This window comes from Lytechinus pictus, chromosome 6, assembly GCF_037042905.1.
Source record: "Lytechinus pictus isolate F3 Inbred chromosome 6, Lp3.0, whole genome shotgun sequence".
Taxonomy (NCBI): domain Eukaryota; kingdom Metazoa; phylum Echinodermata; class Echinoidea; order Temnopleuroida; family Toxopneustidae; genus Lytechinus; species Lytechinus pictus.
The window spans coordinates 4,178,240-4,245,808 of record NC_087250.1 but is presented as its reverse complement, the minus strand read 5'-3'; the positions used below and the strand labels follow the sequence as shown (position 1 = coordinate 4,245,808).

Below are 67,569 nucleotides of genomic sequence, written 5' to 3'. Positions count from 1 at the left end.
AGTAGATAACACGCAGGGCACGTATGTCGCCCACAACTTACACGGAAGCATGCTCGCGCCACCCTCGCGCCTCGCCCGCAGGGCACACGCAATGCACGCAAGTCTAGAGTAAATTGTACGCGTCCCGCCGCCCGCAGAAGGGGTGTTATATGCTGGCAAGTACGACTATAATCTATAAAGAGGACTTTACTCAACGGAAGAAGACAAACTTTTGAAAATTATTGTTTGCCCGCATAAACTTTGTTGCATGCGGGAAAATATTTGCCCGCAACTCACGCGCAAGGCTTGCACGGAACGATGTTTCTTGGGATTATCCTATCGAGTTTGAGTCGTTCTATCTTTTGCATATTATAATAATGTTATGTATTTTTATACAAACTTGCCAAATTAAACACGAACAACATAGTTAATAAAATAATAGTTTTAAAGCTCTTCCTTATCATACCATACAAGAGAATGAACCAGAATGAGATTAATTATACTTATGCCTCTTTCTAATAGCCTAGGTGGATCGCAAGATGTCTATGGTTAGTCTGCAGACACAGACCCTGATGGGTTTTCGAGCAAGACTAGCACATGAACTTGTTGTTTCAGTTCTCAAGTCATTGTAAGCTGCGTATTCAGAAAACCTTAAGGAAAATGAAACCCAAGATCTAATACCTCATAATATCATTGAAAATACAAGATGCACTTATATCCTCAATCTGATTTCTCGGTATGGAGTACCACCTCTTCATGGATGTGCTTATCTCGATGGAGTTCGCCATTTCGGGGGGTTAGTTCAAACATGTGACGTCAGCAACGAATTATCTCTCATATTATTATAGATTCTATATGTTTAAAGGGGAATCCAGCCTTGGCCATAAAATGTAGTGTTGGGAAGGAGAAAAATAAATTAAACAGAATGGCGAAAGTTTGAAAGAAATCAGACAAGCAATAAGAAAGTTATAGCTGCTTTAAAATTGAGATCACTAATACTATGTAGATTTCAAATTGGCAACCGAGTAAGTAAATTATGTCAAGGGGCAAGGACAACTTTCCCATAGGCCATGTTCTTTATTATCAGGAATTTGTGGTTTTCTCCTAAGTACCCATTCCCTGGGGCAGTAATCTAAATATAACCCAGGTAGTATATTGTTTTATGTCCTCATGAAAACAAGTTTTAGTTTGGGTTGGATTCCCCTTTAAATAAAATATACAAATAAAACCCATAAAAAAATATTCCAAATGTGTTTGGTATCATACTAAAGCTTCAAACTAAGTTTGATGAATTCAAAATGATTAATTTTACGCCCTTATCTACATTTCCCAAATTGGCAAATTTCCTGTAATATGCCTATTTGGAAATCGGAAATATGGGTGTATTTTCTTAAATTAATCAAATTGTATTTTGAATCAATAATATAACATCATACAAATTTGGAATAATATTTTTTTATGAGTTTATGTGCATATTTGATTAATAATTGGTATATTGGAATCGTTTTTTGGAAAACGCTAATAGAGATGTACTTCGTCGCTAGCGTCACAAATTAATCCTGCGAAATGGTGACCTTCATCCAGAGACTTGAAACCTGAAGAAGCCCAACTTCGAAGAGATGGAACTTCATACCGGGAAATCGGATTGGGGTATAAGTGAATTTATTTTGATTTTCCTGTACTTGTCAAAGGTATTATGTTATGTGGAAGCACCGTGGTGTAGCGGTTAACTCTCGCCTTGTAATCAGATGGTCGCGTGTTCGAATCCCACCATGGCCTACACTGTTAGAAAGTTTATCCTTAAAATAAAAGAAGTTCCTGCAGCAGAGTCTCGAGAACACCTGTTATCTTACCAGATTGCGTAATCTTACAAGAAATTGGTAATTGGTGAATGGAACCTTACAAATTTCCTTAAAGAAAACACCCGTTTCCCCTTTTTAAACAGACCTGTTCCGTTAAATTGCAGAAAAATTCCTGTTTTATGAATTTACAGAATGATTATTGCTTTCTGCAAAATCTTCCTTTTTTCTGTAAAATCAGGGTTTTTAACAGTTTAGCGTCCTTTGGCAAGGCGTCAATCCACACTTTGCCTTTCTCACCCAGGTGCTAATTGGGTACTGGTAGGAAACAACCATCATTGTGGTTGGAATAAGTAGCAAGTGTGCACCTAACAGGCTGCTGGAAATGCTATGAATCCAGTGACCGGGTAATAAAAATTGTGAAGCGCTTTGAGCAGTCGTAGATTGATAAAGCGCTATACAAATGCCAATTATTAATTATTATTATTAGATTTGGGGTTTCATTTTCCTTTAATGCAAGAGAAGGGTTTGCACAGCATACTATTCTTAGGTCTCTTCCACCACGTATCTAGCCTGGTACAATACCTGTCGATATTGCAATAAACGTGATTCATTTTCAAGTTAATCATGTTTCTTCATTACAATCCTTGGAAGTAATAACTGATAATAAATCGGAATGGACTTGCCAAGAAAAAAAAAGATTAGATAAAAATAAAAAGACCAACAAACACCATTACCCACAAAAATAGACAAAACCATTGAAGTAATTAGGTAAAAATCTATACATTATTTTGGTAGTGACAAAAATGGAAGGGAATAATATGTCTATGCTAACGAAGACATAGCTTGTTATATTGTGTATGTCCCATTACGGCGTAAGAAGGAATAGGGACAACGGAACGAGCTGTTTATTATTTTATACAATTAAAACGTTCATTCAGATTGCAAATCTCTCTATATTTATTTTATTTGGTCATAACATTCTAATAAGGCTTCTATGTTTTACTTCATATTTTTCGACATTGCATTGAAGAACTGAATAAAGAAGTTGGAAAAAATCAGAACTGTGCATTCTGCATCCTTTTAGATGTCTGATACCTTTGAATTAATTTGATTGGCTGAGATGCACTGTTACCATGGTAAATATGTCGGATAAAACATAAAAATATCCTCATCAATGGCTCAAGGAACTGGAATATTATACAAATTAAAGTATTTTTGCCAGAGCATTCCCTTTTAATGATATACAATGCATTGGTACTACCAAATATTAATTATTGTAACATTATTGGGGAAACTGTAGTAAAACTAACCTTGAACATTACTTTTATTACAAAAGAAAGCTGTTAGGATCTGCACAAAATCAACATATCTTTCACAACTGATCCACTTTTTTTTCGTCTAAAAACGTTGAAGATATATGATATGAATACTATACAAATAGCTATTTTTTATGTATAAATATCATTACAAACTGCTTCATCCTGTGTTTACCGATTTCTTTTCATATAATAGCAACTTACATTCATATCTAACACGACTTGTCAGAATATTCACTTAGACAATCCTAGAACACTATTAGCACATAAAACACTTAGACATCATGGGCCTGACATATGGAATACATTGCCAGATTCACTCAAACAGTTAAGATTAATTTCTCCCTTTAAAAAAGGTATTAAAACATTATTATTGAATAAATATTCACAGAGTTAATTTTAAAATTGATCTTTCTCTTTATCTAACGAAACACATAATTTCAACAACAAAAAAAGAATCAAAAGAAAATATACATTGTGAGGACCAAGCGCCCCCCCCCCCCCCCCCCGTCATTATGCACCTGCACCCTTACGTTAAGATATGTTGGATGAATAATAATTATTGCTTTCTGGGGTTGCCACGCAGTCATGCTTAGCTTATAGTGGCAACCCCTTCAACCTTCTAACAATCGATATATATTAAAAGAAATGCAATTATGTTCAATGTTTTGCTTGTCAGTTATACGTATATTATTATTGTATTTTCTTTGTTACTGTGTTTATGAAAAAAGTGTTGCAGAAACCAATAAATGAAATGAAATGAAATTGCGATTTGACGTCATCAGATCGCCATCTTAGTAGTCTAGATCTGGACGATAGTAATTATTTGTTTGGAAACCTCTATATCAGTCCTCTCTCTTTTCACCTTCAAAAGAGAGAGGACTGATGTAGGGGTTTCCAAACAAATAATTACTAATGTCCAGATCTAGACTATCATCTTAGAGGCTGAAAATAGTCATGTTATGATTGTTTGCCAACTCAACACAAGACAGAAGAAGAAGAAGCCAATTGTCTTGCATACACTGCTGATCAGTGGCGTGAGTCACGGGATTGGGGGGCACCAGCAAAATTTTTGAGTCACTTAGTGAGCGCGCGAAGCACGCTAAGTTGCCAGGTATACTGACCTTATAGGGACATTTTAAGGACAGTTCCATTAAAGGGATATGTATCTCACCGATCAAATAATGCGAGCGCGAAGTGCGAGCTGAAAATTTTTGATATTCAGACCAAAAAAGGACATTATAAGAAAATTTTTGTTATCTCATGACACATACCTGTCTCGCTAAACAAACAATGCGAGCGCGAAGCGCGAGCTGAAATTTTTTTAAATATTGACCCCAAACAGGGACATGTTAAGGACTATATTAAGGAATCCATCCAAGAGTATACATTTCTCACCATAGTCATCTAATGCGAGTGCAAAGCGGTTGCTGATTTTGCTACATCTAAACACATGAAGCACTTTTTGTAGTCATTGTAATCATGATTATAATACGCACCTCACTAATCAAATATTGCGAGCGCGAAGCGCGAGCTGAAAATTAACGATATTCAGACATGAAGAGGGGCTTTTCTAAGTTTGTTTGTAATCTTTATAAGACCCTTCGTATTTCACTAACCAAATGATGCGAGCGCAAAGCGCGAGCTGAAAATTTTTTATATTAAGATCAGAAAAAAAATACATTTTAAGGACTGATTTTTAGGAATTCATGAAGAGCAGACATATCTCACCAATCTACTATTGCAAACGTAAGCACGGACAGGAAATGTTTTATATCAGAACCTTAAAATGGGGCAGTCACTTTAAGTAGTCATGAAATAGAAGCATGAAATTATGTCACTACATAAAACAATAATAAGTCAAAGTGTGAGGAAATATATTTGGTGTATATTGACTTTAAAACGTTGAACAGACAATGCGAGCACCGGGAACAATGAAGACATAAGCCTGAGCAAATAATGATTCATAAAGGTATGAAAAAATGTTTTTCTTATGTATTATAACATAACATAATTACAATATAACATTATAATGAACAATAATTTCTTCTTTTCCACTACGTTTCTCTTCCTTTCTCCCTCTTTTTCTCCTCTTCCCCCTTTTGTTGCCAGCCGATGGGGGAGCCCTTCCCCCCCCCCCGTAGTTACGCCATTGCTGCTTATCTGCATCTGCGCATCTCTGAGGGGATTCACACACTCGCATTTTGCGTCATTCGAATGATCATTCGAGTGACGCGTCACTCCGAATTGGCCGTATGAATAGCCGTATGAATGCTTTGACCTCCAAAACATAGCAGGATGAGGTGCTTACGGTGACCTTTCAACCACTTCCGCAGAAAAACCCGCTATTTTCTGCTCTGTTGGCAAATATTAGCCATGCACGAGTGATTGACGGGGTACTAAAAAGAGGCCACACCTCTTCTTATCGGTGCGAAAGAAAGCTGCAGAATTCCCGAATCCCCAAGAGCCGTGTAAACGGAAGAAGATTCTAGCGTCATTACAATGCGGCATTGCAATTAAGCATTCAAATGACGCAAAATGCGAGCGTGTGAAACCTCTCTCTGACAACTCCGTTTACACGAATTCCTATATCATTTGAGGGAGGGCGTTTTGACATACAGATCTGTCGGATAAAACGTCAGTAGAGAAATCGCAATGCATCGCATTCTTTTTGGCGAGCAAAGTCAGCAAAAATGAAACATGAAAGGATTCGACGTTGCCTTAGACATGTTAGACTGAGTAGGTAATTAGTGTAATACCATTGACACTGGAATAAAATACACTTCCGAGGAAAACATAATCTTGTTAGGAAACTATCGTATAATTCTAATGGTTTGTTCGTCCAGCTAATCTTGCATGTCTTGCTCAAGATCCCAATATTAGTATGCCAGCTTGTTTATAAAAAAACACAAAATGATTTTCGGTCTGCTTACAATGCATACGTCACAAATAGCTATCTATTGAATTGCATTGATGTGAAGAAATTAAAGAAATAATTCGTTCGCTTCTATTGTGTTGGAGCCAAACGCTACAGGTCGGTACGCACAGAAGCCAAGGTCTCGACGGATTTCTTATCGTGTGGTGGCAATATCAATTTGAACTTGTACAGAAGTGAATAGAACGATATACTTTTTCAGATACGGAAAAAAGAGAGAGAGAGAGAGAGAGGGGTTGGGGATAAAATAATAGATAGATGGATCGTTTGTAGATTTGTATACTATGTGGGCGTGTGTGTATATAGGGGGGATAAATAGAGAGTGTGTGTAAGAGAACGAAAAAGTGAGAGAAATGAGGGAATATAAATAAAGAGAGGGAGAGAGAAGATACTGGTATAATATGTGAATGGTATTTGTGTGGGGTGTGTTTTTGTGTGTTGTTGTGTGGGGATGAGGGTGAGGTTGAGTGTGCGTTTGTGTGATAAAGAGGTAGAGAGGTTCTTTTCGCGTGTAACTGTGATGATATAATAGATGGAGAGTGAGAGAGAGATTGGTGTAGGAAAAAGACAGAGATTGATAAAGGAGATGACGATAGATTGAGAGAGCTATAGAAAAGAGGAGGTAGAGCGATAGAAGGAAAGAATGCGAGAGAAGGAGTGAGGGAAGAGAGAGAGAGAGAGTCACTGAAAGAAACAGTTGAATGAATACCCATTGTCAAAAAGCAGTTTAGCAGCTGTCACTGTACATGTTCATTGCCACACTATTCAATTTATAGAGAGCACCAATAGGGGTGTGACTTTGCCCTCCAACGTGTACAACTCTCTTGGTTTCCAGTCCTGTTAGCTCTCGGACCACTTCCGGGGAAACCAATCAACTCCTCCATTGAATATGCCCTTCTTGGTAAGTACATTATAATCATCTATATATTATCATGATGTATAGTTGTCATAGTCTGTATTGATGTGGTATTCATGGATGTACTTGCTGAAATGAACGGCAAAATGATCTTTCTAAATGGCGCGTGTAGGCTCTGTCAGATTGTATTCATTGGGTCTGACAGTGTATTAATCCAGGTCAGATCATAGCAATACACATCAATTGTACGAAAGCAATGATTACTGACACCAGTTGATATATACAAATGGTTTGTAAAAATTGTAAAAGTAGTTGTGTAGCATCCAGAATGAATTTGCTAATCTGTTGACAAATAGGCCTACATTTTGACGATTCGTAATTAATTGTTTCTGCCGTATCATCACCACCTTTTAACTTAAACAGTCTGACTCTCTGAGGAGAAATGTTTTAACTTTGCACCATCAAAACGCGCAACTATTATAATAAATAATAATGTAGTTCTTATATAGCGCATTTCAGACCTGTTAGGATTCTCAATGCACTTTGCAGAAATCATATATAATTTGGGAGCTCATTTCGAAGGTGAAAGTATAGACCAGTCTGATCTTAGAGCATACTTTCATAGAGAATGGTGCAAAATTAAACGGGGGCAGAAACGCCATTGCCTAATATTTATTGACCTGAAACATCAGATCATTGATACACCAATATGTGAGACCAAACATAAAAAAGACAACAGTATTAAGCAATGTGTAGTACGATATAATAGTAATAAGTATACGAGTAAGTATATGCTATACTGCATGTTGGGTGACCAGATACATGTCTTGTTCCTTATTAAAAACGTGCTTAAACGTTCTTTTTTTTTTCATTCCGGAGAAAAACCTTCAGCACGTACTCCGCGCTCGCATCAAATGCTTAATTAGATATCCATCCCAAATCTAGTAACAATAAGCGTTGAGAATGTCCCGGTTTTAGGTTTAAATCGCCAAAATGAATCCAGCTCGTGCTTTGCACTTGTTTACTTTATATGTGAAAGTGCTGAAACTATTAAATTTACAAGTCAAAATAAACTCCTCAAAAAAAGTTTGGAAATCTGAATTTGATCGATAGTCCCTCCTCTGTTTTAGTAAAATTCAATGTATAATTAATATTAATGAATAGATAATTTAATTTTCTTTAAAATGATACCATACAAGATATGATTATCTTTACATGGAGGTACAGTGCCTTGAAATGTGGGGCAAGGTCAAAATTCTAAATTTGCAAAATTACACTATATTGAAAGTCACTGTTCCTTTTCCGTGGTGATGAGTGAGTTTCTCAGCGGTTTCGTTTGACTTTGATCGATAATCCCTCCTCGGTTTTGAAGATATCAATGTGTAATTATAACAATAAATGGATCATTAAATTTTCTTTAAAATGATACCCTACATGATATGATTATGGTTCACATGGAGGTGCAGTGCCTTGAAATGTGGGGCAAGGTCAAAATTCTAAATTTGCAAAATGACACTATTTCGAAAGTCACTGTTCCTTTTCCGTGGGGATGAGTGAGTTTCTCAGCGGTTTCTTTTGTTTTCATGCACCTTAACATATCAACATTAATATGTAATCAATCACACCTCTGCACAAGAAAACACATTAGAAACAAACCATGTTATCTCACATAACCATCACTACATAAGCCACAACAAAACATTTAAAAAAATGAAAAAGCAGGGGCTTGATTTGAATGGATTTTCATCTCTATTGACACAGACAAAAAAATCATGTTCTGTATTGACCCTTCATGACTATTTCTGCTCGTTTTGCAGCTTTTCAATTCAGACCTCATCCAACACTTTTGAATCCTGCTCTTTTCGTGATGGTATTATCATAACAAGCATGGTATCATATTAAAGAAAATTAAACGATCTTTAAAATGATGTCAAATATGCATTATGGAAAATTAGAGGTTGGGAGAAATTAATGGCCAAACCCAGATTTCCAAACTTTTTTTGAGGGGTTTATGAAAGGGATTGACAGCTCGTGCTTCGCATTCGAATTAATAGTTTAGTTAGATACCCATTCTGTTCATGGTTAAATAAAGTCTAGAATGTCACGTTTTCAGGTCAGTATATGCAAATGTCATCTCGCGCTTTGCACTCGCAGTGATCATCCAGTTAGATAGGCGTCTTGATCATAATTTGCTTAATAGGAGATTAAATTTTCAGGTTGGAATACGTGAAATATAAAAAAAGTTTGAGCTCGAGCTTCGTGTTTGCATCATTTTTTTTTTAGAATAATGTACATTTTTTAAACATTAGTCTTAAGTAAGGGCTACGCCCACAAAGAAAACGAGAAATTCAGTTGTTTGCGGGTGAAAATATTTTTCTTATCCCTGATCCGCGCTTGCACGTGTCCCGTATTTGACTATCAAAATCACGTCTCCCTGGTTAGACTCTATATGACAATTTCGATCTCTGTAACACCAACACAAACATAATAGAGCTTCGCGATAAATATTGAAATGTAAAAGAATACTGCTGATTGGATGCTTCTCGTGGTTTCGAACGAAAAGCCCATGTTACAGTGATCTTCATTGGCCATTGCCATCTACCAATGTATTCCAAACACTCATATTGCCGAACCCTGTGTAACAATGGTTAAAACGCCTATATGCCATGATTAAATTTCATAATACATCATCATGTAATGTTTTAATATTATAATGTAACACACGGAATATAAAATGTTGGTGATGGAATTCGGTCGGCAATATAGAATTATCTGCATTTAGTAAGTGCTTGCAGCGTGTCATATCTAAAGTGTAATAATAATAATAAAATGTAATAATAATAATAACGATATATTTACCCACGGTAGCCACTTCAGTTCCGATAACTGTTCTCCCAGTGGGCCCTGCTATTATTATTACCCGGCTGAGATAGGCTACCGGTTCAGGTGCACACAGCTTCTTTGAGGAATTGACGGTACCCATTTACCTCACGTGGGTTGAGTGCAGCACGTCCAGTGTTGATAAGTTTCTTGCTGAAGAAAAACACGCCACGGCTAGGATTCGAACCCACGACCCTTTGTTTGAAAGGCGAGAGTCAGAACCACTAGACCACGACCCGCCCAGTGTATTATTTGTGTGTATGTGGGTGAGGGTAGCGTATGGTTGTCCGTACGTCTGTTCTTGCATATTGTGTGTACTACTGTTTACATGTCACAACACCCACTTAACAGTTCTCGAATTTAATCCGGCACTCAACTTGATCAATTGAGTCTGGGATTTGTTTGTAACTGACTACAAAAAGGTGTGGGAAAAAACAAACATAAAAGTAGGAAAAAAAAGTCTACCATTATTAACCGAGATCCCTACCGGATCTAATACCAAAGCATATATCCCCCTTGTTTCTATTACTATTCCCGTTTATGACAAGTATGACCTAAAACAATGATGATTAGGAGAATATGAAATAAAGATGTTTTTTACAAAAATATTTTTGTGATTTTATAGGAAACCTTGGGGTTTTTTTTCTTTTTAATGATTCTGGTATAAAACCAAGTATAAAGGATTGGGAATATGCTGAGAATTTCATCTTTGTAGTTTTCTGATATTCAATCTCTGAATTTCTAAGATAGCTATTGAGAAAGTCAATTTTTTAAGAAAAAAATATTAGTGACGAGAGTACTAAGGCACTTGATACGAAACAGAGCCAAATGTTAATAATGATACTTCAAAAACGGCCCCTACACATTTATACAATGTTAGAAATTTTCTCCAAAACAAAATTTCCTCGACAACATTTATAACCTTACTGCAATTTGTAATGTTACGTGCATTGTGTAAAATTACAGAAAGTTGGTATAACCATGTTATCTCACAGAACCATCACTGCATAAGCCACAACAAAACATTTAAAAAAATGAAAAAGCGGGGGCTTGATTTGAATGGATTTTTATCTCTATTGACACAGACCAAAAAATCATGTTCTGTATTGACCCTTCATGACTATTTCTGCTCGTTTTGCAGCTTTTCAATTCAGACCTCATCCAACACTTTTCGTGATGGCGTGATCATAAGAAGCATGGTATCATTTCAAAAAGAATTAAATGATTTTTTCAATGATATCAAACATGCATTGTGGAAAATTGGGGGTTGGGAGAAATTAATGGCCAAACTCAGCTTTCCAAACTTTTTTTGAGGGGTTTATGAAAGGGATTCACAGCTCGCGCTTCGCATTCGAATTAATAGTTTAGTTAGATACCCATTCTGTTCATGATGAAATAAAGTCTCGAATGTCAAGTTTTCAAGGTCAGTATATGAAAATGTCATCTCACGCTTTGCACCCGCAGTGATCATCCAGTTAGATAGGCGTCTTGATCATAATTTGCTTAGAAGATTCAGATTTCAGGTTGGAATACATGAAATATAAAAAAGTTTGAGCTCGAGCTTCGCGTTTGCATCATTTTTTTTTTTTAAATAACGTACATTTTTTTAACATTATTCTTAAGTGAGGGCTATATACGCCCGCAAAGAAAACGAGAAATTCAGTTGTTAGCGGAAGAAAATATTTCTCTTATCCCTGATCCGCACCTGTACATGTCCCGTATTTGACTGTCAAAATCAGGTCTTCCTGGTTAGACTCCATACGACAATTTCGATCTCTGTAACACCAACACAAACATAATAGAGCTTCGCGATAAATATTGAAATGTAAAAGAATACTGCTGATTGGATGCTTGTCGTGGTTTCGAACGAAAAGCCCATGTTACAGTGATCTTCATTGGCCATTGCCATCTACCAATGTATTCCAAACACTCATATTGCCGAACCCTGTGTAACAATGGTTAAAACGCCTATATGCCATGATTAAATTTTATAATACATCATCATGTAATGTTATAATATTATAATGTAACACACGGAATATAAAATGTTGGTGACGGAATTCGGTCGGCAATATAGAATTATCTGCATTTAGTAAGTGCTTGCAGCGTGTCATCTCTAAAGTGTAATAATAATAATAAAAAGTAATAATAATAACGATATATTTACCCAGGGTAGCCACTTCAGTTCCGATAACTGTTCTCCCAGTGGGCCCTGTTATTATTATCATTACCCGGCTGAGCTAGGCTACCGGTTCAGGTGCACACATCTTCTTTGAGGAATTGACGGTACCCATTTCCCTCACGTGGGTTGAGTGCAGCACAGTGTTGATAAGTTTCTTGCTGAAGGAAAACACGCCACGGCTAGGATTCGAACCCACGACCCTTTGTTTGAAAGGCGAGAGTCAGAACCACTAGATCACGACCCGCCCAGTGTATTATTTGTGTGTATGTGGGTGAGGGTAGCATATTGGTGTCCGTATGTATGTTCTTGCATATTGTGTGTACTACTGTTTACATGTCACAACACCCACTTAACAGTTCTCAAATTTAATCCGACACTCATCTTGATCAATTGAGTCTGTGATATGTTTTTAAATGACTACAAAAAGGTGTTGGAAAAAACAAACATAAAAGTAGGAAAAAAAAGGTCTACCATTATTAACCGAGATCCCTACCGGATCTAATACCAAAGCGTATACCACCCATGTCTCTACTACTATTCCCGTTTATGACAAGTATGACCTAAAACAATGATGATTAGGAGAATATGAAACAAAGATGTTTTTTACAAAAATATTTTTGTGATTTTATAGGAAACCGTAGTTTTTTTTTTCTTCTTAATGATTCTGATATAAAACCAAGTATAAACGATTGGGAATACGCTGAGAATTTCATCTTTGTAGTTTTCTGATATTCAATCTCTGAATTTCTAAGATAGCTATTGAGAAAGTCAATTTTTTAAGAAAAAAATATTAGTGACGAGAGTACTAAGGCACTTGATACGAAACAGTGCCAAATGTTAATGTTGATACTTTGAAAACGGCCCCTACACATTTATACAATGTTAGAAATTTTCTCCAAAACAAAATTTCCTCGACAACATTTATAACCTTACTGCAGTTTGTAATGTTACGTGCATTGTGTAAAATTACAGAAAGTTGGTATAACCATGTTATCTCACAGAACCATCACTACATAAGCCACAACAAAACATTTTAAAAAATGAAAAAGCGGGGGCTTGATTTGAATGGATTTTCATCTCTATTGACACAGACAAAAAAAATCATGTTCTGTATTGACCCTTCATGACTATTTCTGCTCGTTTTGCAGCTTTTCAATTCAGACCTCATCCAACACTTTTGGATCCTGCTCTTTTCGTGATGGCGTGATCATATAAAGCATGGTATCATTTTAAAGAGAATTAAATAATTTTATTAATGATATCAAACATGCATTGTGGAAAATTGGGGGTTGGGTGAAATTAATGGCCAAACTCAGCTTTCCAAACCTTTTTTTGAGGGGTTTATGAAAGGGATTCACAGCTCGCGCTTCGCATTCGAATTAATAGTTTACTTAGATACCCAGTGACGAGAGTACTAAGGCACTTGATACGAAACAGTGCCAAATTTTAATGTTGATACTTGAAAAAACGGCCCCTACACATTTATACAATGTTAGAAATTTTCTCCAAAACAAAATTTCCTCGACAACATTTATAACCTTACTGGAGTTTGTTATGTTACGAGCATTGTGTAAAATTACTCAAAGTTGGTATTTTAATAGTGTATGAACCCTAACAAATGTTTTGTATTACACTTTGTGTGTTAAATTGCAGAAAATGTCCCTTTGTTCACAATTTACAGAATGATTCTGCTATTTTCTGAAAAATCTTCAGAAATTATTAGCTTAATCTCCAAACCCTCGAGACAAGAAGAAGCAAATTAAGCCTAGATTTTTCTAAGTCTTTATAAAAAACCACTCTATCTGTTCAAACTGGCTACCCTCCAAAAGAAATAAAAAAGTCTCATTTATGAACAATATCAATGCAAAATGAAAATATTCTAAAACAGTCCACTTCCCCACTGTGTCGATCTCTTGAATGTCGTAACAAATCTTCATTACTCAATAGTTGATTTGCTCACCAAAACCCGGGGGGTGTCTTTTTTAAAATGTATTTTTATACATATATTTGCTCTTAATGAGCAAATATACACTCTCTATGAGCAAATGTACACTCTCTTTCTTACAAGTTGCTTGTAAATTTTAGAATTTGCTTTTTCTTTATTCTATTAAACCATAAAATGCATTTACAAAGTTTGCATTAACCATTTGTTCATTTATGTATTGCCTTGCGCCTATCATTCAATTGATTTCTTTCTATTTACTTTTTGTATTAGCATTCTATTTTCTGTTTTCCTTCTTTATACTAATATAATGTAACACCTTGTTGTGGAGCGTTGGGGCCCAGTGGATTAGTCTCCGGACTTTGAAACAGAGGGTCGTGGGTTCAAATCCCAGCCATGGCGTAGTTTCCTTCAGCAAGTAATTCATCCACATTGTGCTAGCTGTACATAAGGGTGCTGAAGCATGTGAGACCAATAGGACCGTAGTGGCCGTAGCCCGCAGGAAGGTCAGGAAGGCAAGGACTGCCAACCCTGTACCAGTAGCCAATATTCCCTGTCCACACTGCCAGAGACTTTTTAGGACACAGATTGGCCTGACTAGCCATCTGCGGACCCATTAAGCTAATGATTAAACCCAGGATGATTAGATGGTCCTCGTCGCATCGACGGAAAAACAAGGGAGAGAGAGAGAGCTGCACTCAACCCAGGGGAGGTGAATGGGTACCTGGCAGGAATTCATTCCTTGAAATGCGTGTGCGCTGTAATCTGAGTAATTACGGCTTCCAAGCTACAGCAGGGGTAATAATATCCAAGTCCTTTGGAAGCGCATAGAGACATAATTCATAATGTGAAATGCGCTATACAAGAACTGCATATTATTATTATTACTATTATTACCTTACAGCCACACTTGTTAATCAGTAATATACTTGCTATATAATTCAATTGGTATCGAGCTGCTGTGTATGATTTTGTTTTCCTTTGCCAGTTGATTTCTTCGAATGCATTCTTTCTTTCTATTTATGCCATTTTTAATGTATTATGATTTATAACTCACCTACACTCAGAACTTCGTTTTGTAATTTGATTTTTATATTGAATATCTTTGTTTTGTGTGATTAATATATTGAATCCCTATCATTTATTTTTTTATTATCTTTAAAATGTATTTGTATGTAGTTATGCCATGTTAACATGTTTATATATTTCAGAAATAACTCTTTTTTTTTTCATCTGTAAAAAACTTATGTTTTGATAACAGTGTATCGTTGGAATGCTAGACGATGCTCAAGTATGATTTGCATTATTGACCTTTCACTGGAGCGTTCGCCAGGCTTTAAACAACGCCGAAAATAAGTGCAAAGTACATGTCTATTCTTTTGTTCTGATCTCCCAAAGCTATTGCATTCAGTGAACAAGAGCTATTCAGTTGCATTCAATTTTTTTCGGGCGATTCCATGCAGCTAGAGAAATCAGCCATTTTCACAACACTTTTCAACCTCCTGTCTAAACAAATGAGGAACTTCAATTTGTTTTGTGGTAATAATAAAGTACTACGGGGTAGTCGCGTGGTATTGTGACAACCAACAAAAATATGTTGTCCGTGGGTGAATTAGAGGTGAAAATGTTGCGCGACGTAGGGGAAGGCGGGGTAAGTTGAGCATATAGGGGCAAGTTGAGCCACCACCCCCAGGCCAATAATGAATGAGTCAGATATTGTGGTGGTGTCATGTATTGATGACTCATTACATAACCCTTTACCCAACCATATTGTTTTCGACTTTGAAACAAAAAGTACTATTTTAGAGGGGAAAATACAAATTTCAGCCAAAAAATTAAAAAAGGGTGTAAAAAAGATGAGTGCTTTTTACCCACACACGTCTTTAAATATGATAAAGAAATAAGAACAATATTGTTAGTCAAGGTATGGATCTTCATTCTTGTCATAGTGTTTTAAATGATGGATGCATAAGAAATGTGTGGATGTGAAAATATCGCATTAACTTAAGACTGGGGTACTTTGAGTTAGCCAACATGGGGCAAGTTGAACCATGGTAATTCTTATGGTAATGTATAATAAAAAATAAAAAATAAAACATTGAAAAGCCATTGATATGCAGGCAGAAAGGTGCAAATTCACATGACAGTTCTTTTACTTTTAGAGTATGTATTTATAGAGAATTAGCAAGTGAAAAGACTTGAAAAAAAAATTGACATGCTGCTTCTTCCCGCATACATTTTGTACATAGTTTTTGTGGCTCAACTTACCCCAGAAGGTGGCACAACTTACCCCACATATGGGGCAAGTTGAGCCATTTGACACCGTTTTTTCAAAGGTCACAATTAATTTCATTGTGGGGGTAGAAAGTTATATATAGGTGAAAATCATTTCGCAACAATCAAATCTAAAGGCGGGGTATTTATGTCTACAATATTATTAGTCATATCAATTCTAACATGCAAAATGCAAAAAGTGTCACAACTTACCCCGCCTTCCCCCACGGGAGATCTTTTAGTCCAATACGACACACAACATTTTTACCTTTAATTCATCCATAATCAAACGTTTTTGGGGGGGGGGGGCTGGTTATCAGTTTTTCACTTGACTACCCCCTGTAACCTTCACTGACAAAAAAAAACATTTATTGCTCAAGCATTTAAGAGAATAGAAATTGTTGTCGAAATGTCCCCTACGACACATATGGAATCGCCCTTGCTATCTTTCGTTGCAGGCGTGACGACAAATATTATAAAGCTGCAGCCTACACCCTCCTGAAACACGAGTTATAGATTTTCATGTGATACATTGTTGCCCAAAAAGCTGATGTAAGATCTATTGGAACAGGATCTTTTGACACGCAGTGCAAATACGAAGTTAAACAAAATGGAATTTCCACACACTCTGGTTTAACATGCAGTCCGTTAACTTGTGCCATGGAGCTAATGGCTCTATGCTTGTGCTATCAGACAAGTATTAGACATAGTTCGTTGCTGTGCAGTTTCAGCATTTTGTTTAGAATTTAATATTACCTTACCAGTGCTTGTATAATACAAGGTTGAATAACCAGATATTTTTTATTCATTATTTTCGAGTCGGCCACTCCATGAATAGCTTTAAACATGTTTAAAGGGTGTGGTAGGCAAACTGAAGAACGCACTGTGGGTCTCTCATTGATTGCGTGTTATAACTAGCTAGTCTTAAAACACACCGTTTTTTGGATAGTACGAACAATAAATAAGCATACATATAATTTAGTTTCTGAAGATAAACAAAACATGTCTCTGAAAGGAAAAGCACTTGTTTGCTACTTGGTAACAAATTTATTTCGGTATGAATGTACATGTATTTAGTAGTGACTTAGCATGTTATCTTAAAAGTGGGCCTATGTATTCAGATAGTGATATAATAACACTGGATTGATTAGTAGTTTTGCACACTTCTGCTGTTATGATTTTCACCCCGTATTCACCAAGCCTAATTAATGTAAGCTCCTTAGCATTACCAACATTATAATGCCACCATGATGTGATTTTCCTTAAGAAAAATGTGTCCCAATATAAAGCATTTTTATGAAATGGTACAACTTTAACAGATTTAATGTAGTGAATGTAAGAAATAAGTGTATTTTCATTTTTGCCATTTTGAAATTGAATACACATAACCGAAATATGAAGTAGGTCTACTGAACTTATATTGCAAGCTGTTATCGCCACCGGAATGTTCCTCTTATAATTTGTAATCGCCATGAGGCCTCATTTTCTCTTTCTTTTTGCCTGAAAAGGAATCTCCATGGAGCTTGCAAAATAAAATCTATTCGGCATCTCTTGTCATGTATATTATGTTTTCATAAGGTTACCGAACCCCTTTAAAAGAAATACATAATAACAATTTCCCGTTTTTGTTGTTGTTGTTGTTGTAGGAATAGCAAGCTTGAGACACAGAACAAAGAAAGTTAAAAGTCAAGATGGGACAAAGTCACTCAAAGCGGTATAAATCTCGCCGGTACCAGTTCGGAGATGAACCGGTTCAACCTGCCACATCACCGGGAAAACAACGCCGGTTCACCCGGAAACCGAAGAATGTCTCACAGCACATCGCCCACCACAGCCACCAAATGGCCCATCATAGCCAATATACCGAACAACCGAGCCAACCGATACAATACAGAAGGCGATCCAGTCAGGATTACCTTAGTTCCCAATTGAGAGATGACGAGATGGAAAGTCGGCCGCTGCCCCAGTCCTGGCACGAGACCCGGTTCCATCCACTCGCCTCAGCTGTACCGGATGTGAGGTCGAGGATGACCGGAAATTACCGCCCACACGCAGCACATTTAGTTCGCAGAGAGACTTCTTTCGCAACCCATGAAGAAGATAATATTACATCAATGGGATATCACTCAATGGAAAGGAGGGAAAGTTATTATGGAGGTATTTTTTTGTTTGTTTTTTTACGTTCATCCTGTCTGTGTCGCAGTTACAACGATACCGACTTCAAACCGACCAACGTTATTGAAAAGGGCATTTTATCGATTTGAAATGGCTTTTTGGCTTTGTTGGTGTGACTGTGACAATTACTCTGCATACATAGGCTCTTATTGCATAGCACTATTGATCAGTGTTACAGTTAGATATTAATGCCAGTCGACAGTACTCAAGATCTAAAAATAGATTCTAACATAATTCAATAAAATTCGCGGGCTTTATTTACACATTTTGGCCCCTAAACAAGTTGTAACAAAAATATGACCCCGGGGAAAAGTTTTGGGGGCAAAACATACCCTAAACACATTTGGCTAGTCTAAAAAAAGCATTGGAAAAAAAAATACCATAATTAAGTTGGACCTCGCGATTGACCATTAACCAGTCTTTCAAAACCACCTTTTTATCGGTGTTTTTGATACCCTTAACGAGTGCACGCGCGGCCCGCGTCCAAAACTGAAAAAACACCCATTTAAACGCGTATTTTGGTCACGCGTGTGTACTGCAATATTTTGACTGCCCCCCCCCCCCCCGTGCCATGTCCCCTATCTATATAGGGGACATTATTATATACCCTGTTGGTGCTTCAGAAAGTCCTTTGTGCGTTAGGAATGACTGGTGATCTTTTCTAACGCGTTAAATCGGCACATTTGGTGTGTACACCATAAACCACCAGTAAAATCGATCGTAACTCACAAAAACCTTTACGAAAGTCACACCCGCAGGGTACCGTGTGCACAGTATCTTACTCACTATAGTGTCTCTTTTTCACTTTTATGCAGTAAGGGACTCTTCATTTGTACCGATTTCAACTCGACTCGAAAGGTCAGAGGTCACAGATCTGGAGATCAAGGAGCTTGTCGAGGAGCTACGGGATTCGGACTGGATGCGTCTTGGTAGCCATCTTGGAATATCCAGCAGTAGACTTGCCGCATTCAAGGAGCGTTACCTTGGAAACGTACCTCTTTGTGCCATGGAAGTTCTGTTGCTATGGAAAAACAACTGTTCTGAGGTGATCAATCCAAGATCTCACCTAGCCTTAGCGCTGTCAACAGTTGGGCGTGAAGATCTTTACAATAAAATCAAACGTAAGTATAGCCCTGCACGAACACCAGGGTAGTCTGCAGGCACAGACTCAAATTTGACAACTATACCATGTCTAGAATGAAGACTAGACGCAGATATCTATGGCCCGTATTCTGGAGTCAGGTTTAACTCAAACTCAGGTTTAAATTTGTGGTTTAAGTATGGATAGCCAACTGTTACATAAATCACTAACGATAGAGAAATCATCTTTCAGCTCATTTGGCTCTGAAATCATTCATAATTGTCTAGGAAGGATCCGGGGAAGTATAAATAGATGATTGTCTTCACCATCGATGAATCAGGAAAGAGCACAGTAAACATAAGAAGCATACAAATTCATGAAAAAAATTGATACTTTTGGCTTCCCATACTTAAACCACAACTTTAAACCTGAGTTTAAGTCAAACCTGACTTCAGAATACGGGCCTATGTTTGTGTCAAATAAGAGCCAGCCACAGTATGCAGTGAATCTAGTCTCAACACGTCACACTCTGCATGATGCATTATGCGAATTGCGAAAACCAAGAATCTGTGTCTGCAGACTAACACCAGCGGGAATGTTTCATAAACAGCTTGAAGCTACTCAAATAGATTGTTTTGATTGGCTGATAGTAAGCTTGTTATAGATATTGGGCATTACCTATAGCAAGTCTTTATTAATCTGGACTTTAAACTGCAAAAGTACCAGATTGAATCAGATTGAAAGATATCAGCGGCCTTTAACTGTTATTGCATATTTGTTAATAGAACAAGTTTTATGAAACGGGCACCAGTTCAGCGTCAAACCAAAGTTGTTTTTAACACAGACAGTTGTTTAGAATACCTGCCTTGTGTTGGCTCGAAACCAAATTCGCGTTGTTCCAACACTTCGCTAATGTTGCTGTGATAGATGTCTTTCTGATGTTAGATTATCACCTGTTTTGTTTGCAGTGACAGCTACCATAAACTTTTAGTATTTTGGTGGTTTAGTGTCGTTTTAAACAAATACCTCAAATAACATATACAAATGATCGAGGAGAACTGCACGAGGATTGCCAACTTATTTACAATCTTCATTAGATTACTAACAGTTCCTCTGTTTTAGCATTTAGCTTGAAATCCGACAATCCTACCGACAAATTAAAAAAAATTAATAAAAACTAGAGTCTAATGACAAGAACGCATTTGAAGTAAAGAATAATGGTAAAACACAGTGATGATATTATCCCCTCATAATTAGTTACTCGATCAAGAGTAGTTGACCACTGGTTCAATATGTCCCTTGCATCCCTTCTACGGCCGAAAGTATACCCTATCTATGTGTAAGTATTAAGTCCTGCCAGGTGTTGTGTCGAGTACCAAAAAACCAGTACAAACATTGCGTGATTTCAAGTTCGATGTTGGTGTTGGAAGACCAATTTGGATTGCGGTTCCCAGCTTCAATTGGCAGCTCAACACCTAATGAGTGACATTTTAGGACCATCTTCTTTTTATATTTAATTTTATACTCATGTAAAAAGTAGACATCAGCACCAAACACCAAAATGGAACGTACCAATAAACCAGAACCAACATTGTGTGATTTCAAGGTCGGTATTGGTATTGCTGTTGGTGTCAGAAAACCAATTTGGATTGCGTTTCCCAGCTCCAAACCCAATTTGAGTTTACACAATTGATCTGGATCACAATACTGACAGCTCAACACCTCGTTAGTGACATTTCAGGACCATCTTGATTTTATATTTAATGTTATACCCATGTTTAAAAATAGAACTAACACCAACACCAAAATATCAACACTGCACTTGAAATCGTAAAGTAATCTACTGCATTGCATATCATTGCAGGAAGAACGTATATACTCGAAGCAGAATCCAGGGCAGCTAGGAATAGAAGACAAGGAACCGAGTCCACACCAAACATACCTTACATCATTAATGACGATGACAAAAGAACAACGATGACTACAGAGCGAAGTTACGATAAAACCGAGTCAGGAGTGGAAACATTTGAGTCTTTAAGCGACAGGTATGTTGAAGATCATATTTTCCAATTCATTCAGTATTCTTTCTAATAATCCGATCTTCTACTTCTTCTATTTTCTATCTTTTCTTCTTCTTTTTTCTCTTTCAGTTCAGTTGTTTTCGAAATATTTATTTAAGTGCTTAAGTAACAATTTCTCACGCAGTAGTTGGATCAGATGATTAATACAAAGGTGATCGAAGTATATCATGAGAGAACAAAAAAAAATGATAGCGTATGCATAGTATTAGTCAAAAGATGAATTTAGAAAATCAAGAGGAGGAACATGTACTCGAAGCAATACTTTTAACTATTTGCTCACAATGTCATTGCATTATTCCTATAGAATATTAAACTCTGTTCAAGAATAATCACATTGCCCTCCTTCCCTTTTACTTGCCTTCAACTCGCCTTCAACTATTATTTATCAACATCTTCTTGTCCTTTTCTATCTCGTATTTCCTTAATGTATTTCTTTTTATTTCTCTTCTAATCCTCCTTTTGTATGCGTTCCTTCCGTTTCCTTTTGATTAATGTATGTTGTCTTACCACCATCTTTTCCGTCATCTTCCTTTTCTTTTTCCCCTTTACGTTCTTTTTGGTTGCATTTCGTGTCCTTGCCTGTCGTTTCTCTCTGCTATTCATCATCCTGTTCTGCTTCTTTGTTTCGTCTTCTTCTCCTATTTTTTTTTCATTTTCTTTCTATTTCTTCATCATCATCGTTTTCTTTTTTTTCTCTCTCTTGTGCACCTCTTTCTTCTTATTCACCTTTATCATCTACATTTGTTTTCCTTTCCTCGTTCTTCTTCATGATCATCAGCATAATCATCTTCCTCTCCTACCTTCCTACTTCGTGTTTCCCTTCTAATCAGTCCCGCAACTTATCTCAGTATTAATTATTCTTGTCTTTCCCATGAAGTCTCGAGGACGAATCGGATGAGGACAACGAAACAAGGTGGCAGAGACACAATGTCATACACGTCCCCATTGAAGTCCTCAGCGACAACGAACAGCGATCTCAGTCACCCAAACCAAAGTCCATCACCGTTCCTATTATCACAACCGATCCACATGAATGTACCGCTCCATCCTCATCGGCGCCTTCTGCTAAAGATGATTCTGTTAACCACCCAACGGTGTCTGATAAAGCAGGAGTTTATGAATCCAAAAGCGACGATGACACTGGTTCAGTAGATCTTGATCCAAGTTCTAGTCAGTTAGAACCCTACCCGGGGACGGTCACAAGCCGTTTAGATCCAGTTGACCCAGGCGAAACTGTAGCAGTTGCCGTCTTGAAATCAGTCGATGGAACTATCACCATACAAAATGATCCTATAGAAACTCAAAGAGTTCATCCGCTTGGTCGCGTCACCAGTATACCAGACAGATCTGAAAATACGCAAAAACCAGCTCCTACCGATCATAAGCGTAGTTCAAAACCGGATGTCTCGAAAAGTACTGGACCTCCCAAATCCTTGAGAAAATCAACACCAAAGTCTACTGTCTCAAAGACCAAGATGGAGTTATCATTGGAAGAACTCCGTATAATATCCACAGAGATCAGGTCTACATCGGAATGGCACACATTAGGTTAGTGGTAGGACAACCATTGAAACAATTTGATTAGCCCCAGCGCAAAATCTTCAGTGATTTCAATATCACTTCGTATAGATTGTGCAAGCCTAAAGTTGATGGTTCGATTATTCTGAAGATGTTTTTTCTCTTGACGAGAGGTTTGGTCAAAATACCACATTATGATTCATGAAGTTCATAGTACATAATGCTGTATTCTCTACAGATATCAGTTCAAATTTAGTTGACATGCCGTATCAGATTATATCAATTGTAACCATTATGTCTCATCACGCATACCGTTTACCGCACACTTTTAAGATGTGTTTTGCTTGAATTAAAAAAAAATCAGCTTGTTAACAACACTAAATGTTTCGTGTTTTTCATCATAGGCAAACGGCTGGGCCTAAACCAAAACGACATTAAGAATGTGTCAAAGGCGAACGGAGAGGGCGTGGCGCAATGTGCATTTTCGGTTCTTAAGCTTTGGAAGAAACGCTCTGGCAACGCACCTCAGGGAAGACGGATACTTGCTGCTGTTTCCTCTGATCTGGGTCGAGATGATCTTTATGCAGCCATTACCAATAGTACGTTCACAAAGGGAATACGAGTTTCAAACCCATGATTTATATCTCAGAGGCCCAATAATTGGAAATTCACTATTCTGTCATCCATCTTTTAAATCAGCATATCTGTAACCTTCTTCACAGGTATGGGTGGTGGTGGATGGGTGGGGCGGGAATCATATTTTTCACCACAGATATTTTTATTGATTTACATGTATATAAAAAAGTGAAACATCCTCACCGTAGTTCGTTATCAAACTGGAATATCATTCATTTTGTAGTGCCGGTGGCAATTTGCGAATACGAAATTCTTCAAAGGATTCTAGACAGCATTTACTTGTGGCATTTACCCGATTTATCAGTCCCGCATATTTGAACACTCTGCACCTATATAGTTCTCTATTACGGCCCAGTATTCAACCCTTAGATAAATCGGATATCTTGGTATTCATAGCGCAACTGAAAGGGGAAAATCCTCGCAGTAATTTCCACAACCTGCCTTAAATTTGAAAATTGAAGCAGCATAATCTGCATTAGTTGTGCTGTGTTTTCTCTAAATCGGGGTTGAAATTTCTCTTGGTAAATGGCAATGTTGAAGAGTAATACTCATGTAGTCATCAATGTCATTGGTAGGTATTGTTAGGCCTCTTCCCATTTTCCCTTGTTTAGGGTGATACTTCTTAGAATACCCACATAATCTAAACATTTGAAATTGAAAAAAATAGCATTAACTGTTATAAAAACTGAATAGGCAGACAAGTATAATATTTCAATTTTGTTCATTCCTTGCAGATAAACTTCTGAGCAGGATTCAATCCCTTGAAGATAGCGTAGCAAGATGGCAAGACGCCTTAAAGGAGAGGTATGTCAGCGATGACTTTGATGCAATAAAGAGCCAGCATTACTTGGAGATCCCAGCGGTGTATCAGAATGAACGTGGGCAGAAGGAAACCTTTAAGAGTAGGCACGACGTCCTAAGTGCTCACCAGAGGGGCAAGCAACAACCGCCATTTATCCTTCTACACGGGGACGCGGGTTGTGGTAAAACGGGTCTTCTGAAGAGGCTGGCTCTAGACTGGGCGGAAGGCAACGAGCAATCACCTCTTTCCAAAGTTCCGTTAGTTCTCTTCTTCACCCTTGGGGAGTTGCGACGATGTCGTAGCATCGGAGAAGCAGTGGTCAAGCACCTCCTGTTTACGGACGCTTCAACAACGACCAGAATGGTTGATGGTTACCTTAGAATGCACCCAAAGAACTCCGTTCTCCTGATAGATGGGTTTGATGTCTCCCGCTCACAAGGTGACCTTCGGGCAGTACAGAAGTTTCGAGACATAGTACAGTGCCAGGTGATTGTTTCAAGTAGGGCGTGTCTACCAGAAAGTGAGGACTCCACACGTAAGGTACTCTCAGTTGAGATGCAAGGTCTCAGTTTTGACCTCCAAAGCGAATTCATCCGTTCGTTTTTCGAATCTGATGAAGCAAGGGGCATTGAGCTTCTTCAACACGTAGGCAGCGATGATGTATTGTTGTCATTCTGCTCGCGACCAATGTTTCTTGTAACTATTTGCAAGTTATGGGAGAATCATGCTCAGCTTCATGACATCAACACGCCCTCAGATATCATTACTTCTTCGCTAGTTCTCTGCTTCATTGGTCATGAAGATGTAGCGAATGTGGTTGAGGCAGTTAGAAATGTAATGTCAGGGCTCAGTCGTGTAGCACTGGAGAGCGTCTTGAAACCAAACGGCCATCTAACATTCAAGACAAAGGACCTGGCAGACAGTGAACGAGAGTGTGCAGAACTCGCTGAGAGAGTAGGTTTGATCAGATGTACCCTTTCCACCGCCGATGATTCAGTTTCAAGCAAAGAGGACAGGGAGTGGTCTTTCTGTCACCCACTAGTGCACGAGAAATGCGCAGCAATCGGTCTGGCAAGGCTTCACCGGACTGACCCACAGATATTTGAAGATATCTTATCTTCCATTGGAACTATTGCAGACTGTGAGTCTCTGAGATTTATATTAACATTTGCTTCCGGTGAAAGTCCTGATGTCGCTAAGAGAATTCTGAGAGTTCTTGGTGATTTAGCCTGGAAGGACCCTGGTTCAACGTTGGCGGCTCAAGAGCTTGTATTGAAATGTAACTTTGAGTGTCACAGAAATGATGCCTTGAACCGCGAACTTCAAATTAACCTAAGGTCCCTTCAAATTACAGCGTTCACAAAGAGATTCTTGATAGATGTCGCTTTCAGGTACTTCATCCTGAATTCTGTTAGGGAAGCTGAGGAACCAGTTCATATAGAGAAAGTCCAGTTCTGCATTGCATCTCGAATTGATATGGACTATGCTACGGCTTGTTTACAGAATGGTTACTTCTCATCCGTGCCAGAAATGATCTTTGACATGCCACACACATTCAGTCCCTCAAGAGAAGCCTTACGAAGACTATCCGATGACGTCGTTATACCTACCCTCCGGCGTCTGAGGGTGAACTCAATCTTCTCTACGAGCGATTTTATCTCTAATCTCCATTCTTCCGAGACCCTGGAAGAGCTCACGGGCACGGATGTTGATCCAAAGTACATAAACCTACCAGCATGGTGCCGGAACTATCCCAATCTGAAAGTACTGAGTCTTTCGTGTATCATGTACCACGACCCAGGGAATGTGGACAGCCACCGGAACAGCCTCAAAGGTCTTGACAATGTCCTGGGCAACCTAACCAATTTAGAGCATCTCCAGCTAAGCAACTTCTTCAGCTCCGAGACACTGATCCAAATCCTGACCATGGTTCTTCAGACGTTGCCGAAGGTGTCCCACATCAAGGCAGGACCCTCGGGTGACCAACTCCGTCACTATGCTGAAGAAGTCGAGGAAACATGTGGGGAAGTCTCAGACGCTACCATCCAAAGTTTCGTCAAGGCCACCAAGAAGTCAGCATCTCTGAAGATCCTTCAACTGTCATGCTTCGGAAACTTTGAGAAGCTTTATCAGATGCTGCGGTCGGAAACGGGATCAAAGGGACGAAGTGGAAGTGAGCTGTAAGTATAATATTGATTTTCAGAGGACAGTTTTTCTAACCTTGGTGCATTATTTTCTAATGTGCGATAATATTTTCCTAGATCTTTCATTAGAAAATGTCATCATTGACGAATCACTTCTTAACTCTTATTGTTAGAGATGACAATTCTAAAGGATTTATGTGTTTTATTTAGTTTCATTAGTGACGTTGGCATTTGTATAAGTTAACACGAGGAAACATTCAAACATGACTGTAGATGACGAAGATGTACAGTGCATTAACGGGACATCCTTACAGTTGATACCTTTATGGGAATTCCTGGACCACGTTCCATATCAGCTCACCGTTAACATGAATGTAGTCCCGTTGTTATTATGACAAAAACTTGGTGCTTAGTGGACGCTGAGCACCGCTGAGCTCTGTTGCCATCGCTCTCACCATTGATGGCAAACTACCGGAGAAATAAGTTTCGAGTAACGGAGCTCTGGCCAACGTCCATGCTCCAGTCACAGCATCTGGGGCCCGTTTCATAAAGGACTTACAACTGTTGTAACTCTGCCATAATGGCAACTACCATGGTAACAAGCCTCAGCAGCCAATCAGAATGGAGGTTACCATGGTAGTTGCCATAATGGCAAATTTGCAACAGTTGTAACTCTTTATGAAACGGTCCCCTGAACCGACTCCAGACTGATCAGAACTAATACATTATTTTGAATGGCATTTGATCGGTCGTTCTGAGGTCGGTATCGTTGGTGCGACTGTAGTATTATGGCTTATAAACATCGATTTATTTCCAATTCGTCTAAAGTCAATTGCCACCTCGTCTACTATCATTTGGTCTACCATCAGTTCGTCCACTCACCACATGGTCTAATTCCATTCTGTCTAATAACCAGTTGGTCCAATAGCCATTTAGTCCATATACCATTTGGTCTAATTAAACTTAAGTGTTGTTTGTGCAAAATGAATGTAAAGAAAATGGGTATTAGACCAACTGGTTATTAGACGAAATGGTACTAGACGAACTGGTGATTAGAAGAAGTGATGATTGGACCAAATGATTATTGGACCAAATGGTTGTTAGACGAAATGTAGATGTACGGAATGGCATTAGACTAAATGAAGGTAGACTATGTGGTGAGTGGATGAATTGGCAATTACGACTTTAATGCATCCTTTGTCATTATTAACAGTTTTAAGCCGTGAACTTGCAAAGTTGACAAGACAACTGGGGCCCCGTTTCATAAAACTTATTATGATAATAAACTTGGAACTGACTGCGTTAAAGCTACTAAAATCATTCATTTTGATTGAATGATAGTAAACGTACTATGAACATTTGGCATTGTTATTATAACAGTATTTGTGAAACAGGCCAATGATTTTTACATGTTTAACTCCGTGTTTCGGTCCTTCTTTTTTCTGCAGGCAATTCTCGTCACCACGTGGAGAAGATGGATATTGGGTATTCAAACGGTAGTGGAAACATGGACACCTAACGCAAGTCATGTGACCCTACCGTTGTCACGATCTTGATCTAATTCATGGCTATGTAAGCTTCGGCTAGGGGACCAATACTTACGGTTCATGAAAAGCATGTGATTTTCAGTGATTTTCACCGACTAATTTGTTCGCTGCTAATCAGATGCAATGATATGCTGTAGCTTATGAAATGCTCCCCAGTGTTGCCGCTGCTTTCCAAGTTGTGGCCTTCGTGATCATTACAATTTTCGTATAGAAACTGTAAAAATCATGTTCATGAACACGAAATGCATGGTGTTTTTTTCTAAAAGGTCTTCTAAATGAGCTCTACTCGAAGCTAAGCATTTCCTTGCCGAAGTTAGCAGATTGCGACCATTAATTAACTTTGACTTGATTTTTTTTTCAAAAGTGGAAAAAAAGAGTTATTTTACCAAACAGCGTTCTCTTAATTCAAAAATATTTTTAGGGCAATATGTACCCGTTTACTGAAAAGAAAAATGTTAAAAATAAGTTAAACTATTAGCAGCACTTAAAATAGGGGGTCGGGTTCTTCATTTAACGGACCAGACACGGTCATCTTCTAACGCAGAGTGACAGGATCAGTGACGCCTTTGTCCGTGACTCTTGACCTTCTTTGCATGTTATTCAAGTTGTGGAGACTGTAATTTGCAACCTTGTTTGCACACATTTCGTATGCTTTCCGTTTGATTTCATCCAAAAAAAATCAATTCTACTTCGTCTAGAACCAGAGCCCGCAAAACAAAGATTAGCGATTAATCTCTAAATGGATTGGCCTATGAAAATCCTCGTTACACGCGCATTTTGCTCAGTGGACTGACTAACGAATCAATCAGAATTGTTCTTTCAGATCAGAGGTTTATCGCTCACCCTTGTGATACGGGGCCCAGATGGTCCTGAATGTCATTGAGACCATTTAACTCTTTGTCCAATTTCCTGTTTGGGTGTCCATTTTTTCTTCAATTCATACCCACCCGGTTTAACACCACTTTATTAGATGACCTGCACATTAATCAGATTTCCATTTGACCAAGAGCAAAATAATTAGTAAAAGAAGTGAAAATTAGACCATCTGGCCATTCCATTAGACTAAAAAAGGAATAGAGTATTAGACCAAGTATAGTGTAGACCAAATTGATAGTAGAACAAACGGGTTAGCCTTAGTGGCATTAGGCTGAGAAGTAAACAGGCCTACTAAATAGGTTAACGACTGTGGCTTCCATGCCAACTTATTTACAATTTCATTCATAGTCTATTAAACGTGCGTATATTTTGTTGATTGTTATGACCATTATGGTTAGCCAATTGTAATGTTTTGGTTTTATATAGATGGGGATTAGATGACACCTCTGCAAGCGAACATTATTGCAATAACCATTTATCATAGTCTTACTTCTTATCATCTTGCTGTGTATTTCTACGATATTCAATGAAATATTTTTGATTGGTTTATCATGTCTATATCACATATGTTTTCTTGTTTATAATCTATAAACTCAATGATGACCTACAGAGTCATCAAGAAGTTCATTTTCATATATGAAATTTAGAAGGACTATATATACTTCCATACATTATGCAATTAGCATGATCAGTAAGGCATCTGTAGTATGAGAACAAAAACTTTTAGAATTAACATCGAATTATTTGCATATCCATACATAAACAGTACCTAGCGCTCACACTCATAGGAAAAGAATGATGATCGAAGAAGGAGAAGAAGAAGAAGAGGAGGAAGGAGAAGATAATATTAGTGGAAGAAGATGATGATGAAGAAGAAGTAGAAGAAGAAGAAAAAGCAAAGAATAAGAAGAAGAGGAAAAGGGGTAAGAGGAAAAAGGGGTTCTCAGAAGATCTTTTTTTTAATACATATTCAAATCTGAAATACAAACCAGTAGATATACGCAGCATTGTGCACACACGACAATGTATGCATGTAATCACATACTTTACATATAACTCTTGCGATGTATCATTTTTAGACCCAAGCACAGAATAATTTTGAATGACCTATTTTGATGTTGTCTTAAGTTTGTATTTCTTCTTTAAAGGTAAAGTCCACCCCAGAAAAATGTTGATTTGAATAAATAGAGAAAATAGTGAGTGGATGACGTCATCAGTCTCCTCATTTGCATACCGAACAGGATGTGCATAAATTAAAACTATTATGTAAAATCAAGCGAAACTTTAAAATGTCATAACTTATTTTACATCCGATTTTGATGAAATTTTCAGTGTTATGTTTGTCGGATTTTTCTCTTTTTATTCAAATCGACTTTTTATTGATGTGGACTTGTCCTTTAACCAAATCACTGAAATAGTACTTCCTAAATAATTAAAATGACAATCGGTGTGATTAAAAATTGTACATGGCTTTGTATACATCGATTGGTATGTATATTTTAAATAAATACGTATTTTTATTACTGGAAAGTATCAGTTCAGTTTGATGATGTATTTGACGATAGTTGTTCATTTCGTTTTATTATGCATTCCCTCTTAATGCGTCGAGCAACGTTTACACGGTATATACAGTGTATACAGGAATTAATTGTACACTGTACATAAAAAACACTATAAAATGAGCAGATGAATTATGCTGGAAGTAAAATAAATAACCAGACTTTCATAAATCTAATTAATTATATATCATATGAAAAAAGGTATAGCCCTTTTTTCCACCTAGTTGCAAACTGCGAACAGTCATGCATGAATGATTATAATTCATTTAAAGGCACTGTGCATATTTTAATATATTTCTGTGATGATTGAAGCGTAACTCGCGTTGCTTCAATGATCATGACTTGTGTTTTCACTTCTTCTGAGAGTTGAGGTGTCATGGTTTAATTGAATATGAAATTCTGATTATTTTCATCTTTTTTTATTAATTTTTACAGGAAATGAAATATGAAAAATTAATCTTATTACACTCATGTACAAAAGTCAATGTGGCAAAACCAGTCAGATATCAATTTTTTGTAACATTGTTTGCGAAATGCGTAATACCAAGTGAAATATTCACGAATGCAAATTATATGAAAGCATATCGTCTCATCTCTCGGACAAATAGGAAATGAGTCATGGGGTCCGTTGCAGAAAGAGTTGCGTTTATACGCAAGTCAAAAAACCAATCGCAAGTCCCTTATGCGCGCTGTTGATTGGTTGAAAATCAAGTTGCACATGATTTTTTAGAGTTGCGTTTGATTGCAACTCTTTCTGCTACAGGCCCATGATCAGTGAGGCATTGCGTGCTCTGCTTCAATGATCGCAGCAAGGTCTGAAAATATGCATTATTGCATATCATGATTCATAATCATTCATGCGTGACCGATAACAATTCGCAACTAGGCGTAAAACATAGGGTGTACTTTTCTCTTTCGTACGATGTATAATTCATTTTATTTTGTGATGGCCAAGTTAGAAATTTCTTGGTTCCAATATAGTCGATCTTTTCATTTTGCATTGTTATATGTAGCGTACTGTACAAATAAGTTATTGTGTATTTAGTATGGATGCATGTGAGTGTGTGTAGGCTTTTGAGTGTGCGTATTCTATGTGCATGCATGTTCATGTGTGTATTTTATGTGCATGCATATGAGTGTGGGTTTTAATAGTGTGAATGCATGTTAAGTTTATATTTTATGTGGATACATGTGAGTTTGCGCATTTTGTATGGATGTTTTTGAAATTGAGTATTTTGTGTGGATATTGTGAGTGTGTGGATTTTGTGTGGATGCATGTGAGTGTGTATATATTATGTGTATGCATCTGAGTGTGTGTTGTAGTAGGTCCATTGTGTGTATTTAGTATGGATGCATGTAAGTATGTATTTTTAAGTTGATACATGTGTGTGCATATTGTGTGGATAAATGAGAGTGCACATTATGTTAGGATGATTTTATGAGTGAGTATTTTGTGTGGATGCGTCTGAGTGTATTTTGTGTGGATGCGTGTGAGTGTATTGTGTGTGGATGCGTGTGGGTGTATTGTGTGAGGATGCGTGTGAGTGTATTTTGTGTGGATGCATGTGAGTGTATTTTGTGTGGATGCGTGTGAGTGTATTTTGTGTGGATGCATGTGAGTGTATTGTGTGAGGATGCATGTGAGTGTATTGTGTGAGGATGCGTGTGAGTGTGTGTATTCCGTGTGGATGTCTGTGAGTGTGTGTATTTTATGTGTATGCATGAGAGTGTGTGTATTTAGTATGGATGCATGTAAGTGTGCATTTTATGTTGATACATGTGAGTATGTGCATATTGTATGGATGAATGTGAGTGCACATTTCATTTGGTTGCTTTTGAAAGTGAGTATTTTGTGTAGATGCATGTGAGTGTGTGTATTTTGTGTGGATGTTTGTGAGTGTGTCTATTTCGTGTGTATGCATGTGAGTGTGTCTTTTAGCATGGATGCATAATAATAATAATAATAACGTCATATTTTACCCAGGGAAGCCACTCCAGTTCTTAAAACTGTTCTACCAGCGGGCCCTGCTTAACATGATGTTAGTATTACCCCGGCTTTAGCACGGCTACCTTGCATATAAGTGTATATTTTATGTTGATACGTGCGAGTGTATTTTGTGTGGATGTTTGTGAATGTGTGTATTTTTTGTGGATGCGCGAGGGTGTGTGGATGCATGTGAGTGCGTGCAGTTTGTGTGGAAATTTGTGAGTGTGTGTATTTTGTGTGGATGCGTGTGAATGTCTGTGTGTCTGTATTTAGTGCGTGAACTCACGAAGATCAACACCACCCTTGAGTTAGTAGCGAAACGAGTTAACGAACTCATTTTATGTGTTCGCTTAATTCATACTTTCTTTGGCTGAATTCTGTTCTGTATGAAAAAGTTTATTAATTCCCCAATTCATGGCAACCAGTCATATTTGACTATTACCGCCACCTCGTTAATTTTTTTCTTCTTTCTTTTCGTCCCTCCCCCTTCCTCCTTTCTTTCCCTTTGTTTTACTCAATCTTTACTCTCCCATTTTTGAAGTATAGTTTTTTTGTGATTTCTTCTTCTCATTATTGTTATTATCGTATGATCCTTGGGGTTCCTTTTATACAGAATTTCGAAAGGGAAACCTGAATCCCGTAACACAATCGCACACTTGATTTCCATGATTACTTATAGACTATAGTCATTGAAATCGATCGTAAAACAAAATGTTCTACATGTATGTTGATAGCTTAGCTTTGTGTTAGGGGTTCCAGGTTTGTATGTGTAATAATTGCATTATTAATGTTGTCCATAGCAATCAGAAAATTGAAACGTTTAAGCTTCATTGAGCAATCGCCTACCTTTGCAGATTTTCGGACGAGCAAAAGTTACATTGTATGAAACGTAGAGGGCAGTACCACCATGACTCTCTTTTCATCCGTGGTCACATCGAGCAAGAATAAAATCTGTTCAGTCATTGTAAAATCCCGAAGACGGTTCTCGTAGAAATGTATTCTGCATAGTCGGTCACTTTCAGCCACTTGTATTTTCTTGGTTTGGCTTTGAATCGTTCCAAGGTTGAGAAAGATTTCGAAGGAAAACACTTTTAATTTGAGACAAGAACCCCCTAAGACGTTTAAATTGCACGATATTTCATGCGTGCCCTTCCATTCCTTACTTTACTGGTCATCCAGATTTTGACACAGAAGTTTTCAGTTTATGAATACGGAGTTTTCGCTCAAGGACGCGAGACGGATTCAAGATTCGATACTCCCTAATGTGTCTGAGCTATGTTTCGTTCAGTCTGATTTGGTTTGGAAAAACATATATAATGCTATTCTTATTAAGGGTTGGGAGGAGACATCCTGCATTGTGTTTAAAACAGGACAACGTGTCGATGGAGTCCCTGGGGAATTCACAAAATGGAGACAAAATATATAAAAAAAGAGAAGAAAAAGTAATAATAAACATTTTCACCATAATTTTATTTATTTCAGTAATTTAGCAATGAGATTTGTACTTAACTTTGATTAGAACTATCAAGAACTATCGGTATGAACACAACCATATCACTGTTTTCACGGAGCGGAAGAGGTGTCTCTCACCAAGTCGTATGCATGTGGCGTCGAAATAGAGATACAAACAATTTTTTTCCTTAACCTGGTGCTGATAAAGGATTATCGACCCCATACACAGATATTAGTGTAGAATTTCACTGATTTAATTCCACTGTCTATTTGTTTTAAGTTACTGACATCCTTGCATCTGATTGGGTGGGGGGAAAGGTGTCGGTTAAAATCCCTGACTGTGTGTTTATTGAAAATGATACCCGGATAGCAGACACACATTAATTGCATAGACGAACTAAAACATCAATAACAACACAATACCTAAATTTTGTTATGATTATTCTAGAATCGAATGGGCGTGGCCACCTAATCTTATTTCAAATCTGAACTATATAGTTAGAAGACACACAGTAAGCTAGTTCATATCACTGATCATATTGGTGATTTTTCGTTTTAAGCTTTGAGTCACATGATTCCACATAAATCACGTGATTCTTAAGAATCTACAAACCTAACTCATGCAGATCTATATCTAACTTGAGTTATCTCAGCTAGCCTACAGGATTAATTCAACATCCGGGCTAACACGCAAACCATCGATATGAAAAAGCTGGAAGGGGCTCGTTATACGCTGTCGCACGCACAACGTTCAATGAAGGAAAAGTACTCCAAGACACAATTTACAGTATATGGGGCCATACCAACGCGTATAAAACAACATTTACACGCACACGCAAAAAAGTGTGTAACTATGATTGTGCGCGTCTGACCTTTTAGAGTACTTGAATGGCCTCAAATGAGCGGGTTGTAGCTCTATCCGGCTTTTAGATATCGATGGTGAAAACTAAGCCGTCAATGGTGACCTGGCTTGTTGATGGTATATCATCGAAGCGCTATCTTCAGAGAATTCCCTTGTCCATCAACGATTGTACAAGCTCTTTGCATAAAGGTTAGTCCTAATAATGACGTCATTATCAATGCATGACGTCATTCCATAGAAATCTCGTACCATTCAAAAGTTCATCAAGCTCTGCGTTCATAGATGAGTAGAAAATATTTTACAACTGGGTAAGCTATGCTAATGACCTGATGAACGAAATGTATGAATATCATCGAGACACTATATTCATTGAAATCCCTTGTCCTTCAATACTTGTCTAAGCTCTTTGATTAAATAGCTAATAGTCCTTATGATTACGTCACAGATCATCAACGGTAACGTCGTTCCACAGGATTGTCGTTCCATTCAAAAGTTCATCGAGCTCTGAATATTTTTCAACAAGTAGCCCAGCTATAATTGATGACTGGATGATGTATATGAATACAATATCATGGGGGAAAATGATTTCATGGAATAGAAATTATTCAACAAGACATAGTAGCCCAGCTACTATTGGTGACTGGATGGTGTTAATATATGAATACTATGCATATTGCGGAGTGTAATGGTTTCATGGAAATCTTCTGCTCCCCAACGCTTGCCCATGATCTATGGCTACATCAGGTAAGTGGGTGACGTCATTCCATAAAAATTTCGTGCTGTTCAAAAGTTCACTGAGCTCAGCGTTCATAGGTGAATAGAAATTATTCAATAACGTCCTTGTTTCATCCAACATTTCTCCAACGCGTTTCTTCATCTGGGCGTTTGTCCTGATTTTCTCTGCACCGCAAATGAAGGATAAGCCCGAACGCTTTAATGGCGCTGCGATGGAAAACAAGAGAAATTTTGTTGATAATGTCGTTTCGTAATGATTACAGAAATTACAGCAAATAGCAAATTATGCTGGCAAGATGACTGGCGAAGTGACAAATCTGACAAATGAATGCAATGATGTGATCTTGAAACATGTCTTACAGATAATAGAAAATGTCAATCACCCTCTACACCCATGTTATACTCTCATGCGCTCAAGCAAACGGTACGGGTCAATGAAAGCACGTACTTCACGCTTCCTCAACTCATTTGTTCTGCTCTCTATCCGCAAATACAATGAACTACAATGAATAAGCCCATATCTTGTCACTTCGCCAGTCATCTGTACTTCATCAAATTTCACCTCGTCAACCAGTTAACAAATCTTAAGTGATAATACATGTAATACAATAATATAATAATGTAACAATATAATGACTGAAATAATGACATCTATGGTGTCCATATAATGTATATTAATTGAATTTTTGTGCAGTATAATCTATGTAAATAATGTATGTATATTTTGTAATGCCAACAGAGTGAATTTCCTTGAGGATAATAAATTAATGAATAAGAATCTGAAATATACAATTTTATGTACCTACCCATGGCGAATTTCCTACAGGAAATATTGATCTACATTTTCCTGCACTTAATATCTACTTGCATTTAATTGTTTGGTTTTAGGTTGATTTTATATTTTATTATAAACATTCTCTCTAGCACAAAGCTCAAAAAAGCGAAAATGTTACATTATCTGCATATTTATGAGATTTGAGGAGCAATATATGATTGTCCTGCCGAAAGAGAGGGCGCTACGACGTTTTTGGTTTTACTACTTAATACAAATTACGCTCTCGACTATATAATATATAGATGCTGTGTATTCTCTTACTAGGCAAGGCATACTTGCTGCATGATGTATATCACTTGTGACATAGGCATTAGAAGTACACAGGCCTAAATGCCTATATATGTTTCAGTTTCAGTTTCAGTTTCAGTTTGGTTTATTTTCATATCTCATAAAATATCAAATACATTGTACAATGTAACGTCCATCGAAAGACAGTAAATCATTGATAATAACATAATACAATACATCACCATAATTCATAATAAATCAGACAAATGTTATACAATTGAACGTTTGGATTGGAGACAGATATATCAATAAGATGAGAATATGAAGGGCAAACTATTTAAAAAGCAGTGCTTGTAATTTATAGTTTCCCTAATAATTAAATATAAGTAATTGTCAACTTGTTTTAATATCAATATGTGAAGAAAAAAAAATTAAAAAAACGAGAAAAAGAAGGAGACAAAAAGAAAAAAAATACAAAGGGAGGTGGACTAACAATAGTTAAGAGGAACATTTGTCTAGGGAGCCGATGAATTGTCATTTAGATATTTGTTTAAAATATAAATTTTCAATTTACGTTTAAAAGTATGTATATTCCATCGTGTACATGTATCATTTATGTTTGTATATATCACATGATAATATGGGGGAATTAATTCTTATTGTTACTCTAAACCTTATGTGATCGCATGCTGGTCTGACTGGCTTCCTATGGGGGCTGGTGAACTTAATATTTTGCTAGAGCTCTTGTGAGTAGTGTGTTGACCAGGCTTGCCCCTTAACCCTAAAAAGACTGGGGGGGCTGATTCAGCCCCCCCCCCTCGACATTTTTCGCGATAAATCTGTAACGCGAAAAGCTGGCGCCGCGCCGTTCCATGACTTTTTTTTTTCAAGTCTTGCGCAACTTTTGAGACCAAATTTGCGACGCCCGGGTACGTGGTTCCGAAATTACGCAACATTTTGTAAGTGCATGTCGACACGAAATTGCTAAAAAACGTGAATTTGTGTACAAATCCAATGCAAATTGTGTTTTTAGCCAAAATTCGTAAATGTATCATTATTTTCAATTTTACTAATCAAACTCAATTAATTTTATCTTGTTTATGGTCAGAATAAAATAGCGGACGATTTCCATTGAAAAAACAATAAAAAACAAAAAGTCGAAAAACAAGGAAATACATGAGAAATTTTAAAACAATAAAATACATAAGAGAAGAATTGTGATATTGAATCTTTTTTAAAGTACATTTGATCAGAATCCTTCAAATAGTCTGTGAATAAAAAATTAGCAGTTTAGAGGCCTTATTTAGTGAATTAGAGCAAATCTTTGATTTTACGCATAAATTAGCATAATTAATGAATTATGAGATTTTTCGGAAAATTTGATCCTACAGTCTTGGAGATTATGCCATGGGTAATGCATGTGCCAATTTTCGTCGCGATCGCGCGGTCGACGGCCGAGATCATAGGGGGGGGGGCTGAATCAGCCCCCCCCCCCCCCCAGTCTTCTTAGGCATCAAAATAGCCCAGTCTATTTAGGGTTAAAACTGTTGGTGAACGGAGCACCAAGCAGGAGGGCACCAGGCCCCACCAGGATGAAGCTAGAAATGACCGGCGAATGATGCAAAACTATACTATTGATAATTTATAGACATCATCATTATTGTTATTATCATATAGTATATAATATCGTGCATTGCACTGCACTTTCCGCTTTCTTCTGGCGTTTACCAATGCGATATTATGTTAATATTTTTTTCGAGATTTACCCCAGGGTATATTTTTTGCTTGTATTTCAGTGTACTTGAAAATCGCTTCTATTTAACCAAGGGCCTTATGCTTCTCAAATTTTAAGATATAAGGGCTTATCTGCTGAAAATAATAGAATAAAACCTTTTTTGATATGATGAAATCATTTTGATCGACGCATATATTCTTTTTTGAATGAGAGCGCCGTTAAAAACCTATCAACAACAACAACATATTGTTTGTTCGTGACCAGGCACCAACTTGAAACACTGTGTATCACTTACATAATTCTAAAAAGCGATATATCTCTCTCAGTTTGCTGGTACACCGGCTCTGCCAGTCCTCCAATCGCAAGACCAGTATTTGGTCACGTGGGAATATTCTTAGCCAATCACGAAGGAAGACAGCGTAGTTGCCCAAGAGAAGACGCTGTACAGAAAAGTGAGAAACAAAAACGTTGTTTATAAAACATTTAATTATGGCATAAATATGCATGACATGTTCGCTTCTCTATGACCATCTACAGACTAATGGATTGCTTTGAAATGTGAGAAGACAATCGAAATCCAATAGAAGTTATCAGTTTATTTTATATGAAAGACATATTCTAACTGTAATAAGGTATTTTTCTCCAACTTCAGTTATTTCCAGGGGTTTGCACAAATAGTAAATGTGACCAAATATCTCACTCTAACTCCCACCTCACTGAACTGGTCACCTTACGGCAATGGAACCGTTATATTGCGTGCAATTTGATATCATGCGCGTTTCATCTGAGTTAGACGTAACTCTCGGTGAAACACATCCAGTTATTTTTTTGTTTACAATCTAACTCTTTGCATGCTGAATTGATTTTGGGGGAATAATAATAATTGTTTCCATGTTATTTTCTTTAATTCAAGATTCCATATTGCACCATTGATACTGATTATTATTATTTAGATGTTATCCAAGAGCTATAATGCCTTTTATTAGCTTATCTAATTTGAAAGTAGGGGAGAAAACTAATTATCACGATTGTTGAATTTCATTGTACGAATGTGCAAGATTGCAACATCAGCGCGCAAAGAAACTTTCAGAGTGTACCAACTTTAGTCGCAGTCATACACTTACAGAACTCTGCGTCCCGTGGGCATAGGTACAGGCACGGCTACTCATGTTTTGTGTACAGCGTTGGTATCTTCTTATGCCCTCGTCAACTATCTCGTGAAAGTGACGCTTTGAAATAAACTGGTCATCCTCGTTCCCAAAGAAAAGGTAGTCAGAATAAACCCTGAAAATGAGAAAGATTGAATTAGATTGAATAAAAATCATTTATTTTCACTCGATTAAAATAACATACGTGCAAGTTATGGAAAAATTACATGGTAAAAAGGACGACAATACAACGTAAAAACAAATGAAAATAATGTAAAAACAAAATTCGAGTGTGGAGTGGTATTACTAGCACTTTTATCATTACTTCTTGCATTATCATCATTAATCATTATCACAAGTGAAAATACCTATCAGTTGGGTTACGAAGAACGACTATGAACTTCGCATTTGGTTGAACCTCCTTGATGACGTCAGCGATGACGTATTCTGGTCCGTCTATCCGATTGGACGATTGTTGCCATGCGTTATCCCACAGAGTAGATGTTGATCCGTCACCTATTATAATAATGAGGTGTGTAAATTGCCAACTCGACCACTGATCACAATGGTCTACCTTCATTTAGTCTAATGCCATTCCGCCCATTAACATACAACCACTTGGTCCATTCATCACTTCGTCTCATGGTCTAATCACCACTTCGTCTGTAACCATTTCGTCTCATCACCAATTGGTCTAATATCCATTTTATTTTCATTAATTTCGTCCTATTTACACTTAGTCCAAGGAGACCAAATGGTACATGGACTAAATGGTTATTGAACCAACTGGTTAGTCATGTTAGTAGGCGATATGGCGAGTGGATGAAATGGCAATTAGACCACGTGGATAGCGGACGAACTGATGATATACCAAGTGATAACAGACGAATTGGTAATTGGGCAAATTGGCATTAGACCAATTGAAATAAACCTACGTGTGGCCCTCTACGGTACCACTTGGTATACAGAGAATTTGTCTTCTTCTGTCATTAAAGATGGTGTCCAATGGAATTAGTTGTGCAGCACTCCTTATAACAACTAATAATGAGAAGATGAACTACGCTAGAGCCCAAACATATTTTATAATAGCTAAGTTATGAATGTTGGGGGTCTAGCAGAGCTCACCTCCTCATTTCTACATTGTTTAATTGACTGTCTATAATTGGCACACTGTACACAATAAACTAAGTCCATTACAGATCGTCTGCAAAAATGAATTTCGATCATATATCATAATAATATAAAGCGCTATATAAGAGCGGATTATTATTATTCTTATTATCATATGTTATATATAACAGGGCACTGGTTTTTGGATTAGAATGGAGTGTACACGTGATTAATTGTACAAATTACAAATAATTGTGTAAAAATACTTAATCGAGCTAAAACCGGGGTAATAATAGCAATGCTTTGTATCCTCAGGCAAAAGCGCTTTATAAATCCGGCTATTATTATCATTATTATCCACACAAAAAAGTACAAAAATAGTAAATAATAATCATAAATCAATGAACAAAAATCGATGAATAAAACAAAAAAATATATAAAACGAAAATAAAAACAACCCCCACCCAAAAAAGGGGGAAAACTCACTCACCGACTACCAGCCAGTTAGCCATGATAGGATTGTTTAACAACTTGGGCACGATCCGATACGACATGACGTTAAGATACCATGACAACGAGAGGGGCGTGGTTACGTTGAAACTGTAGTCTGGAGGGAGTTCCCCTAGGCGCGGAAAAGAAATAGAATTAATGATTCGTGAAATTAGCGCGGTCACCAAGCAAAATAAAGTGATAGGGGCATGATTGTGATGATACTAAGAGGTTTTCGCATGGTGACGTAGGGAGGGATCAATAACACAGTATATGTATTCAAAATATCCGCTATATGACAAAGAAGAGCTTGGAGGTCTTTGTCGAAAGTTGTTGAATCGGAACAGCAGTTTCGTCCAAAGTTTCGGAGCTGACAAAAAATTGCAAACATGTCGTTTGTCCAGATTTAAACTGCTGTTTTTGATTCACACATTTTCGACAAAGACTTCTTGGTTGTTCTTTGTCATGGAAACTTTTATCAAAGCATCTTATCTGTTCTTGAGCCCTCCGTATGTCGCACAGCTAAAACCTATATACAGGGGCTCCCCTATGCACAGAGAAGGAAAAGGTCAACCCAACATGCTCAATGGATTGTGAGATGGACGTGGCCATAAATGCACAAAGAATCAAACCGTGATAGAGGGCGTGGTTATCATTTTCATAGATCTTCTTTGCGGGAGTTCCCCTAACATGCCTAAGCGCGGAGAAAGAAGAAATATACTCAATACATTGTGAGATAGGCGTGATCATAAATTGTTATATCGAGAGAACCAAATGCAATGGTCTTACAAAGAGTTACGATTGATCAAATCAATCGTAACTATGGACGGCCAGCAACGTCAATATGTAAAATGCTTGTTTGTTCAATAAAATTCTAGATATGAATGTATATCCCTAAATTCATTGATTTCTTGACAATTTGGTGTGTTCTCTTTTGTTTACAAAGGACATTTTACAAATGTCCTGTAGAAGAAATTATGACACTGATGGATTTCCATAGAGTTACGATCGATTGGATTAATCGTAACTTTGTAAGACGGGGCCCTGTTTTCCCAATGTAATATTTACATGAAGCTCCGCTACGTGGACTTGACCACTAAGGAATCTCTTCCTACTGAGTGCAGAGAGCTTGAAACTCAATTTCCAGAAGCGGCAGGAAACATGTACAATATAATAGGTCTTGCGTTTATCATGTTTATACGGATTACAAATACATGAGATCTATATAACGATTTAACAAAGTGCATTCGTGTGGGAGAACTTGATATAGTGAATTGATAGGATCCCGGAATGAGATATCGGCCTGCAAACAATTTATTGTAAACAAATTCGTGTACTAATTATTTTTCACTTGTCCTTTTACCACCAACGTCCCTTTGTTTTATCTTTTGATTCAGAAGATAATGTGGGCCATACGTTCGTTGAAATAGGAAAGATGGAATTCAGAACTCCTTCTCTCCCTCTCTCTCTTTCCTCATTCATTTTATTATTATAATAATTGTAAGAAAAACAGTTATCATTATTATTATTATTACTATTATCATCCTAACTATTGTTGTTGTTATTATCATTATTACGATTATTGTCATTATTATTATCATTATTATTATCATCATTACTATGGTGTCAATTTGGCTGCTATTACTCAAGCATTTATGTTGCTTATATAGTTTGCCACTGCATTTGTTTTTCACTACTTTGTCTTATCCTTACATTGTATTCATGTCTAAATTTTGTTATGACACTGATATAAATTTGTCACATTGCAATGTAATTTAATGTCATACTAGATTATGTTTATGTATTGTAAATTTATTTTATAATAATAATAATAATAATTAAAGATTTGTATAGCGCACATATCTGTCGATGACACTCAAGGCGCACAATTAACTACTTATATAAAACAGAAATCAATAAATACATAAAAATGAACAAACTGAGAAGAAAAAATACACAATCAGTTAAGTTGGTAGTCAAAAAATAAAAAATGGCCTTATCACACAACAGTTAAGGAAATGCTTCCCTCATGAGGTAAGTCTTCAATTTGCTGTGGAATAGCTCTCTTGACTGGCACGACTTAATGTCCGATGGGATTGAATTCCACAAACGGGGACCAGCAACGGAAAAAGATCTGTCACCCCAGGACCTTTTCACTCTAACTTGTTGGAGCTGGTGAACATTCCCTGAACGAAGACCGGGTCTACACGATCTCTTCAACTCCAGAAGATCTGATAGGTACACTGGTGTCTGGTTGGTTTTCAGTTTAAAGACCAAGGAAAGAACTTTATATGCAAGTCTTTGCCTAACAGGCAGCCAATGTAATTCCTTGAGAACTGGGGTGATATGATCCGACAACTTTGAACGCTTTACAAGTCGTGCGGCAGAATTCTGGACCTTCTGTAGTCGTTTTATTTGAGTATCAGGCAGTCCAACCAAAGTACTGTTGTACATATCCAAACGTGATGTGACAAGAGCATGAACTGCCTGCTTCGTTGCATGGGGATTCAGGTAATCCCGGATCCGACGAATCTGCCTAATGTGATAAAATGATGATCTGATGCAGCTAGAGAGATTTGTGGTTCCATAGACATAGTACTATCAAGTGTCAAACCTAGCGAGCGAACTTTAGAAACAGGCTCAACATGTACATCACCAATTTTTAGGTTAGGAATGATGACCTTTTTGATCTGTTGGGAAGAGCCAAAGAAAATGAATTCAGACTTCGCCTGGTTGATTTTCAAGTAGTTCTGCCCCATCCATTTGGAGATCTCTGCTACACATGACTCAAATCTAGCAAGTACGTTGTCCACATCAGTTTGATTAGGTAAGCATGGTAAATACAGCTGAATGTCGTCAGCGTATATGTGATACATCAAATCATGCCGATTGATAATGTCATAGATTGGTAGAATGTACATGGAAAACATTTGTGGTCCGAGCACTGAGCCTTGAGGTACGGAGCAATCAAGAGAAACTGGATCAGAGATGTCATCCTCACCAATGCGAACTGATTGAGTACGACCATCAAGGTATGACTGACACCAGCTCAGAGCTGACCCACTGATACCAATTTCCTGTAGTCTGCGAAGTAGAATACAATGATCGACCGTATCAAACGCTGAACTCAAATCCAGTTGAACGAGGCCAGTCAACATGCCTCTATCCATGGCTCGGAGGATGTCATTAGTCACTCGCAAGACAGCTGTCTCTACTGAATGGTTTTTCCTGTAGGCCGACTGGAAAGGATCCTGCAGAGATTGGTCAACTACACATCTGAGGATACGAGCAGTAGCCGCTCTTTCAATTACTTTTCCAAGGAATTTCAAGTTAGCTACTGGTCTGTAGTTTTCCAGTCTCTCCTTATCCAAGTTTGACTTCTTAAGTAGAGGTCTAATCGTAGCATGTTTCAAGTTCTCTGGAAAGACAGCTTTGGTAAAAGACCCATTAACCAACTTTGTAATAAATGGCACAAATGCAGAGAGATGATCCTTGATTAGCCATGTTGGAATGGGGTCTTGGTGACAAGAGCTCGAGGGTGACTGTTTGATGATTCTCTCAATTTCAGCTTCTGATACCAAATCAAAACTACACATATACGGATCTCGATGTGACGAAGCCTCACTGATATCGTGATGCTGCACAAAAGAATCACGAATTGTGTTGATCTTGTTCAAGAAATGCTCCGAGAATCTGTTTGCTAACGACCCATCAGGTGGTAGTTGTGGTAACACAGGATCGCCTTTCTTCTGGAGTAGGTCATCGATGATGGTGAACAAAGCTTTCTGATCTGATGAACAGCTCTCAATAACAGATGAGTAGAACTGTGTCTTCGCTTCCTTCATGAGCTTCACAACAATCCGGCATTGCTCTTGGTATCTCTTATGATGTAGTTGGCCTTCTCCTTTGGATTTACATTTTCTCCACTTTCTTTCCAACCTCCGTCTCACCTTCTTAGCAGTCCGAATCTCTTCATTATACCATGGACATTTCTCTCTTTGTTTCAGGCGTCTTGTCTTCAAAGGTGCAAGGTCCTCAAGGATATCACACAGAGATCGTTCGTATGTTTCTACGGATGCAGAAATGCCAAGGTTCTCTACGTCAATCTTCGACAGAGCCTCAAAGACGCGTTGATGAAATACCTCATGGTCCATTGCCTTGAAACTGCGCATGGTAATTGTCCTCTTTGGATGTATAGGCTTTTTCAATGACAATTTGCAGGTGATGGCAAAATGATCAGACAGTCCTGGATGAACTGATATGTCAGAGACAATATCGTCACCATCACGAGTTATCAGCAGATCCAGTGTATGACCAAGACAATGAGTTTGGGTGGATACATGCTGGGTCATACCATATGAAGACAACAACTTCTTAAAAAGAATTGTATTCCCTGCAGTTGTGTCATCCATCCATATGTTAAAATCACCTGTGATCACAAGTTTGGAAGGATGGAGAAGATAATGGTCCATCAGTTTGCCGAAGTCCTCAAGAAACGATGCAAAAGGCACATGTTGACCATTTTCACTGTTCCTTTCAGGGCGGTATATGATGACTAAACGAAATGTACCATGATCATCTGATACTTGTGCATGTAGGGCTTCGAAGGAGTTATACCTCTGGGGTAATTCTGTCTTCAAACATAGATCAGACCTACACAACAAGCCGACACCTCCTCCAGGTCTGTTATCTCGAGGGATATGGACTAATGAGTAGCCTCTTGGGGTGGCTTCCTTGGCCACAAGGTCGTCATCTGGTCTCAGCCATGTCTCCGTCATGGCAATGATATCAAAACCTTGCTCAGTTACAAAGTCAACAAATTGAATAGTTTTATTCCGAATTGACTGTAAATTGATGGTGCAAAGTTTAGCAAGCTCAGAGACAGGCTGAATGTGAATCAAGTTATTGGTATCACAAGATCGGACATTTTTCTTAGCTTGGCGTATAGTATCCTGTATGACAGGAATATATTGCTGGCTCTTTATAAAAGAACGATATCCTCTCTTTGTTGGCTTGATAGTACTGATACCATAATCCACTATTGTCTGATACACATCCCTTGGCAGGGAAGTTTTAGGGCATTGTCTCTTAATGTCCAAGAGTTCCTCTCTTGAATAGGAGTGCAAAGCCATGGTCAAAATGATGACAAGGATTACAGCTCGCCAGTGATTAGCCATGGGTTCCATTGATATGCACTCAAGAGGAAATACACAATAGCCATGTAGGTAGCTGTAGAAAATTGAATCCAATTCCAGTGATCAGAATCCTGAAATGAAGATAAATTTCTTCCTAAATTGTCATAAAAAGGGCGAATGAAATAAATCAAAACATGTCCACCAGTTTCACTGAGACTTCCTCTTCAAACTGATGTAAACCATTAAGAAATCAAGTCTGAAATTCTCCGGTTATCAAAACAAAATATGGAGAGCTGAAAAGAGTGCAACCTGAGCGCAACCCCAAAAAGGGACAATTACTACTTTGCAGGAGTTTCTCCATTTTGACTTTACAATAAATGGAGAAACTCCTGCAAAAAAACAAACTTACTGACTCTGTATTAATATCATTATAATCATTATTATCATTATTATTATCATTATTATTATTAGTAGTATTATTACTATTAATATTATCATTATCATTATTATTATTATTGCTATTATTATTATCATCATCATCATTATTATTATCATTAGTAGAAGTAGTGGTAGTGGTAGTAGTAGTAGTAGTAGTAGTATTAGAAGTAGTAGTAGTAGTAGTAGTAGTAGTAGTAGTAGTAGTAGTATTATTATTAGTAGTAGTAGTAGTAGTAGTAGTAGTAGTGGTAGTAGTGGTAGTAGTAGTAGTAGTAGTAGTAGTAGTAGTAGTAGTAGTAGTAGTAGTAGTAGTAGTAGTAGTATTACTATGGTGTCACTTACTGACTCTGTATCTAGCCCACCAATGAGGTTCTTTGTCATTATGCTGGATCTCTCGATGGGCATTGATCTTCTCCCACAGATCAGTCGAACCACATTTCTGCATCCCGATGAGGTAGAAGTAGGGCAGACACCGAAGACCTGACGGGACAACTCCCCGGTAGAAGAAGCAAGGATTCTTGAAGCTTGGCAGAAAAGTCTCAGGGATGGCGTCGAATACCTGGTATATACATCGAGAAACAATCAAATATTAATTTCCTGTAAAAAATATATATATAATAATAATAACAATTAAAACAACGTCGGTGGCGTTTTGAAAGCACCGCATCATCCCTTGTTAAACATCATCAGGGAGTTTGCATCATACATGTCATAAAAAATGAATGTGTTATGATAACACGCTGTAAAAGCTACGGAGTTTAAACCAACTCCAGTTAGTTTCAGCGGATTTCAACACCCTGGGGTGTTACACTCTAGAGTTTGAACATAACACCAAAGAATGTTAGAGAAACAAACAAAGGTGCTGAAATAACACACATGGGTTTGAACGGTCCTAACACCACACTGTAAATTTAAGACCACAGCTTTTGCCGTGTTGGAGTAGCATAATGAATTTAACACTTGTGTTAAAGGCTTGCCGCAGTCCTCACCTAACACCTAATGGTGTATTTTGCAGTGTTTGACTAAAGGGGGCAAAGACACGTTCATCGGGCAGTGGGGGGGGGGGCGGGTAGCCAAGTTCTGCTGTCTGATTTGGGAGGTAAAATATAGAGAAAATAGTTCAAATAAGATTAGCTGATTTGAATAGAAAGAAAAAATCAAACAAGTATAACACTGAAAATTTCATCAAAATCGGATGTAAGAAAGTTATAACATTTAAAGTTTCTCTTAATTTCTCAAAACAGTTATTATGCACATCCTGCTCGGTATGCAAATGAGGGGACCGATGAAATCACCCACTCACTATTTCTTTTGTAATTTATTATATGAAATATGAAATATTTTGATTTTCCCGCCATTGTCATGTGAAACAAAGTTTCATTCCTCCCTAAACACGTGGAATGGAATTCCATTATTCAAACATTTTGTGGTTCAAGCAACGGGGTCCTAATTGTCGAATTCGTAAATATTGAAATATTGTATAATTCAAACAATAAAAAACAAAAGAAAAGGTGAGTGATACCACGGTCACATTTGTTCTACGGCGGCCGTACGGCGAGTCGAAAACAGCCGTTTTAACATTTTTTGTCCAACTACATTCAGGTGGTTTGAATCAAAATTAATAAAACGGCTGTTTTCGACTCGCCGTACGGCCGCCGTAGAGCAAATGTGACCAAGGTATAAATGACATAATCAACTCTCTCATTTACATATCACTGAATTAAGCATAGAACTGTTTTGTGAAAAATAAGCAAAACTTAAAAATTGCATAACTTTCTTATTTAACATCCGATTTTGATGAAGTTTTCAGCGTTATTCACGTTTGATTTGTCTCTATTTATTTAAATCAGCTTTTTCTGGGGTGAACTTGACCTTTAAACGGAGCCATCATTGAGGGCTAGTCTACACGCATAGTCTCATAATTCGACCTTATACCAATTATAACACGTCTGGAGTATAGACTAGACGCCAAATGCTTTGCCTGTGTAGAGCAAGCCAAAGTTTATAGTGAATCTCGTCTCACTACTTCAGACTCTGCACTATGCGAATCGCGAAAAACAAGGGTCTGTGCCTGTAGACTAATAGTGCCCCAACATGACGTTTCAGATTCAATTTTCTAATTCAATACAGTCATATTTTGGTTAAATCATAAGATGTAGGCGTGTATCCTCAGCAGGAAACCTGCAACTGCGAGACACGTAAGAAATCTAATTTTGAATGTGTTTAATGCCAATCAAAGTCTGGTCCTCTAGACGCATTTAGTCATCAATAAGGGGCTGTCAAATCTAACGACCATGGCCAAGTATTTATTTTTCGATTAAGAAGTACGTGCATCATCAACTCAGAGTCAGACCCCTTAACCCTTTCCCTCTCGCTTCTCTCATCCCTTCTCTATAACCCCCCCCCCCCCCCCCTTCTATCTCAATGACGTCACAAAGGTGCAGTGGCGATCATCACCCCTTCCCCTCGATCTCTCCCTATTTTGATCTCTCATTAGTTTTATGACGCACAGATCCTGATACTGGAGTAAATACTTGCCCCTCTCCTATCCCCCAACCTCTTGCTCAACACCCCCCCCCCCCCCCTAACCCTGTCTTCTCTCAACCCCCTCTTTCCCCAGAGCTCTCGTTCAGAGAGAAAAATCGGATAAAGAGGTAAAGGGGTTTTCCCTTCACTCTTCCCTATCCCATCTCAACCCCTCTCCACTTCCCCCCTCTTATCTCTCAACCCATTTCCCAATCAGGTTTCATTCAACCGGGGAACAAATTCGGGTCCATGGGTTAAGGATAATACCCATTTCCCGCGTTCCCTGTTTTAACCAATTTCTGAGTATTGATGTACCGTTTCGGTTGGACTTCAAGTTCAATTCAGATACTTGGGGGTAACTACCCATCCCCCTCCTCTTCCCTTCTCTATCAGTCCGATTTTGTCCCTTACTTGAGCTCTCAAGACATATATTTAGATACAGGGGTAAGAGTTTAGTCCCCCCCCCCCCCCCCCCCTCCATCCCATTGAAGTACACGGGTAAGTGCACTATCTAAACCTCCCTCTCCTACTTCTTACTCAGTATGTTCAGAGCTCAGATTCGGATACCATTAACATTTCCCTTATAACTGGTATAAGTTCTTCCCCCGTTCTTCCCCCTTCGAACTTCCCATTCTCCATCCCAATAGGTCCCCCCCCCCCCCTCTCTCTCTCTCTTGACCATTTCCCCCATGTGCTCTAGTCTCCCTCCCTTCTCGATCTCTCAATTCCATTCCTCTCGTAATAAGCACTCGTTGAAGGACACAAATTCAAATAAAGGGGTTTTAGGTACTCATCCCCCTTTCCCATCTTCATTCAGGATACGTACAAATCCAGATACAGCGAATAGTCTTCACCCCCTCCCCTTCCCTTCTCACGCCCTTTCTACCTATAGCTCTCCCCCCCCCCCCCCCCCATCCCTCCATTCAGGATTCGAATCCAGATACACTGATAATTGCTTACTCCCCTTCTTTCTCAACCCCCTCCCTCCCTCTCATCAGCTCTGGTTCAAGAACACCAATTCAGGGTGCAGGGGTAAGTGCGTCCTCCTGTCCTCCCCCCCCCCTCTCTCTCTCTCTCTCTCAACACCCCCCTCCCCAAACTCTCTCCCATTAGCTCTGCTTCAAGGACACCAATCAGGTGCAGGGAGAGTGCTTCCTCCTCCGCCCCCCCCCCCACCCCCTCCCTCCCTCTCATCAGCTCTGGTTCAAGAACACCAATTCAGGTGAAGGGGTAAGCGCGTCATCCTCCCTCCCCCCCCCCTCTCTCTCTCTCAACACCCCCCTCCCCAAACTCTCTCCCATGAGCTCTGCATCAATGACACCAATCAGGTGCAAGGGTAAGTGCGTCCTCCTCCCCCTCCCCCCCCCCCCCTCTCTCTCTCTCCCATGAGCTCTGCTTCAAGGACACCAATCAGGTGCAGGGGAAAGTGCTTCCCAATCAGCCCGTCACTCGACATCCGCCCCTGTCTCCGGTTCGTTTCTCTGGAGATCACTATCGAGGTTCAAGAGCGATTCAATCATAGCGTAGTCATGGTTAAAGGGACTCCTGAAGGGTGCAATAGCAATACTATAGTAGGGAGCTTTCGCTTACATGACTCACGTCGCCTTCGGGAACGGTAAATTGCCAATTCGTCCACTGCCGACTCGTCCACTCACCACATTGTCTACCTTCCTTTAGTCTAACGCCATTCCGTCCATCAACATTTCGTCTAACAACCATTTGGTCCCATAACCAATTTGGTCCTATCATCACTTCGTCTAATCACTAGTTCATCTCTTACCATTTCGTCTAATAACCAGTTGGTCTAATCCCAATTTTTTCATTCATTTTGCACATTTAACACTTTCGTTTAATTAGACCAAATGGTATATGGACTTAATGGCTATTGGACCAACTGGATATTAGACGGAATGGCATTAGCCTAAATGAAAGTAGACCATGTGATAAATAGATGAAATGATGGTAGACCAAATGATAGTAGACGAGTTGGCAATTGAAAGAATTGGCATTAGACGAATTGGAAATAAACCTCCAGGAACATAGTAAATATATTGTGCCCTTCAAGTTCGTATAAACAAAGCAGTCTTTGTCGAGAGTTCGTGTATCAGAGCAGCAGCTTCGTCCGTTACTCTGGACAAAAGAATAATATTGCAATTTTTCGTTAGCTCCGAAACTTACACTCTAAAAACACTGAGTAAAATTTTACCCAATATTTGGTAGAAAGGAAACATGCATTTTTGCTTGGTATTTTTTTTTTTGGCCCTTTTTTGTTGTTTCAACGCAACATTGACAAAAAATTACAAAATATTTGGTATCTTTTTACCCAACCAACCCAATATTGGGTAAACCTTTTTTTTAGAGTGTACGACGAAACTCTTGTTCTCGATCCTCAATTTTCCGACAAAGTCCTCCCAGGTTTTCATTGTCATTTGACGGGTATTTTAATGCATTTGCTGTGTTCTTGAGCCCGTCCCCGTTGTAGTTGTGAACAGTCCCTAGTCTCTCAAACGAAACCGAAAAAAAAAATCGGTCGATGATATACCATTCGAAAAAAACGTAAATTGGTTGGTCTGTTTTCGCCGGTGTGCCTCACTCTACATAATTATCTACACTTTTAACATAGTTGGGCAAAAAATACCCAACTCTTAACCAACCCTAGGCAACATTCTGTCCACACAACTATTGGTTAAAATCTGCCCAAATTGGGAAATAAAAACTAATAATTGGGTAATAAATTTGCTCAATTGGATAATAATTGCCCAGAATATATTTATTTTTTTTACCAACATTCATAACCCAACACAGTTGATAGTCAATTGCCCAACATTTAAGTGTGTAGACAAATGACTACAGATTGGACACCTTTACAAGTTGAAGCGGTCAAATTATTATTTTGACCCTGTCAAAAATTTTGACCTTTAAAATGGAAGTCTTTTTTTCTGATAGATTTTGAAGTAATATTTGTAAAATATTGCCTTTAACTTTCTTTCTTCATTTTAAAAACCCCTTTTTTCACTTTTTCTTGGTCGAGGATCAGTTTTTCCCCGAGGCTGCAGTGCCCCCAAATTCATTCATTTCATTTCATTTTCAACAAAATATAAATCAAATAAATACAATCATAACAAGTCAACATCATAAAAAAATATACCAAGGTCATAAAATCAACTTGAAAAAGACATGTTATAAGCCCCCGAGCCCCCGCTCTATACATTACGCCAGTGATATCCTCCAGATGCATGCTCATGAAACTATATAGATGTCTCCATTCGTTTATGTAACAGAACAACCCATTTCAGGACTTAATTGCTTTTTACAATACACCGATCATGCTCAACGATGCCGCAAAGTATACCTTGATCATGTTGATTATCGTGATATATTATTTACTATTACCCTCTTAAAGTGCATTAACACTTTGGTGATGCATTCTATAACAGCCTTAATGAGTTTAGGATGCCGGTGAATTCAACCTATCAACGTTCAGTCATTATTAATAGTTATCAACTACGGCTTCATTGGTTATTCATGGATAAAGCGTGATTCATACTTGAACCGGAAGTATACAGATATGATGTGACCCGGTTCCCTTTTCGTTACCGAAGAAAGCTTTTACCCAAGATCGTTGAAAATATATCTGATTTATATTTTGAGCATTGCGATAAGTATCGACCTGCCACAATGAATTGTTTGTGTTTTCCTGATATTTTCCTGATGCTTTCCTGTTTGTGTTTTCCTGAAGAGCCGTGGTGTTGTGGTTCTGACTCTCGCCTTGTAAACAGAGGGCCGTGTGTTCGAATGCCACCGCGGTCTAGCGTCCTTTGGCAAGGCGTTAATCAACACTTTGCCACTCTCGACCCAGGTGCTAAATGGGTACCCGGTAGGATGCGAAATATATTGTATGTTTGAATTTGCCAGCGCCGTAATGAGGCTGCGATGAATGCAAGGAATGCTCCCCAGGGAGTGGAAATTGTGCACTTTTTGTGCAGGATTGAAATGAATCCAATGACCGGGGTAATAATATGCTGTAAAGCGCTTTGAGTCATTCTGGGAAAAGCGCTATATAAAAATTGGCTATTATTTTTTTTTTTTTCTATTGTATTTATTTTTTTATATTTCACTCATTTGTCTACAGTATGAATCACATCATCACATGGTTCACTGTGTCACTGTAGACAGCGACACTGTAGATGTGTTCACATTGGGGGAAATATCGTCACACTGCTGAATCTGAGCGAACAGTGAGTCACGTCTTAACATAGAATACTATGTGAAAACACTGTGGACACTCACTGCACTGCCGAGGTTCTAAGGTGTGGAATTATCTTCACACTTTTTTGTCAGCACTTTAACACCGAGAATCACATATTCCCATAGTCCTCTACGTCACAGTGAACACTTACAATGTAGAGGTATCCACAGTGTGGAAATATCGTCACAGTGTTAACTTTGAACATTTTGAAAGTGTGAAACACATTTTCACATAGTCCACTCTGTGAACACACTGAACACTCACACTGCCGAGGTTACACAGTGTGGAATTATCCTCACATTGATGACTTTCAGCATTTCAACATTGAAAATCATATTTTCACATGGTCCCCATGTGAACACGTTGTAAGCAAAATGAAGAGGTGTCCATGGTGTGGAATCATTTTATTTACACTATTGAGTTCCAGTATTTAAACAGTGTGAATCATATCTTTACGTAGCTCACTACGTCACAATGAACACTTACAATTTAGAGGTTTCACACTGTTAACTTTGAAAATTTTGACAGTGTGAAACACATTTGAGAGCTTTTCTCTTATGACCACAAATGCTATTCAAATTTGTAAAGCAAAATGTTCAGTGATTGGATCGAACCAAACGAACTATTATTACTTTGAATATAGCAATACACAATACATTTTAATCAGCGGGCCTCATTTGCCCAACTTTGAAGGGGCAAATGAGCCCCCCTGACAACAATATTCAAGGCTCAATAATATGCAAATGAGATTGATTAGACCTCACATTTCTATTGGATAATGTAGGTCTTCGGTGAACCTTGTATTAGGCATCTAATCATGTTTCTACTGCTATGCGTTAAAACGATATTAGAATTATGAAAAAGGTGGCTTTATTTACCCCACTCTCCCCTATGCACAAACTGTGAGACGTTGTGTTCTTTCTAGTATATACCCCAATGGTTACATAAACAACATCTTACCTCTGGCGCGAGTTTGAATAGATTTGGCGGGATGTTCCTCACGTTATAACCGTCGCCATAATAACCGTCGTATGGTCTTTGCGTTCCCGCCTTTCCTGTTGATGAATATTGGTCTAAAATGAAAAAAAAATAGAAAAGTATATTATATTTTATATCACATTTAATGTTCTGCAATATCCCTGACCTTTAATCTTTGCATGACTTGGATAATTATTATAATGTTCGGTTGTTGTTTTAGCATTTTTCAGATATCTATATCAAGTTTCAAATACAATTTGTCTGACCATGTTTGGGGAGGGAATGGGTAAAATGGTGTCAAAGAGTAGGACAAGAGCCATTGTTTTTTAAGTCTTTCTTCTTTCTCTAGTTTTATTTTGGCTGCTACCCTGTGTCCCCTCTCTGTATGCTTCTGGCTTTCTCTGGCTACTTTTTACTCAGTTAACCCTCCCCTTTCTACCCCCACTTGTCTCTCTGTCCCTGTCCCTCTCCCCCCCCCCCCCCGGCCCCCCTTCCCCACTGTCTTATATTTGTATCTTTCTCTCCCCTATTCCATCTCTTTCCACCATTTAATACCTCCCTCAACTGCACTTTCTGTTTGAGATTTCTTTGAATGTCACCCCTCTTTCCCTATCCGTCTCTTTCAACATCCTCCCCCTCCCCCTCCTTTTTTTTATTTTCTCTGTATGCACTTTATTTAAATCTCTCTCTTTCTCTCCATACTTACTGTAGTTCAGATCGAATAGTTTACTCCTCTGTACACCAAGGTGTTGAGTGTTCTTGTCTATAGCGGATCCATTGAGAAGACTCAGGGAATATATACATAGAACAGTCGACACTAGGAAAACACCGGCCAAAATGCTCCTCTTCAGGAAATGCTGAACAAATGAAAAAAAATATATATTCTTTGAAAATTTGATATAATTTACATGAGTGGGGAAAGGAAAGTTAAGATTCAGGATGAAACTGACGATGATGGTGATGAATTTTTTTTTTTTTTTTTTTAACACGTGCACACCTAGTTATCAATAATGCATATAGCATTTCCATTTATTTGAAAGCATGATAAAAGAGCATTGTAGATTAAATGCCTTGCTCACGGGCATAGATGCCGCGGCCGGGAATCGAACCCCGGACTTTTTATGTATAGCCAGGCGCCTTAGACCACTCGCCTACGGCATCTTCTAATGAAAGTGATGATGGTGATAATGGTGATAATCATGAAGAAGATGATGATGGTGGTGATGATGAACACGATAATCATGAATATGATGATGAAGATGGAAATGGTGATGATGATGATGATGGTGGTGGTGATGATGGTGATGATTATTCATGATGATGATGATGAATTTGAGGAATAATAATGACAATGATATAACGATAAGTAAATTGATGTGAGCAGAATTGATAGCAATAATCACAATTTACGATACTATCGAATTTTGTTTTAAATATAAATATATTTTAATAGCATTATCCTGTGAGGTCAGCATATTTCTGAAGAGATACGGAGATATTGCCAGGGACGTCCCTGATATTACTGAACAAAATAGGGCCATGAAGAAGACTAGAAGCAATCCATTATAAATTCTGCATGACCCCTGTGAAAGAAACGCCGTGTAACAGGTATCAAAGCGGAAAGATCCATGAAAATATTTGTGTAAACTCAATAAAAAGGACGTATAAAATGAATAATATTAGAGACACGCTTCATCAATAATGACACCCAAAATATCAATATGAATAAATAATTATGTTAAAAGGACAATCTAAAGAAGCTATTGAAATTCGTAAAATAAACGCTCCATTTGACGGCCCGTTGCCCAATCATAAATATTTGAGAGTGCCTAAAGAGCTTGTCACCATGTGAAGTCGTAAGAATCCCACCATCTGATGAAATATTCATTTTCTTCTCTTCCCGATTGGAATGAGTAATCACCACTATTATGTTGCCGTAGTAACATCAACTCATGTTGCTGAAACACGAGTTAGGGAGCTTGTAGTTTGTAAACTTATCGAAATTTCCCATGTGTTAAGGGAGGTCGATTTCCTACAGATGACTGATAGATGGGCAGGAATGCGACACGGCTGGCCATCTTGACCGGAGTGGGGGGGGGGGGCTAAATGTGATGTATGATTTTCACTAAATGACATGAATGGTCCCTACGCAGATACAGAAATAAACATATTATTGTCTGAAAACTCTTACATCTTTTTTCATTTTCTTCTTCATCACTACTTCAAAAAATAATAGGGGCGAATCGCTGAACTGTAACTCGTACTTTTACCGCCACCCTTGGGACGGGGAAAAGCGAAAGTACATTTATACTACAGATTGGAACTCAAATGAAAGGGAAGAGAGATAATGAGGAGAAAGGGGAGAGTGGGGATAAAATGAGGACAAAAGAGGAGGATAAAATGAAGAAGTGAGATGAGGATCTTGACGTTTTATGAGTCATGCTATGTAAACACACGGGTTTATCACCCAAAACACAATGTGCCTCCCCTAGCAACCAAAGATTGCAGAAATATGGCTGGAACGTTATCACTATACTAGCTGACCCCGCCCACTCTACCTATCTCCTCAAGCCATTCAAACTGTATGCACGTAGTCTCTACTGCAAACGGTGTTAGCTATAAATACTCAATTTCGGTCGGCGAATATGAAAATGCATTCAAAGTTTGAGTATTTCTAACAATATTTCCTTGAAATTCAAATTGCCGTCATTATTAAGACAAACATAATCCGATACGCCAGTCACATTTCTTGAAGCCATACCACTGTCGCATAAAAAAATGTGTAAAAATCGTTTTATCTTTAGTATTGTAAACACACTGAACACACACTGTGAATACACTGCGTACAAACCGTGTACACACTGTATAAACACTGAGCACACATTTTAAGCACACTGAGCACACACTGATCACACACTCTGTGAAAACACTGAGCATATTGTGGACACATTGAGCGCACATGGTGAAGGCACTGAACAGACACTTTGATCACACCGAGAACACACTGAACACACACCCTGAAAACACTGTGAACACACTGAGCACACACCCTGAAAACACTGTGAACACACTGAGCACACAACCTGAAACCACTATGAACACACCTGAAAACACTGAACACACACGGTAAACGTATTGAGCACACACTGTAATCACACCGTGAACACACCGATTATACACCCTGAAAACACTGTGAACACACTGAGCACACACCCTGAAAACACTGAGCATATTGTGGACACATTGAGCGCACACGGTGAACACACTGAGCACACACCCTGAAAATACGGAACACACTAAGCACACACCCTGAAAACATTGAACACACTTAGCACACACCCTGAAAACACTGTCAACACACTGAGCAAAACCCTGAAAACACTGAACACACTGAGGACACACCCTGAAAACACTGTGAACACAATATGAAAACACTGAACACACCGAGCACGCACCCTGACAACACTGAACACACTGAGCACACACCCTAAAAACACTGTGAACACACTGAGCACACACCCAGACAACACTGAACACACTGAGCACACACCCTGAAAACACTGTGAACACACTGAGCATACACCCTGAAACCACTGTGAACACAATAAACACATACCTGAAAACACTGAACACACTGAGCACACAAGGTAAACGTACTAAGCACACCTGTAATCACACCGTGAACACACTGAGCATACACCCTGAAAACACTGTGAACACACTGAGCACACACCCTGAAAACACTGTGAACACACTGAACACATACCTGAAAACACTGTGAACACACTGAGCACAGACCCTGAAACCACTGTGAACACGATAAACACATACCTGAAAACACTGAACACACTGAGCACACAAGGTAAACGTACTAAGCACACCTGTAATCACACCGTGAACACACTGAGCATACACCCTGAAAACACTGTGAACACACTGAGCACACACCCTGAAAACACTGTGAACACACTGAACACACACCTGGAAACATGAGCAAACATCGTAAACACACTGTGAACACACTGAGCACACACTTTGGGACACTGTGGGATCATGAACCCTACTATTCTTTTCAGATGGAATTATTGCAAAAACTAGGTCGTTAAACGCGAAAAAGATTGATTACTGCTACTTTAAAAGGGTCATTAGACAGCAAAGATATAGGACTAATAAAGTAATCTTAGAAAATACCAACTAAAAAGACAATATGGGAAATAGAGAAGTATTAGTTTCCGCCGAGCATGAATCATAGATGGCTTTCGTACTTGCCCCTGTCAATTCTCTGATTTATTGCTGAGACTATCGTCAAGGGAGGCAAATAAAACTAGAAGGTGGTGGAAATATAAATCCTATACTAATAATGGATAAAAAGATAGAACGGATGACGGAAAGAGAAAGCATGATTAAAAGAACGTGTGCTGAAAGATGAGGACTATCTTCTCTCATCCTCTCCCTTACTAATTATTAATAAGTGTAAAGTAAATAAATGTTAAAATACCTACTAAAAGACAATATAGAAAAAAGTATAGAAATTGTATTTTTTCAGGTTTTGTGAAGTTCAGGTGATAACATGTTCGTGTAGATGGTGTATATAAAGGAAGGAAGTTGTCTAAATGATACCAGTAGAATACTTTTTTTTTCAACTGAACATAAAATGTTAATTCAAATTACCACATTTGATTAAAAAGACAAGTACAAATTAATATGCAGATAAAAATATACAATAAAAAACATTAAAATAAAATATATTCAGTTCGAAATCATAATGAGGTGGGAATTGACAAAGGCCAAAGGCCTGTCAGGGTTATTCCCAAAGGTAATTAAATTTACATAAAATGTTTCTTGAATATATACATAATGACATGTTCAAGATATAAGACTAAACTATGGAAAACGAAATAGACACTTACACATGGAATTCAGAAATATGAATGTAAATAAAATAACAAATAAAACTATTTTAAAAATAACTGCAGATGCTGGCATCATATTGAAGGATCGGGGGTGGATAAAAGGGAGCAAAAGAAAAAAATATGTGGAATTGTTTTCTATCACTATATAATATCCTCCTCCTTCGCATTTCATCAAACATTTTTCAGGCCCTGATTGGCTAATCTCTCAGAGACTTACCGCCCTTTCACACGGTAAGAAAGCGTAATTTGAATGATGATTCTAGTGAAAATATAAGGCTAATGAAGAATATTTAGCATGATTAGGATCCAGAACGCTAATCACAGTCACGATTACAATAGCAATTATCATTACAATGATGATTTAAGATTCACGTGTGAAAAGGCCCTAAGCCAATTAAAATGAATGATTTCAGTGGTTTATAATGATAAAATCTATAGTAATTAGCGAGAAACCGATGACCATTACAGGCGTAATGTCATGAATATTGTGTAAGAAGACATCTACCTCTCTTTTATCACCTTATCATATATGTCTTCTCTCAATATCGTCTTTTCCTCCTTTTCTTCTGTTTGACCCCCTCTTCTTTTTCTCCTTATTGGAAAATAATACAGGCGGTTGCCCCGCCCCCTCATAATTTGTATATAATTTTATATGAAACAATGACCGATGACCGTATCGATGAAATCGGCATCTCTTCTGAACTCATTTTTATTTTTATCCAACGTTGTCAACTGATGTCATGTCATATTCAACTTATCTACTTAAGTAGAGTTATAATAATAACGGTATATTTACCAAGGGTAGCCACTTCAGTTCTGAAAACTGTTCTCGCAGCGGGCCCTGCTATTTTTATTACCTGGCTAAGCTAGGCCACCGATTCATATGCACACAACATTTTGAGGAATTATTTTTTGCCAGTACTCATTTACCTCACCTGGGTAAAGTGAAGCACAGGGTGGATAAATTTCTTGCTGAAGGAACACACGCCACGGCTAGGATTCGAACCCACGACCCTCTGTTTGAAAGGCGAGAGTCAGAACCACTAGACCACGACGCGCCCACACAGTTTCATTTCTATTGCGTAGTATTGAATAATTCATGCTCGTATCGTTTCCCCTGCACTATATTAATGTTCTAGACGAATTACTTCGTCACATTCTCCTCCTACATACTTTACACCTGAGAAGGTTTTAATTACAGGGAAACAGTCTCGGTCTATCCCATGAAGTATCATTAATTGGTGCATGTTATTACTCGGATTAAGGGCATTATCAACCCGCATCTTTTGAAGCGACCATGCAAAGGAATTAATATGTATACTGAACAAAATATTGATATTCAGATATTAGATATTCAAAATTTATTGTCATGCTCAAAATAAAAAGAAATTACATTGGCATAAAAATCATATTCCGGCTGATGGTATACCAAGAACAATATATAACATATAATAAATAATTACAAAAAATAATGGCATTAGATAATATACAAAGCAAAATTACACAGTGACATACTAACCCAAAACGTGCTTGAAACACGTCACAATATTCTGGAAGGATACAAAACGCAAACTAAAAGATATCTACTGTATATTTTAATTTCAAATATGAATCAGTACCTTAAAACAATGTTGTGTTTTCAGCTTTTAAAGATAGAAATTATAATTGTAAAGTGCAGTAATGTATTCGTAGTTCCGTTTAACGATGAGAACAAGATAACTACGATGTTTCAAAATTAAGAAAACTGTTAGAGTTCCAGAATACCTGTGAATAAATTGTAATCTTCACTTTTTAAACGAAACGTCCACTATTTGATGCCTTATAATGTGATAAAGATGTAATTCTTACATTATTTTTATATACATATGAGGGCGGGTAACCCTATTTTTTTTATTCAAATGGCGGGTGTTGTGTTCTTCTAATTATGTTTTCTTTCTTTATTTCTTTATTTCGTTCTTTCTTTCTTTTTTTTCTCTCCCGGGCCTATCCTTCCGAACTTCCTTCCCTTTTCCTTTCTTCGTGTTCTTTCTTTCCTTTCTTTCTTTCTTTTTTAGTTTCCTTCCTTATTTATTCATTTATTTCCGTGGTATTTCAGCAGGGTAGCCCTTTCAGTTACAAAACTGCTCTACCAAGGGGCCCTTGCTTCCTTCCTTCCTTCTTTCCTTCCTTCCTTCTTTCCTCCTTTCTTTCTTTCTTTCTTCCTTCCTTTCTTCCTTCCTTTCTCCTCAACATTCTTCTTCTCTCTTCTTAACATTTCTTTTTTTTGTTTTTTTTCTTCCTCCTCCTCCTCTTCATCTCCGTTCTCCGCATTATTGTTCTCCTCCTACTTATCCTTTACTCTTTTGATCTTCTTCTCCTCGACCATCAGCATCTTTGCTGTTGTCCTCCACTTCGTTTATCTCTTACTATCATCATGATCATGGACCCTCTGGATCGGAGTGGCTGACCCTACTGGGCCTCCCCCCCCCCCTCACTGGCATCCCTCCACTCTAACCCTTAATATCTCAGAAATAATATTCAAATGTCAACGGAAGTTTATGGGGATGTTGGCAAATTGACAACGCAAAGGCCAAAATGTGAGATTCTTTCATATCGACCATACCCTGAGCAGTCGATATGGCCAAGATCAATTCCACTGAGACATGTTGTCATGGCGACAAAGATATTGGCGGGAACCGAAAATCCTAAAATTAAACCTTTCTTGGTCTGAGGTACTATCCGTCATTTCCTGTGTTACAAGGCGAATGAAGGCCTATAAGACTACGTACAATTTTGCCCGATTTTTATTTTGTTTACTTTTGTTTATTTTTGCCTGGAGTTGGATTTTCCACACATGGATCTATACTCGCTCCCTGCTAAAAATAATAAATACAAACATTAAACACAAATAAAATTAATACTGAATTTCTCTCAATGTGTTCAAGAAAAAATTAAAAGCACATCTTGCCCTTTAGGGCCCGCCTGCATACACGTCGTATGATACAACAATTAGGGGTGATTCCATACGTGTCGTTTGGGACATTTCGACAACAATATCTAGACTCTTAGCTGATTCTTGAGCAATAACAATTAATATTTGTCAATCAAAAAGTTATAGTGGGTAGTCATGTGAAAAACGGATTACCAACAAAAAGTGTTTGATTATGGGTGAATATACAGGTGAAAATGTTGTGTGTCGTACGGGACTCAGAAATGTCCCATACGATTCACCTCTAATTCACCCATGGACAACATATTTTTGTTGGTTGTCATTTTCTTTGCATGACTACCCAGTAGTACTTTATTATTACCACAAAATACATTGACGTTCCTTGTTTGTTTGGACAGTAGGTTGAAAACTGTTGTGAAAATGGCTGATTTTTCTAGCATGGAATCGCCCTTAGATGGTGTGCCAAACCGCCCTTTCACACGTAAAAAAAATCGTTATTTGAATGATGATTCAATATTTCATATCAGCTGTTTATGTTTATAACAACTCTTTCAGATAAGTGTTACGTCCCTCAAACAGTGATTTTGCCTAACAATAAGAAAGAATATAACCGCTTTGTGGTTATGCTGCGTCTCTACAAGGCAAACTCGGCTGTTTTTATGATAGGTGTACAATAAATTCAATACAGTTGTCAATAAAAATACTCGAGTATATTTCTTTAAACTTGACATGAATAGGCCAAAAAATCTACCACTATGTGACTGATATTTCCTCTTCCACTAAAAAAATAGTAACACATATTGTTACTGCCACTGTCTCTAAAAGTGCCCTTTCCCCTTAAAGTGAGACACTTAACCTGGACAAATAAAACAAAATCGTATGTGTAAAGTTGCGAAATATCTAGATTCATGAAATTTAAATTTTTCTAAATGATTGGTCTTAATAATCATTGTGTTGTTGAATAATCAGGTAGTAGGCCTAATTGTATTATTATCATCATCATCATCATCATGGGGGCGTCATGGTCTAGTGGTTCTGACTCTCGCCTTTCAAACAGAGGGTCGTGAGTTCGGATCCTGGCCATGGCGTGTTTTCTTCAGCAAGAAATTTATCCACACTGAGCTGCACTCGACCCAGGTGAGGTAAATGGGTACCGGCAGGAAGTAATTCCTCAAAAAGTTGTGCGCACCAGAATCGGTAGACTAGCTTAGCCGGGGTAATATAGGAGCGCCTTGAGCACCTAACAAGGTGGATACGTGCGCTATATGCAAATCCTATATTATTATTATCATCATCACATCATCATCGATAGTTGTAGTAGCAGTAGTGGTAGTAGTATAGTAGTAGTAAATATATCGATTTTTTTTTCGCAAGCCAATATTTACACAATTATACCGTGAACAGAATATATAAAGCTCCATCAGAAAATTACAGGGTCTACCTAACAGTAACAAACACTGCATATGTATGATCAAAGCATGGTACCTACTAAGTATATGGTAGGGTCCAAAATCAAGTAACTTGCACAAGACTGAAGGTAAGGGGGAACTAATAACAAGCCAGACTTGAGTATCATTATTTCCTCATGATCGTAGGTTAACCTAAATCCATCTTGTAACTTTTTAAGAGTAGTAAGAACGGTAATTTATTTATACTATATGTTATTGATAAGAAAATGTGAATCAAGAATGGTTACCTTGGCCATGACCCTCATCATGAGTTGCAAGTGAGTAGAAATTGAGATGTTCATGATTATCCTTTGTTTAAAAATCTATTGTTGTTTAATGTCACTCGGCAATGATCCAATCCAACCCTTGTCCTCACGCGAGATATGCCCTTCGCGAGATATGTCCTTACGCGAGATATTACCTCACGCAAAATGTGTCCTTACGCGAGATAAGTCCTCACGCGAGATATGTCCTTTGCGAAATATGTCCTTACGCGAGATATTACCTTACGCAAAATGTGTCCTTACGCGAGATATTACCTTACGCAAAATGTGTCCTTACGCGAGATAAGTCCTCACGCCAGATATGTTCTTACCACTTATGTGAGGTGTGATTACCCCATATGCGGTAACCACAACTCAAACGGTTATCCTTTGAATCGATGTATCATCTTCCAAACTTCAAATCATCCACGCTAAGATAGTGAACAATTCTACTATCATAATGTCACTTCGCAATATAGTGCACATACAATAATGTCGGATCCAATCTCCTCTTTTGCTGTTACCCAACTATGTCCTTGCTTGTGAACAGCGGTGATCATCCGCAAATGAAATTAATTCGTCCCCTTGATACATTATCATCCAGACCTTGTGGTATATAACAAGTATACGAGGTAATGCCAGATCATTAGAAACTCCATCATCCATGGTCACATATTAGTCCAATGCGAGGTAAAATTATCAATGATAATCATGTCTCCAATCTTCTGTTTCGCTATTAGTGATCATAAATTAACGCATAGTCAATGTACTTCCCATTTACGTATATATCATTATTATCCAAACTTTGCAGTAGGCCTAAGTCATCAGAGTTGTGATTATTATATTAGCAGACATTTTTTCCCTGGTAAAATAGTGGAAAAGTCTTTCTTGCCCCCACTTAGAGAGGAAAAGATTCAAATAGACTAGTGCAAATTACACCAATCAACATCAAATCTTCTATTCAAGCTTTACCCATTTCATGTATAAATGTCGAAATAAGGCGTTCATTGATCATACAGATGTGGCGGAAAAAGGTTGATAATATATCAGTTACCAGCAGTTCAATGTACATTTCAAATGAGATTGCGCAAAAAGATACAATGTCCATATATTTTCCCGATACTTTCTGCCTGGATACCAAGTCCACCTACAGCGACGGTGGTCTAGTTGTGAAATACGGTGATCATATGGCTCTTCCCGATTGCCATACGAATGTTGTACATGTATAATCATCCAATATAAAGTATAGGTCAAACTATAGTGCCCGGTCAAGTGATAGCAAAATATGAGATATTGAAAGTGATACCAGCAAGGTTCCAATCTTCTGTTGGCTGTCGACCTCTAACCACGAACACGCGAAATCCGGTTCTATCACACCACGGCCACGGATGACTGATGATCTTCATATATTGAAATGTATATGCCTATCATAAAAATTGATGTCATCAACCATGTTGACCGTCTAGAATAAATCAAGGCAGGTAGGCATTGACATATGTCTAAATCAATCACACTAAACCATGCATTGTGTTTCTCCCTGCGATATCATTTCACAAAGGATGAGCCTGGATGCCTAGCATGTCCAGATCGAAGCCATGATGCTCATAATATATGTTCACAGAGCAGGAATGTTAAGAAACTCAATACTGTCTCCAATTCCATTCCACGCGTTGACACCAATGAAGACACGCTTTATATACTGGAGGTATTTATCCGGCCATCATGCATGAACGTGGCGTGGATAGATCAAGTGCAAGCCCATCAGGCGCGCTACCGTCACCTGAAAAATGAATCTCCGGGGTCCCTTAACCCCTTATGATCAACGATGGATGCCCTGTGCAACCAATGGCAACAATTTTAGCATCGAGGGTGCCGCGAGCGCGGGCGTGCGGGATCATAACATAACGCCTCTATGTACTCCCTCCTGCGGACACTTTATCCCCGCGCCCAACCGCCATATAATGGACTGAGCTATGATCCTTACCATGCGTAACCGACCCGAGTGTTGGAAGTACAAGCGCGAATCGACTCTCGAAAGCGGACTCCTCTTATAAATCAGAATGCTCATATTCAGTCCATAACGATATGCGTATCAATGGAGTCCTTTTGATCCGTCTTTTGTTGAGCTCAATCCATGCGCGAGTCATTCCACTTGATATATCTTTGCTTCACTGCACCATGCATCACCCCACTGGGTATTTCCAGACCCTAGCTACTACGAAGGATCCACGATTTTATTTCCAGGGCAAGATATTTCTACAGTAGGCTATAGATCAACGCAAAAACCATCATTCCGTATATCCTAAACAATTTGGTCATAATTGAATGACTATGGACAGGTCGAATGCACCGCATAGATGGGAATATGCCTAACAAAGAGAATCCGACGTGGAATCCAAGATCCTTAGCCGGATAATAACAGGAAACAGGTCATGAAATTATTGAAGCTTCAAAACCCATTTTAAAACTACTCGGGAATACAGTCGACTCTCTTTAATTATTGTTCAACATAAGAAGCTTAAAAATGCATACCGCAATTTTTGTATAGGAACGTCTTCTTGAGAGGCATAACACTGCACCAACGGGGTTAACCCATCATAACACAAGACGGGAATCTATATCTATCAACATTATTGAAGTGTATATAACTTAAATCGATATCATTTTGGTTTTCAGCTAAAACCGGATGGTGTTAGATACTGAGTTGATTCTATACTGGTGTTTATTTTCTCAACACTTTTGGGGCTTGGACACTAAAATAGTTGGAATTGGTGTTGAATTATTACTATGTGTATTGCAGTGTTGCAGTAAAATGTTCACACTTTGGACCTATAATTATCGCTCGAATAAAAAATAAAGCTCGATCCGCGTCAGTAAATGTTTGTCTTAATTTATATGTAAGGGAAGGGGGGGAAAGTGGTGACACTTTTTTCTTTTTGCATGTTAGAATTGATATGATTAATGATTTTGTAGAAATAAGTACCTTGCCTTAAAATTTAATTCTTCTGAAATATTTTTCACCTATATATAACTTTCTACCCCCACACTGAAAGTCACTGTCACCTTTGAAAAAAAAAAGATGTCAAATGGCTCTACTTGCCCCATTTGTGGGGTAAGTTGACCCACCTACTGTGGTAAGATGAGCCACAAAAACTATGCAAGTACAAAATGTATGGGGGAAGAACCAAAATGTCATTTTTTTTAAGTCTTTTCACTTGCTAATTCTCTATAAACACTAACATCCTCTAAAAGGAAAAGAACAGTCATGTAAATGTTATCCTTTCTGCCTGCATATCGATGGCCTTTTAAGGTTTGTTAGTTTTTTATATACATTACCATAAGAATTACCATGGCTCAACTTGCTCCACGTAGGTTGGCTCAACTTGCCCCAGTCCTAACCGTTTAATGCGATAGTTTCGCATCCACACATTTCTTATGCATCCATCATGTAAAAAACTATGACAAGAATGAAGATCCATACCTGGACTAACAATGTTGTTCTTATGTCTTTATTGTATTCAAGG

At 38.1% G+C, this 67,569-nt stretch overlaps 2 protein-coding genes across 3 annotated transcripts; one reads left to right on the top strand and one right to left on the bottom strand.

Annotated features, from left to right (window-relative positions):
• Positions 1 to 17,812: 17,812 nt before the first annotated feature.
• LOC129263902 (uncharacterized) lies at positions 17,813 to 30,581 on the top strand. Its single transcript, XM_054901818.2, has 7 exons — positions 17,813 to 18,323; positions 19,157 to 19,462; positions 21,287 to 21,467; positions 22,381 to 23,051; positions 23,426 to 23,620; positions 24,392 to 26,639; positions 28,052 to 30,581. Exons 1-7 carry the CDS (start codon positions 17,858 to 17,860, stop codon positions 28,101 to 28,103), a joined length of 4,119 nt encoding a protein of 1,372 aa, XP_054757793.2. The 5' UTR covers positions 17,813 to 17,857; the 3' UTR covers positions 28,104 to 30,581.
• A 3,440-nt stretch (positions 30,582 to 34,021) lies between these two features.
• LOC129263903 (carbohydrate sulfotransferase 15-like) lies at positions 34,022 to 66,393 on the bottom strand. 2 transcript variants are annotated; one of them, XM_064100727.1, is made up of 10 exons: positions 64,322 to 65,013; positions 64,031 to 64,203; positions 55,199 to 55,349; positions 54,475 to 54,587; positions 47,082 to 47,298; positions 41,168 to 41,299; positions 39,936 to 40,083; positions 39,544 to 39,703; positions 38,715 to 38,859; positions 34,022 to 35,828 (listed from the first exon to the last, which is right to left on the bottom strand). In XM_064100727.1, exons 2-10 carry the CDS (start codon positions 64,082 to 64,084, stop codon positions 35,578 to 35,580), a joined length of 1,371 nt encoding a protein of 456 aa, XP_063956797.1. In that variant the 5' UTR covers positions 64,085 to 64,203; positions 64,322 to 65,013; the 3' UTR covers positions 34,022 to 35,577. The 2 variants fall into 2 exon arrangements, with proteins under 2 accessions (XP_063956797.1, XP_063956796.1); XM_064100726.1 differs by having other exon boundaries at positions 64,031 to 66,393.
• Positions 66,394 to 67,569: the final 1,176 nt, after the last annotated feature.

Coding starts and splice junctions, on each gene's coding strand:
- LOC129263902 (XM_054901818.2), top strand. CDS start 17,858: ATGGGACAAAGTCACTCAAAGCGGTATAAATCTCGCCGGTACCAGTTC. Junction 23,052..23,425: donor ATCGGAATGGCACACATTAG/GTTAGTGGTAGG, acceptor TTTTCATCATAG/GCAAACGGCTGGGCCTAAAC. Junction 26,640..28,051: donor GGACGAAGTGGAAGTGAGCT/GTAAGTATAATA, acceptor TTTTTTCTGCAG/GCAATTCTCGTCACCACGTG.
- LOC129263903 (XM_064100726.1), bottom strand. CDS start 64,084: ATGAACATCTCAATTTCTACTCACTTGCAACTCATGATGAGGGTCATG. Junction 55,350..64,030: donor TGATGAGGGTCATGGCCAAG/GTAACCATTCTT, acceptor TCATTTGTTCAG/CATTTCCTGAAGAGGAGCAT. Junction 47,299..54,474: donor TATTCAAACTCGCGCCAGAG/GTAAGATGTTGT, acceptor TGTATATACCAG/GTATTCGACGCCATCCCTGA.